At 44.9% G+C, this 70,616-nt stretch overlaps 4 protein-coding genes and 1 pseudogene across 6 annotated transcripts in view; 4 read left to right on the top strand and 1 right to left on the bottom strand.

The window, feature by feature from the left end:
• USP39 (ubiquitin specific peptidase 39) overlaps positions 1-23,309 on the top strand; it is a gene marked incomplete at both ends in the record, with an annotated part of 32,273 nt that extends 8,964 nt beyond the window's left edge. Inside the window, 10 exons of one of the 2 annotated variants that reach the window (XM_084235674.1) lie at positions 733-869; positions 2,266-2,418; positions 5,821-6,046; positions 7,428-7,505; positions 9,840-9,907; positions 10,422-10,610; positions 14,839-14,981; positions 20,388-20,523; positions 22,486-22,572; positions 23,262-23,309. In XM_084235674.1, coding sequence (XP_084091800.1) covers positions 733-869; positions 2,266-2,418; positions 5,821-6,046; positions 7,428-7,505; positions 9,840-9,907; positions 10,422-10,610; positions 14,839-14,981; positions 20,388-20,523; positions 22,486-22,572; positions 23,262-23,309 — 1,265 coding nt within the window. Of the gene's footprint in view, positions 1-732; positions 870-2,265; positions 2,419-5,820; positions 6,047-7,427; positions 7,506-9,839; positions 9,908-10,421; positions 10,611-14,838; positions 14,982-20,387; positions 20,524-22,485; positions 22,573-23,261 lie in introns of those variants that run through there. The other variant, XM_084235675.1, reaches the window with a different exon arrangement.
• Positions 23,310-31,619: 8,310 nt separating this feature from the next.
• Positions 31,620-36,505, bottom strand: SFTPB (surfactant protein B; the record flags this gene model as incomplete). The annotated part of the gene is made up of 9 exons (XM_084234819.1): positions 36,395-36,505; positions 35,944-36,074; positions 35,438-35,509; positions 34,931-35,056; positions 34,189-34,341; positions 33,906-33,995; positions 32,823-33,006; positions 32,516-32,688; positions 31,620-31,706 (listed from the first exon to the last, which is right to left on the bottom strand). The coding sequence occupies exons 1-9, from the start codon at positions 36,456-36,458 to the stop codon at positions 31,620-31,622; spliced, it is 1,080 nt and encodes a 359-aa protein (XP_084090945.1). The 5' UTR covers positions 36,459-36,505.
• A 6,091-nt stretch (positions 36,506-42,596) lies between these two features.
• LOC311172452 (stromal cell-derived factor 2-like) lies at positions 42,597-43,226 on the top strand (annotated as a pseudogene). The gene has a single exon. The product of its transcript is annotated as a stromal cell-derived factor 2-like (transcript).
• Positions 43,227-57,175: 13,949 nt separating this feature from the next.
• Positions 57,176-61,406, top strand: LOC311171759 (antimicrobial peptide NK-lysin-like; the record flags this gene model as incomplete). The annotated part of the gene is made up of 5 exons (XM_084234818.1): positions 57,176-57,224; positions 58,124-58,215; positions 58,587-58,688; positions 60,292-60,460; positions 61,396-61,406. The coding sequence occupies 5 exons, from the start codon at positions 57,176-57,178 to the stop codon at positions 61,404-61,406; spliced, it is 423 nt and encodes a 140-aa protein (XP_084090944.1).
• Positions 61,407-68,097: 6,691 nt separating this feature from the next.
• On the top strand, positions 68,098-68,430 carry LOC311171512 (signal recognition particle 14 kDa protein-like; the record flags this gene model as incomplete). Its single annotated transcript, XM_084234436.1, has 1 exon — positions 68,098-68,430. The coding sequence occupies one exon, from the start codon at positions 68,098-68,100 to the stop codon at positions 68,428-68,430; it is 333 nt and encodes a 110-aa protein (XP_084090562.1).
• Between the last annotated feature and the right edge of the window lie 2,186 nt (positions 68,431-70,616).

The raw sequence follows: 70,616 nt of genomic DNA, 5'->3' as shown, positions 1-70,616 counted from the left end.
ATTGAGTGATGCTAGACAGTCACAGGATTTGTATGTGTATATGTACTATTATATATGTAGATATTCCTAATTTCTGTTATATATAAAACTTAACTCATATATGTATATGTGTATGTGTTTAAATACACATACTCCATATGGTTAAGGTTTACATTCAGGTTTATGAAATAAGTTTTCCTGACCTACGTCTTATGCCATCTAGAAAATAAAGTAACCGATGCACTATTCTTTCTTGCTAACTTTTGTGATGAAAGTTCTTGTGGGAGGGCCTCCCCGGTGGCGCAGCGGTTGAGCGCTGGGTTGCGAAGCTGCCCGCGGCCTCTGCGGCGCCGGTTCAATCCCCGGCTGCTCCCCGACCACTGGAGGAGGGTCCCACATGGCGTGCAGACCTCTCCTGCCGCCCGCTGCTCCCCTCAGCGGTGTACTTCGGTCCTTCTGCCTGCTCTGCTCCCCGCTCTGGCTCTGGTGAATTCTCTCACCCTCCCGCACTTCTGACTGTACCCAGTGCATGTATAAACAAAACAAACAAACCAGCAAACAAATAAATAAAGCATGCCTCTATTAAAAAAAAAAAAAAGAAAGTTCTTGTGGGAGATTCGTATCATGGATGGCATCGTACTTTGCTTTTGCCGATGTTAACATTCCAGTACAAAATAGTGAAAGGAAAATCAAACCTGATTTGTGCCTTTCTGGAATCTGTCTTCTCTTACAGCTTTTTATCCTTCCCTACAGGCCGGGGTTTGAAGTCTCATGCCTACATTCACAGCGTCCAGTTCAGCCACCATGTCTTCCTCAACCTCCACACCCTCAAGTTTTACTGCCTTCCTGACAACTATGAGATCATTGATTCCTCGCTGGAGGATATCACGGTGTGTGTCCAAGATGACTGATTTGACACTGGTTTTCTTCAGAGTTCTTTCGGGCTTCCTAATATCTCTACCAATGAGTCAGGGAAGAATCTTAGTCTGTTGGGTGTGGAGAGGAGGAACCAGGGAAACTGAGTAAGGAGGTCAGGTTCCATAATTGTGGTTTGTGGTCTGTAAGCTAGCTGTCATTTCTGCTTATTTATTTATTTATTTATTTATTTGTTTATTTATATAAGAACTGGGGTGTTGGCCAGTGGTGCAGGGGGTGAGAAGATTCACCAGAGACATAATGGGGAGCAGAACAGGCAGATCTATGAAATACACTGCTGAGGGGAGCAGCAGGGGGCAAGACAGGAGAGGTCTGCTTTGCCACGTGGTTAGCTCCCTGGCCGGCCAGGGATCGAACTTGTGCTGCAGAGGCTGTGGATAGCGTCACAGTTATGTGCTTAACCCCTTGCACCACCAGGGAGGCCCCCAATCTTTTTATTTTTTCATTTTTAATTTTTTTTAAAGATTTATTTATTTATTTATACAAGCACTGGGTACAGTCAGAAGCGCGGGAGGGTGAGAGAATTCACCAGAGCCAGAGCGGGGAGCAGAACAGGCAGAAGGACCGAAGTACACTGCTGAGGGGTGCAGCGGGCGGCAGGGGAGGTCTGCGCACCATGTGGGACCCTCGCCTGGCGGCCAGGGATCAAACCGGCACTGCAGAGGCTGCGGGCAGCTTCACACTCCAGCGCTCAACCGCTGCGCCACCGGGGAGGCCCCAATCTTTTTATTTTTAAGGAAGGCTTGGTGTTCAGAATATTTGAAGCGCTGTTTATGCTACTTTTGTAAGTTGTATAGGCCTACTAATATTTGAAGTTAAAGTGGTTATGGACAGTATTAAAGAGGGAGAAATTGAAATTCAGGGCTTTAAAGCTTCTTAGTGGCAGCCTTTGTCTAGCCTGTGATTTGATAACCCTCAGCTCTAGAAATGATCTGCCTTCTAATCTTATGTGATTGCAGTCTTGCAGAAAGGTAAGGAGGCACTTCTGTACCTGCCCTTGGGCCAGGTGCTGGCCCTGTGTACCATTTCACCCAAGACTCAGATTCCTGCTGCCTTCGGAGTCTCTCTTGCAGCTTTGATGGTTTATCATGGACTTGGCCCAACCTGAAGTTTGAGAAAAGACTCAGGATTCAGTGATTTTGTTTTAAACAGATTTCCTTCTGGATTAGCCATATGGAAAGGACCTATCCTATGTTACCCTGCTCTTTATTGTTGGGAGTTCTTTTGGGTGCGTAGTGAAGTGTTCATGATCAAAGTGTTTTATGTTTTTGGCAGAAATTACTATTCCAGATTTATCTTAGGAATTTTGGGTATGCCTAAAGCAACTTAGAATTTTCCTTTGCTTTGCAGTATGTGTTGAAGCCCACTTTCACAAAGCAGCAGATTGCAAACTTGGACAAGCAAGCCAAATTGTCCAGGGCATATGATGGCACCACTTACCTGCCTGGTATTGTGGGCCTGAATAACATAAAGGCCAATGACTACGCCAATGCTGTCCTTCAGGTAGGATAAGATGGGAACAGTGGGGCAGGGGTGGTAACCTGGGAACACTGTGAAGGTCAGCTAAGAAATCATTACCTTTTGGTAAAATGCAGTGAAGTGATTCCCAGACACCACATCTGACCAAGGATTCTACTTCAATGTTCGTTCCCCACCAAGCTGAACATTCCTGTATTTGTTCAAGGGGCTGCTGCCAAGTGATGAAGCCTTTTCCAGCCACTGCCCTAATAACTTCTTGAGTTCCAGGGGATGTCACATAGAATCTGCTTATGATCTGACATTACCAAATAAGAGACACATATCTAGATGATGCTTTATTTTTTTTAGTGGTGCAGATATATCTGCTGGCATTCCATTGTGTAGATTCTGCTCCTGTGCTTGAATCCTGAGTTAGGAAAGGTGGAAAGCCAAAGTCATCCTATTTGTAACTTGCACTGTTTTCTTTTTTAAAAAAATTACTTGAGTAATATGTGCACATTATAGAAAAATTGGAAAATGTTGATAAGCATAAGCAAGAAAATTACACAGTCATTCTGCTTCATAAAAAATTGATTTTAGAAAATAATAAGCATAAATACTAGGGGGATGAGATGTTGAAAGTAAAGAGTAAAAACTTCCCTTTTTTCCTAGTATTTTGTCCTGAGGTAGTTAACATCATATAGACCTCCAGACCTTTTTCTAAACACATATACCCACAAACACCTTCTGCCTTGTGACAATATAATGAGTTATTTTGCTATTCCCAAATTGATAGATCAAATTTAACTTCTCTTTTTTTTTTACCCCTCTTACCAGTGTTGGCTGAGTATCCTACATACAACCTTGTATTTTCTGTGACTCTGACACCTTTTATTATGCATAAAATACACAGATATATACATTACATGCATGATATCTATATATACATATGTATATCATGACTTTTAAAGTATATAATTGTATTTTTTGTCTACAAAGTAATAGTATATATGTGTATATATTTTTACTTAAAGTTATACAATGAAATCAATAAATTTTTTTTTTTTAAAGATTTATTTATTTATTTATACAAGCACTGGGTACAGTCAGAAGCATGGGAGGGTGAGAGAATTCACCAGAGCCAGAGCAGGGAGCAGAGCAGGCAGAAGGACCGAAGTACACTGCTGAGGGGAGCAGTGGGCGGCAGGAGAGGTCTGCGCGCCATGTGGGACCCTCCCCCAGTGGCCGGGGAGCAGCCGGGGATTGAACCAGCGCCCCAGCGCTGCAGAGGCTGCGGGCAGCTTTGCAACCCAGCGCTCAACCACTGCGCCACCGGGGAGGCCCTCAATAAATATTCTTAAGCAGCATCTTAATGATTATGTATTAATCCATTCTGCCGACGAATTATAAATTATTCTTATATTAATGCATCTGGAGCCTAGGTTCTAGGCTGTAGAGTGTTTATAGCAACTTACAAACTCACCGGTTATACAAGTGTTCCTCATCTTGCATTATCACTGAAAAAAAATTTTCCTGTTTGATAGGTATTCTGTTTTAACTTTTTAAAATTCACTTCTAAAGTTGACTATCTTTCTTCATGTATGGTTGGGTCTTTTGTCATTTTTCTATTGGTGGTTAATTTTACTGAGCTTTAAGAAATAAGTATTAACCTTTTTTGTTGTATATGTTAGAGATAATTCCTCCTTCTAATTTGGTCTTTAATGTATTTTTAAATAAGGAATTGGGGAAAACAGTTGTAAAAGTATATCTGTTAGTTTTGGTGTCTGACCTAGTCCCTGGAAGGGTCAAATTCTTAATTCTTAGGTTGACAGAGATGTGGCCGACTGTTCCTTGTGCAGCATCTTATAACTGTTTTTTTTTTTTTTTTTAAAGATTCATTTATTTTATACAAGAACTGGGGTACAGGCCAAATCCACGGGAGGGTGAAAGGATTCACCTGAGACAGAGTGGGGAACAGAACAGGCAGATTGACTTAAATACACTGCTGAGGGGAGCAGTTGGGTGTGACAGGAGAGGTCTGCCGCACCATGTGGGGCCCTTGCCGCCTGGCTGGGATCAAACAGGTGCTGCAGAGGCTACGGACAGATCCACAGCATGGCGCTCAACCGCCTGCACCACCAGGGGAGGCCCATCTTATGACTTTATTAAGATTGTTACAGATGGAACAGATAACATTTGAATCTGGTCAGGGCAGTTAGTCTTATTGATGGGTTTTAGTTTTATACGAAGTTTGTTTATAAAAACAAGCAAATGAGCAAACCCTCTGTGATGATGCTTCCACTAAAAAGGATTGAATGTTCCATCTGGAAACTGGATTACTTCTCTCTAAGGACACCTACTGTTGTGATGTTGGTGAAGCCAGAGAGCAGCCTCTCTCTACAGCCTGGATAACTAAAAAGTAGGATAAACTGTCCATATTTTTTTCCTTTTGAGAATAACTTTTTTTAAGGCAGTTATTTTCCAAGAAGCAATTGTTTCTTTAGCTGAAATAAGCTTGTAGGGGCTTTCCTAATCAGTGCAATGGTTCCGAGTTGCCTTCCCCAGAGATGCCTGGGTTCATTGTATTTCACAAACACTTTTATCCTCCTTTTTAATGGATAGCCTTGCAAAAGAAAGTTGTGCTCGAAGCACAAAGCTGGTAAGGATTCGGGAATTGGTTAGGAAGGACTTCTGGGGTGATTGGGCATTTATCTATGATCTGTTCTGTAGTTCCCCTCCCAATTTTATAGTCCAGAATGAGGAACACGTATTCTATCCTGAACTTACACGACTAGTTTTTGTCTTTTTGCTGATCGAGGTAAAATTTATTTATTTATTTATTTTTGTTCTAAACTTTTTGTCCATTTTCCATCATAACAGTACATTCATTTTTATATACAGAAGTGTTTTTTTTTTTTTTTTTTTTTTGCTATAGCTCCATACCACACTTGAGGAAAACACAACTTTTATTAAGATGATTTTCATATTATTTTAATATGCTGTTGATAGATGGGGGAACTGGGGTCTGTAGAAACTATCTGTCCCAGTCAGATAGACTGATTGTCCCAGTCAAATAGACAATGAAGAAAGAATATTGGGTTTCTAGCCTTTAATTCTTTTTGAATCCAAATCTAGTCATAATCCTAAATAGAGCCAACAAAGGAAATTGTTAAATAAATTGCTCAGTGGATAGGGATTTGCATGCCTTTTTACAAACTCCTTTGCCATGTCCACATCAGCAAAGTGTCTGCAGAACTGGTCTGTGTGTGAAACCCAATATGAAGGATGTTTCTGTACTGTGACCTGGGTGGGGTTCACTAAGAGTGTTTACTTCTGACTATTACACGCCAACACAGCCCACAGTTCTGAAAGAACCTCAGTTGGAAGAGCTTGGTTCCCAGAGGTCCTGCAAAGGAGCTTTGGATTAATCCACTGTTTGACTTCCAGGCTCTGTCTAATGTTCCTCCTCTCCGGAACTACTTCCTGGAAGAGGACAATTACAAGAACATCAAGCGTCCACCAGGGGATATCATGTTCTTGCTGGTACAGCGTTTTGGAGAACTTATGAGAAAGCTCTGGAACCCTCGGAATTTCAAGGCACATGTTTCTCCCCATGAGATGCTTCAGGCTGTTGTTCTTTGCAGCAAGAAGACTTTCCAGATTACCAAGCAAGGTAAGGAACAAGGATTGATGTTTTTTGACTTCAGGGCAACAAAACTAGTTTAATGAACAAATTTTTTTCTACTTTGCAATGAGTCGTATAGTAGTAAGAATGAGTGTCTGATGGATAGCTTAGGTTCCCCACTCTTCTTTCAGAATGCGAGTCCCTAGAGATATCAGATGAATAAAAAAGTCCATCTTATTTATTGAACTAAACTGTATGGCTTAGGGCAAAGCCAGGAGGTTGGGAAAAGCACCAGCCTTTATTAAGTACCTGCCACCTTTGCTTCTCATTTTGTCAGGTCACAGACTGGATTATTTCCAGTAAACTATTGTTGAATGTTTCTATTCCTCCACACCCAATTAGTTTTCCATGTGAATAAAGCAGACATTCCTAGAACCTGTATCTCAGCCAGTGTCCTCTAGCACCCACTGCCAGTTTGTTCAGCATCATTTACATGCTAGGTTTAGAGCTGCAGCGATACATACTTTTTCTAGTGTGTATGTAGGGAAGATAGTCCTTTTAAAAGGTCATTTATTTATTTATTTATTTATTTATTTATTTATTTATTTATTTATGGGACCCTCGCCGGCGGCCGGGGAACAAACCGGCACTGCAGAGGCTGCGGGCAGCCTCGCAGCCCAGCGCTCAAACGCTGTGCCATCAGGGGAGGCCCTAAAAAGGTTATTGCAGGGTTTCAAGTTCTGTAATAGAGGAAAAAATTTTTTTATGGGAGGGACATGGAGTAAGGACCCCCAGACGAGAATGTGGAAGGTGGGCTGGGGTCAGATTAGAGGAAGAGATGCCTGAGTGTTTTAGGTAGAGGAGGAGGCAGGCCAGGTGCGGGCATTCCAGCTAGAGAGGACACTGTGGACAGAAGCATGCAGGTGCCTGGCACAGACAGAAAACTGCAGGTAACTGAATCCTAGGATTCTAGAGGACAGTGATGAGAGGAAAGGTGAAGGTTGGGAAGGTGGGACCAGGTTGTTGGGCATATATGCCATTATAAAGAATTTGGATTGTACCCTAGTAGCAATGGGGAGTCAGTGAAAGCTTTTAAGCAAAGATGTGATATCAGATTTATGTTTTGAAAGCATTTGGACTGAGGTATGAATTGGAGGGGAAATTCAGTAATGACTTTTGTTGGGTGATGAGAAACAGGTTTGGAGTAGAGATGACTCATAGGGCCTGGTTGGATTAGAGAGTCTAGAGTAAAGACTGGAAGAGTAAGAGCTTGACCTTGAGGAATGCCAACATTTAATGGTCCAAGGAAGATGCCCAGGAAATGGAACAGGCTCGGAGGGAGGAGCAATGTGGAGGCATGCCATCCAATGCATGGTTTGGGGTCTCAGAAATCCTCCCAGCCTCAACTTGTCCTACCCTTGTTTTCCAGGGGATGGAGTCGACTTTCTGTCTTGGTTTCTGAATGCTCTGCACTCAGCTCTGGGAGGCACAAAGAAGAAGAAGAAAAGTAAGCACATTATTTTGTAAAAGGAGAGCTCTTTTTAGCTTATTTTTTTAAAAGACAAAAACAAAAGCCCTTCCACATCCCATCTTTGTTCTTAGCTATATATATTCCTGTGCTACGGTAGTTTCTGTGTACACATAAGCTAAATTTTGTTCCTGAATAGGCCTCTCTCCATTTTCCTTTACTAGAAGATGGTTGTATTTTATTTATTTTATTTGTTTATTGTTTTAAATATTTACTTATGCATATAAGAACTGGGGTACAGGGCCTCCCCGGTGGCGCAGCAGTTGAGCACTGGGTTGTGAAGCTGCCTGTAGCCTCTGCAGTGCCGGTTTGATTCCCGGCCATGGGGGGAGGGTCCCACATGGCGCGCAGACCTCTCCTGCCACCCGCTGCTCCCCTCAGCAGTGGACTTCATCAGTCTGCCTGTTCCTTTCTTCGCACTGGCTCTGGTGAATTCGCTCACCCTCCTGCGCTTCTGACTGTACCCAGTGATTGTATAAATAAATAAATAAATCTTTAAAAAAAAAAAACTGGGGTATAGGCCAGAGGTGCCGGGGTTGGAGAGCAGTGAGAGGATTCACCAGAGACAGTGTGGGGAGCAGAAACAGACAGATCTACTGAAATACACTGCTGAGGGGGAAGCGGGCGAGACAGGAGAGGTCTGCTGTGCCATGTGGGTAGCTCCCTGGCCGGCCGAGGATCGAACTTGTGCTGCAGAGGCTGCAGATAGCTTCACAGCACAGTGCTTAACCCCTTGCGCCACCAGGGAGGCCCATGGTTGTATTTTAATTTAATTTATCTTTGCTATGAAGCTTCTTGATGAACTTTATTAAGCTAGGGCCCACTAGGAGGACAGCTGGAACAGGGCCTCTTGCAGGCTGGGTGGGAGGCCACTGTTGCTGCATGTCTTAATATCGGGCTCAAACCCAGCTCGAGATGGGCAAAGAAGGCCTTAGCCTGCTGACGCATCTGGTTGGCCTGCTACTCCATCCTGGCCAGCACCTTCTCCATGTGCTTTTTGCACCTTTTCCAGGCAATGGTAGGCCAGGCTTCTGTTAGCTTTTTTTTTTTTTTTTTTTTTTATAGAGGCATGTTTTATTTATTTATTTGTTTGTTTGTTTTGTTTATACATGCACTGGGTACAGTCAGAAGCACGGGAGGGTGAGAGAATTCACCAGAGCCAGAGCGGGGAGCAGAGCAGGCAGAAGGACCGAAGTACACTGCTGAGGGGAGCAGCGGGCGGCAGGAGAGGTCTGCGCACCATGTGGGACCCTCCTCAGGTGGCCGGGGAGCAGCCGGGGATCGAACCAGCGCCGCAGAGGCCGCAGGCAGCTTCGCAACCCAGCGCTCAACCGCTGCGCCACCGGGGAGGCCCTCTGTTAGCTTTTTTAATAAGTGAACATGGATATCCTGACTCAGTTTCAAACCGAGGAGCGGGGCATCATGTACAGACTGCCAATCTCCTGGCTGTGCAAGAAATGGTGTGAGGACTAAGTAGATGGTTTGCCTGACTTGTAAGTTGACAGGTAAAGCACTAAAGGCTAACTCCTCACTCTAAGCCTAAACTTGGAGAAATGGTTTCCATATAGATTCTCAGACTGCATCCTATTTCCCTTGGCATCCCGGTTGGCTTAGCAGTAGACATTTTTCATCAATGCCAAAAAATCTGTTAGCTCAGAAATTGCCCAGCTAGTTGAATCTTTGGAGACCTCATGAGGTTTTCTTGTCATCTTTCTGTGTTGATGATTCTGGTGTTTCTTGATGTGGGGTTGTGGCTGGTGCTTTCTACTTAATGATCTTGCTGCCTCTACTAGGTGTCTTCAGCCTGTGCTTCTTTCTTGAGTTCTCTAATGTGGCTCCTATCAGGTTTTCAGAACCCTGTTATGCTTTCTGCCTCATTGTTTTGGTTCTGTTCTGCTCCACTGCTCCATTCCTGTCATTTATCTTTGTGTCCAATATAGGGTGGACATTGTCTCTCTTTAAGGCAGTATATGGTTATGGGATGTTCTTTGGCTGCTTCTTATTTTGCTTATGAATTTTTTTGTGTGTGATTTATAAATCTCTAGGCTGTGTAAATTATTCATCCTTTTCAAACACACTAAGTTTTTCTTTTAATGGCAGGCTCTGTGTTAGAGGGCCAAAAGGGCAGAATATTTATAGTTATAAGTAGTTATAAAGGTACCTTGACGGATATATGTTATTATAGCACATTTCTGTGCTTAGTTTGGGTTTTATGCTGGCAGATGCTGGTTTATGTCAGAAATTTAAAAGTTGATAGTATATTTTAGAAATGTTTTCCAACCTGACAATTTGCATATTGATTTGTTTGTACAGCTATTGTGACTGATGTTTTCCAAGGATCCATGAGAATCTTCACTAAAAAGCTTCCCCATCCTGATCTGGTGAGTGAGTTGTTCTTGATTCTTGGACTGATTTAGGGGATATAGGGTTGCTGTAGAGATCCTTAGAGAATCCATAAGGCCCCTTGTCCAGGAAAGAGGGTCTACAAAAAACATTTGCCAAGCAGCAGTTTATTCCGGTTCCAGTGGCTTATGGGGGCTGTACTTTAGCTGTTAGTGGTTGTATATGTGCTGCTGTGGCCTGGCCACTAGGTGGTGCTGGTGTTTTATTTACTTTTTTTTCATTTAAGTCCCAGAGCCGCTCAAACTTTTTTAGATAGTCTGGTTTATATAGTAAATAAAAACTCTGAATATGGCTTCCCATTGGTTCTTGCATTAATCTGACCAGGTGGTGCTACTGTTTACGAAACTGCCCAGTCTTTTGGGCACCCCTTTTCATTCGCTTTAGTATAGAAACTGAAGTAAATTAAATGTACAAAAACATTGTTTTCTTATTGTCTATATTGTTTCTATGCTGTTCATGCATCTCTCCTTTTTCTTCTCACTAATTTTCTAGCCAGCAGAAGAAAAAGAGCAGCTGCTTCATAATGATGAGTATCAGGAGACAATGGTGGAGTCCACCTTTATGTACCTAACGTTGGACCTTCCTACTGCCCCTCTCTACAAGGATGAGAAGGAACAGCTCATTATCCCCCAGGTGCCGCTCTTCAACATTCTGGCCAAGTTCAATGGCATTACTGAAAAGGTAACTCATTTGCACCCCTGTCCTGCTGATACCCCTCCCTCTCGACTTTTTCATTTTATTTATTTATATTTTAATTCTGTTTTATTCCTCTGCTGTTGAGAGTTTTATCAAATTTTCTGAGTACTGTCCTTAATACCCCCTCCTTTTTCTCTGTTCCCTACTCTTTGTACTCTAAAGACCAGATAGTTTAAAAGGATATACAAGAAATAGGAGAGCATGTACTATAATTATAGTTAAGAATTAGGGATTATCAGCTAGAAATAGGGTGTCTTGGAGGCTCATTGAAGACGTTTACTGTAGTACTAAGTGTGTTAGGTGTACTCCGTACATGTGGCAGTTTCCAACTACAAAAAGAAAATGAAAAATGGAAATCACCTCATATAAACAGTGTATTTATTGTATGGTGTATTGCCTTGTTAGATTTATTCTTATCGCTTCTCGGCCTTTTGGCTAAGATCAAGTGTAGATTTATTCTTAAGAATTTTGTTCCTTTTAAGTTATTGTAAATGGAATTGTTTTATTAATTTTATTTTTAGATTCTTTAGTGTGTGTAGAAATATAATTAATTTTTGTATATTGATTTTATATCCTGAAACCTTGCCTTCACTCTTTAATGCTAGCAGTACTTTTGAGTAGATTTATTAAGATTTTTCCATACTCAAGATCATGTCATCTGCAACTAGAGATAGTTTTACTCCTTTTCCAATAGATGTTTTTTATTTCTTAACGTTGTTTCTTATATTTTCTTACATTTTACATTTTTTACCTAGTTGCCCTGGCTGGAACCTCTAGTACAGTGTTAAATAGAAGTGGCAAATGCAGAAACCCTTGTGTTGTTCCTGACCTTATGGAAGGGCAAGGCAGTGTTTTGCCATTAAATATATTGTTAGGTATGGCCTTTTCTCCCTCTCTCTCTCTCTTTTTTTTTTTTTAATGTTTTTAGGTCTGACTTCTTCATGGGTGCTTTTTACTAGATTGAAGAAGTTCCCTTCTATTTCTAGTTTATTGAGTGTTCTCACAACTTGGTGTTGAAATTAGTCAAATGCTTTTTTTTTTTAGTCAAATGCTTTTTTGTGACTAGTGGGATGATTGTGTGGTTTTTGCTTTTCATTTTGATATGGTATATTATATTGATTGATTTTTGCTTGTTAAATTAGCTTTGTATACCTGGATAAATTTTACTTGGTCATTGTGTTTACCTCTTTTTATATGTTGTTAGATTTGGTTTGCTAGTATTTTGTTGAGGACTTTTGGATCCATAGAGAGATAGAGATACAGATGTATTCATAGAGATATCGACACAGGTTTTTTTTTTTTTTTTTTTTTTTTTTTACCTGTGATGTCTCTATCTGGTTCTGTTATCAGGGTAACGCTGACTTCATAAAACAAGTAGGAAATGTTCCCACCTCTTCTGTATTTTGGGCGAGTTTTTGAAGAATCAATGTTAATTCTTCTTTAAATGTGTCAAAATGACTCCTGAAGCCATCTGGTTTTGGGCTTTTCTTTGTGGGGAGTTTTTTGATGACTAATTCAATATATTCACTTAGTTTAGGCCTATTCATGTCGTTTCCTCTTAAGTTTTGGTGGTGTGTGTCTTTCTAGGAATTTGTCCTTTTTATCTATGTTATATAATTTGTTGGGATCAGTGGTATTCCTTTATAATCCTTTATAGTCCTTTTCATTTCTTTAAAGTCATTAGTAAGTATCTTTTTCATTTTTGATTCTAGTAACTTGAGCATTTTCTTCTTTTTTTAAGGATTTATTTATTTTTATACCAGAGCTGGGGTATAGGCCAGAAGTGTGGGAGAGTGAGAGGATTCACTAGAGACAGATCAGGGAGCAGAACAGGCAGACTGATGAAGTACACTGCTGAGGGGAGCAGTGGGCAAGACAGGAGAGGTCTGCCATACCATGTGGGAATCTCTGTGGCTGGCCAGGAATTAAACCCATGCTGCAGAGGCTGCAGACCGCTTCACAGCGCGGCTCTCAACCCACTGCGCCACCGGGGAGGCCTGCATTTTCTTCTTAATGACTGCTTAGCTGTCTCCCATAAGATTTTGTATGTTGTGTCTTCATTTTTATTCATCTCAAATTGTCTTCTAATTTTCCTTTTGCTTTTTCCCCTTATCCCTTGGTTATTTAGGAGTGTGTTGTTTAATTTCCACGTATTTAAAAAATAATAATAATAATTTCCACATATTTATAAGTTTCCTGACTTTCTTTGTTGCTGACTTCTAATTTCATTCCATTGTGGCTAGTGAATAACTTTGTATTATTTTTGCACTTTTAAATATATTGAGTTTCATTTTATGGGCTAACATATGGTCTTTGGAGAATATTCCATGTATCCTTGGCAAGAAAATACATTCTGTTGCTGTGTTGGGTGTTCTCTGTTTCTCTCAGGTTTAGTTTATAATGTTGTTCAAGTCTTCTGCTTCTTTATTGATTTTGAGCCTAGGTGTTCTGTCCACTATTAAAATTGTGGTGTTACTGTTTCTTTTATCCATGAATTCTCTATTTCCTTTTCATTTTTATCAGTTTTTGCTTCATGTATTATTGGCACACATTGGGACTTAGCTTCTGCAATAGGTAACTGGAGGTGGGTTGAGAAATGCTGGCATCTGTCTCTCCTGGGAAGACAGCCTTTTGGGAGCTGGGGAGAGAGGGGGCCTGTGTTCTTGCCTATACCAGTTTGTCGTGAACGGGAACAGGGAGGAAGGGAGAGGTCTTTGTTTAAATACCATGGACTCGTTTTTCTTACCAAATCAGTAGATTTTCTTTTAATAACTTTTTTTTAAAGGTTTATTCATTTATGCATACAAGAACTGGACCAGAAATGTGGGAGGGTGAGAGGATTTTCCAGAGACAGAGTGGGGAGCAGAACAGGTGAATCTACTGAAATACACTGCTGAGGGGAGCAGCTGGCGAGACAGGAGAAGACTGCTGTGCCATGTGGGTTAGTTCCCTGACTGGGGATTGAACTCATGCTGCAGTGGCTGCAGATAACGTCATAGTGCTGAGACTTAACCCCTTGCGCCACAAGGGAGGCCTTCTTTTAATAACATTTAAAAAAAATATTGCAAACTATTTTCTTTAGTAAATGTTTCTTTATTTGACCTATACTCTTAGGACCATGTCCAGAGAATTTAAATGTTTTTTTGATAATTTTTACCAGATGTGTTGGTGAGTGGCTCTTTGGAACTCCTCATGCTGTAGTACTGGAAGTAGAATTCTTACCTGATATTTTATAAGATCATCATCCAGAAGGCTTTGGAGTGTGTGTATTTTAATTTGTGTGTAAATGTATCCTAATTTTATTTTATTTTCAAAAGTGAACAAAAATAATGGCCTTTATTTTAATAGAGGCTTTTTTTTTTTTAATTGAAGTAACTGCATTTTAACATTATTGAAGTTTCAGGTGTTCATCAGTGAGAATTAGCATGTGTATCTACTACATTAAGATCACTGCTCCTTATATTAAATGAAAGTATTTTTCTGGGAAACTTGGGTACCCCTGAATGGAGTCTTGTTATCCCTAGAACTTGCTCACTCTCAAGAGAAATGCGCTCATTGATGTTTCTTCTCAGATTATGATTAGTATTTCTACTAAGTTGTGTTGTAATAAGGAACAATAAATTCATGGCCTCTTGGGCTGGGGTAGATGTCCTGGCTTGTGCACTGCTCCTGTCTGCTCAAATATGCTGAGTGGATCCTCAGAGAATATTGCCTGACAGATTGCATATGACCCACTGGGTCTTGGGACCTTTGAGGAAGAAGGGATATGGAATATTGGTTGCTGCCTCTGCTAGAATATTCTCAATGATGAAGTACTCCTCACTGCTTCATAAGTGCCTGTTTATGGGTGCTTTTTATCAAGTGGTCAGGAAGTTCTTCCTTATTTTGAATTGAGGCTTTCATGGTCTTAATTCTGCAGCTTTTGACAAACCTCTTCATCTGACACTTTTTTTTTCTTGTGAAAACTAATACCTACATTACCACAGTTAAAGAGTTCAACAGTGCGATCATATGCTGGCTGAAAGACAACGCACAGTTGAGCTATTTTAGTTAGCCTTATCCAGATTGCTTTCCTAAGCCTTGTGTGTGGTTTCTGGGATTAGGTGTCTTCTGAAATCTAATAAGGCAAAATTGCATAAAAAAAAACAAACCAAACTCATACCTCTGCCCCAGTGTTCCAGCATTTATTTGATAGATTCTTTACTCTTTTCAGGAATATAAGACTTACAAGGAGAACTTTCTGAAGCGCTTTCAACTGACCAAGCTGCCACCTTATCTAATCTTTTGCATTAAAAGATTCACTAAGAATAATTTCTTTGTGGAGAAGAATCCAACTATTGTCAACTTCCCTATTACGTAAGTATCACTTACTCTTGGGGAGTGAGCCTAGATTTCTGTTCATATTTTTGTGCCATTGTTAATTTTGGACTCTGTTAATTGGAGATTGCAAGGCATAGAACCCTATGTGTACTACATAAGTTAGAGTTTTTACTCGAAAATTGAAATACTTCAGGGATTTCAGAGATGTTTACCTGAAGGCAATCCCCTTTTTCTTCTCTTCTGAAGCTTACTGGGAATTGTAGTCTTTCAATATAGGGGAAAATAGTTGACACAAGTAGGGAGCACAGGTGGAATACTGCCTGCCTTAGAAGGTAGTCCTGAGCAGTTAGAGTCTGACGATCTTTTTGCTGGTTGTCACATCTTCTTGCGTAATATAGTTAGGCATGGACATGGGATGACTCCAGACTTGTCCTACTATATTTTGGGGGGGGGGTGTCCCATCTGTCTTATTTCCCTGACTCCCCCCAGCCCCCCAGGGTAATGTCTGTAATGCTCTCAATTTCTCCTTATTGATGAGGAAGTTATAGATTTTTTTTTTAAGATTTATTTATTTATGCATACAAGAGCTGGGGTACAGGCCAGAGATGCGGGGAGTGAGAGGATTCACCAGAGACAGAGCAGGGAACAGAACAGGCAGACCGACAAAATACACTGCTGAGGGGAGCAGCAGGCGAGACAGGAGAGGCCCACCTCTCCATGTGGGTTTCTCCCTGGCCGGCTGGGGGTCGAATTTGTGCTGCAGAGGCTGTGGGCTGCTTCATAGTGCAGTGCTCAACCCCCTGCACCACCAGGGAGGCCCCAGGAAGTTATAGATTTTGATGTATGATCTTATTTTTAATTTATCATGCAGTTTTCTGAACAATATGAGTTTTCAAGCAAAATTGGTGTAAGTTGGACCAGATGTTATTATTATTATTACTTTCATTGAAGTATAATTGACACGTAAAACTGTATTAGTTTCAGGTGTACAACATAATAATTTGACATTTGTATAGATCACATAATGATCATAACAATAACTCTGGTTACCATCTGATACCATATATTGCAAGCATCAATTTTTTATAAGATTGATTTATTATGCATACAGTGTAGGCTAGAGGTGTGAGGGATGGGGGGTGGAGGGTAGATGAGAGGATTCACCAGAGACGGAGTGGGGAGCAGAACGGGTGGATCAACTGAAATACTCTGCTGAGGGGAGCAGCAGGTGAGACAGGAGAGGTCTGCTGGGTTACCTTCTTGGCCTGGGCATTGAACTCATGCTGCAGTGGCTGCCGATAGCTTCATAGTGCTGAGACTTAACCCCTTGCGCCATCAGGGAGGCCCATAAGTTTCAAATTTGTTACTGACTATAGTTACCGCTGTGCATTCCATCCCTATTACTTGTTTTAATAGTACCAGGTGCTTTTACTTTGCTTCCTTCTAATGCAGAAGGCTCCTGCCAAAACCCATTTGGGGGTAAGACAGTTGGTTTTCAGTTCTCAAGAGACATGGTTTTTCAAACTCTGAAGAATGTATTTCTGAGAACATGGAGAAAACTGATGACAGGACTGGTAAGAAGAAGTGTAACTCTGTGCTGGCATTAGGTAAGATCAGAGTAGAGCCCTGAGACAGTTTCTTAGTGAAAAGGATTTGGGAAAAAATATGCGCCCCTCCCTGGTGGCGCAAGGGGTTAAGCACAGCACTATGAGGCTGTCTGCAGCCATTGTAGCACGAGTTTGATCCCTAGCCGGCTGGGGAGCTACCCACATGGCACAACAGACCTCTCCTGTCTCACCTGCCACTCCCCTCAGCAGTGCATTTCAGTCAGTCTACCTGTTCTGCTCCCCACTCTGTCTCTGGTGAATCCTCCTGCATCTCTGACGTATACCCCAGTTCTTGTATGCATAAATAAACAAATCTTAAAAAAAAAAATAGGATTAACATGTTTGCCCCAGTATTTATTTTTTTAAACCTGCATAAAATTGTTTGGGCCCTCTAACAGGTAAATGCTCATCTCTTCTTTTCTTTCTTCCTCTGTCCACCTCCATTATCCAATTCCCCAGCCTATGCAGGACTGCCATTTTCTCCTTTGTAAACAGTTACAGTTTTTCATTCGTGTAATGTGTGAGAGGGTAGTAGCAAAAATTAAAGAGAACTTAGGTCTGTATATATTTGCTTATGGATAAAATGAGACTTGGACTATATGAACCCTGGGATTCTTCAAGGTATAATATTTTATTCTTCTTCTATAATCACCAAGCATCTGAGAATGGTGGGGGCTAAGGAGAGAAACCCTCTGTAATTAGGATTATAGGAAAATTTATTTTTTATTTTCTCATACTTGTCTTCCTGTTTTTCTTTAGTATATTTTTTGTGTGACAAATAGAATGAAATTGGAGGATATCGACACCTGTTCTTGCTCCCATAGAGGAGCTTTCTCTGAAAGTCCAAGGCTTAGGGTTTTACTTAAGAATTTGACTCCTGTGAATTGCCAGTCACCAGTCTTCCTGGCAGGAAGAACTGTCTCTTGACTCTAGGGCAGTTGCTGAGGAAGAAGGACTATGTGTTGATAGTTCCTGATCAGTCACCACAGGTATTTCCTTAGTTTCTTTTATATTGTGCCTGGAGCATGTTATTTTGCCACCAGTTGCATTTTAGGTTTTTGGTAACTGTGACTTCAGCAGTTTGTCTTTCAGAAAACTTACTTTGGAGAAGTTAAGAAAAGATTACCTCTTAACTAGCCAGCCTTTTAGGGAATATCATATTGTGTGGCTAATTTTGGAAACCTGTACGATAATGTAATTGTATAGTTTCTATAATTTCTTTCAAGGAGATAGGGTTCTAGATAATCCAAAGTCCCCAGTTACTGATTCTGTTTTATTCACAACATTTTTAACAGCGATTTATCAGATTTGCTGCAATTAGGTGTCCTCTGCTCATTTGGAGACAGGGCTTTTGGAGCCCAGATTTAAAGTGTCACTTTCAGGGCCTCCCTGGTGGAACAGTGGTTGAGCACTGGGTTGCGATGCTGCCCCCAGCCTCTGCAGTGCCGGTTCGATCCCTGGCTGCTGGGTGAGGGTCCCACATGGTGCGCAGACCTCTCTTGCCACCCGCTGCTCCCCTCAGCAGTGTACTTCATCAGTCTGCTTGCTCAGCTCTCCCCTCTGGCTCTGGTGAATTCTGTCACCCTCCTGCACTTCTGACTGTACCCAGTGCTTGTATAAATAAATAAATAAATCTTAAAAAAAAAAAAAGGTATCACTTTCAGCTAAGTAGGTCTTCTCTAAGTTGGACTATTTTGGTTGGGAGATGAGTATGGTTTGCTCCTTTGCCTCTTTTTCCCAGACAAAATGTTTCAACGTGTGTTCATTCCCATTTGCCACTACACAGTTTTGGTTTAGTCATGAGAACTTGAGTATAAACACTCCTGAACATTTCCCTAGGACTCTTCAGGTAAGTTCAGACAACTGTTGTTAAAACTGGGAGGAAGTAACACCAGTGGTCTGCTTTTAGCAGCTAGCAGAAAGTTTTCTTTCTGGGCCTCACATGGATTTCTTAAGACTCATTGAAATTGCCTTTAACTATTTATTTTATTCTATATAGTCTGTAGAAATAAGTAGCTATCACTAACACATAGAAAGTTACATAATATAATTAAAGAGAAGTTGCATTTTTTTTTTTACTACCACTGGCTTGCACGGGAAACTTTCTGTATTTTTACAGGTAATATATACAGAGTCTAAAATCCAAAGCTGTATATCTAAAAGTGACCACTAGGGCCTCCCTGGTGGTACAGTGGGTTAAGACGCAATCTGTGAAGCTATCTGCAGCCTCTGCAGCACACGTTTGATCCCTGGCTGGTCAGGGAGCTACCCATATGGCGCACCTGACCTTTCCTGGCTCACCTGTTGCTCCCCTTAGCAGTGTATTTCAGTCAGCCTGCCTGTTCCGTTCCCCAGTCTTTCTCTGGTGAATCCTCTCACCCCCCACACCTCTGGCTTGTACCCCAGTTCTTGTATGCATAAATAAATAAATCTTTAAAAATAAATAAAGTGACCACTGGAAATAACCAGTTAGCATTTCATGTTTTCATGTAATTGTGTCACAGGTTATGAATGGTAGCACATCGGACAATTTCAGAGATTAGAAATGTGATAGAATCTCTTTTATTCTACCTTGTCTTATTTAAATTTTTAGAATATTTGTAGGCTGTGGCAGGATTTATTTTTCCTTAAACTATGTAGCCAACATATTCTCTTATGTTACCAGTCTGTTTCCCTGTTTAACTATTTGAAAGTTCTTAATAGTTGTCTTTGTAGAGTCTTCACAGTAAGCATTTATTATAGAATGTTATTTTGCAGCATATTACATGGTGTATTTGCAGTGTATTACATGGTATACGCTTATAACTTCGACAGAATCCAACTTCTAAAATGTAGTGAGAGATTTAATTCGAGGTATGTCAAGAATGCTTTTCTATATCTGAAAGTGAATATTCAGATATTAAAAATAAATCTGATATGTTTAAGTTCCAATTGAAGGAACTCAGTAAATAGTTTCTTTTGACAACCAGGACTGAGAAATTTGGGAACTGGTATGTTCAAATGGGTCACATAAAGAAGAGAGAGCCACACTATTAAAGAAATGAGAATAATAAAGTTGATGTCAAAGGCAAGTGGGAAAGAGGGATCCTCTCTTGGATCCTGCTGCTTCTCTGGCACCTGGATCCAACAATTCTCCCTTTGTGCTTAAGCTACCTTGGGTGGGTTTCTGTTCCTTGTAACTATTCTGTTACTTAATCTGTTAATTAATCAGAACAGGATAAAGTGGGAAGCAATTAAATACAGAAGTGAGGTCCCAGAAAACAGAAGAAAAAAATCAATCAGATCTTTTTGGTTTGTCATTGAGATTGTTATAGTGATTAGTCTCATGGTACCCCACATAATCATGTGATCATACTTGCAGGGCCTTAGGCCAGAAACTTGGTGCAGCCTGTATACTGTTATTCTGAGCTAGGGTGGAGGGTGAGGCAGTCATACTAGTTGTCTCACTTTATCCTGGCCATCTCAGGGGAGACCATCACTGCCATTCTAACAAGGAGAACCTCGAGGTGTATAGCTTGTTAAACTCAGACTCAGCTCTGAAATGGCCAAACCCAGATTCCGGTTTCAAGCCTGCAGATTCTAGGCCCTGCATGTTTGACATCTAGACATGTGTTTCAAAAAATGCTCTTCCCAAAGATCCTGGCTTTCTATTTTGACTGGAAATTCTTATTTTATGGCCAATTATGTGAATTTTCACAAGTCTGGGGTTCCATGACTGAAAACCTCACTGGATCCAGCATCCTAAATAGCATTTAACAGCCTTGTGGTCCATTTGTGTAGGGTAGTTTCTTTAACATTGTTGTCTGATCTTTTGGCCTTATTTTTTTTACATCAGAAATGTGGATCTGAGAGAATACTTGTCTGAAGAAGTACAGGCAGTACACAAGAATACCACTTATGACCTCATTGCCAACATTGTTCACGATGGCAAGCCCTCGGAGGGCTCCTACCGGATCCATGTACTTCATCATGTGAGTGGCAAAAACAGCTGTACTGTTGGTATTTTAGAGGGCAGCTGCTTTCTGTTTGTGCTTTCTTGGCCTTGACTTTGGGATTCTGCATCTAATAGAGCTGTCAGTGTTTAGTTTAAGGCAGTGATTCTCAATTTTGGCTCCATGTTGGACTCATCTGTAGAGATTTAAAAAATCCTGATGCCTGTGGTTTTCAACCAGGATAGAGACCAGGGACGCTGCAGAAGATCCTAACAGTGTCCATGGCAGCCCTCCCACAGCATATGGGCCCAAAATGTCCATCAAGGTAAAGAGACTCTGCATTAGATTACCTGGAGGTGGCACCCAGGCAGTGTGATGCTGCAAAGGTGGCTAGTGTGCAACTAAGGTTGAGAACCACTGTCATACCTTAGAACTTGGCACCTAATGTGGGCTCCTCAGTTCAGCAGTGTTGACATTGTTGGAGGTTTGCAGTTATAGAATCCCAGACTTGTTAGAAATGCAGAATCTTGGGCCTCCCCTGGTGGCGCAGCGGTTGAGTGCTGGGCTGCTAAGCTGCCAGCAGCCTCTGCAGCGCTGGTTCGATCCCCGGCCGCCAGCAAGGGTCCCACATGGTGTGCAGACCTCTCCTGCCGCGCCTGCTGCCCCCCTCAGAGTGTACTTCATCAGTCTACCTGTTCTGTTCCCCACTCTGGCTCTGGTGCATTCTCTCACCCTCCCGCACTTCTGACTGTACCCAGTGCTTGTATAAATAAATAAATAAATCTTTTTAAAAAAGAAAAAAGAAATGCAGAATCTTGATGTAAATATATATATGTAAATAAATATTAAAAAAAAAAAAAAGAATGCAGAATCTCAGACCCTACCCAAAACTGAACCAGAATCTGCATTTTAGTAAGACCTGATTTATTTGAAATTTGTGAAGCACTGGTGTAAAAGATTCCTTTCAGCTCAAAAATACTGTGAATTTATTTCAAACTGAAAATGGATAAAACATGTACATGAGATATAATTGATATTGCAGGGAATATCAGCACAGATTGTTCTGATTTGTGAGTCCCAGTCTCTTCTAGGATTGTGGGATAATAATAACTAGCTTCTGTTTATCAGACATTTTATTGTGTCTGGAAAGGATGCCAAGTGCTTACTGTGTGAGCATCTCACATGCTTCACACAGACTTCCAAGACAGGGGTCAATGCCATCTTTTATGGATGAGGGAGCCTAGGCCTAGAGTTGGAATAATTTATTTGCAGCAGTAGAATTGGGGTTTGAACCTAGAAACTTGGTTTCACTGTGCCGTTAACCGGTCCTTGAACTGGAACAGGGACTTGATTACGATCTTGAGCTTTCTTTATGTTTCCTACAGTTTGCACTGGTGGAACACCCAGAATACTAGAATACCTGTACTCTCTAGTATCTTGTCTTTGGCATTTCTTAGAATGGGTGGATGAGGCAGGTGAGCATCCCAAAGTGACTGCCATATCCAGAAACCTCTTTTTCCTCTATGGAAGCAGGAAGTGAGGTAGATTTTGGTTGTATTTGCCACATTAGTTTCACAGGTGAGAGGAATTGGATTAGTATGGTAGACAGTGTCTTTCAGTTGCTTTGTTCTCTGGGGTAGGGTGTGGGAATGTCTGCTTTTAGTTCCTCTGATGGGTTAACACCGCACCTAGCCTGTCCGTTCTGAGCAGTAAGGCGACCTCTTAGGTGAGGACTAAAGAGTATCAGTGTTTTTTTCTTTTTATTGTCCACCCAAGTTCTAAAAAGGTGTACCGAGTGTTTGAGATTTCGTCGTGCTTCAGGTAACTCTTGCCAGGCATTGAGTCTGCCATGATCAATACCCAACTGTTCTTTAAGTTGAATGATGCCCAGCAAAGGTCATGCCCTCTTTATTCATGACTTTTGTTTGATGATGGTCTGGTGGTTGTTTCTCTGACTTGTTGACTGCATCCCTTGCTTCTGTACTCTTCATACTTTTGCAGGGGACAGGCAAATGGTATGAATTACAGGACCTCCAGGTGACTGACATCCTTCCCCAGATGATCACGCTATCAGAGGCTTACATTCAGGTGGGTTGGCCACAGACTTAGTGAGTGCTGAGTAGTTGGGGTGTGAGGGATATTGTGAGTGATGGCAGGAAGTGGGGTTAACTTAGAGTCACGTTTAGGTACCTGTGGTAGATCTGAAAATGCATTGAGGAGTGAGGTGGGACTTTCAGAGAGGGGTGGGCAAACGCTCCCCAGTTCCCTAGGCACAGTCAGCACTTTTGGTGACTCACAGCACTTCCTGCATGTCTATTGGTACACCGAGCATATTGTTTTAACTGTCTTCTCCAGTGGATTGAGAGATTGTGGAGCAGATTATCTCTCCCGTCTCTTGCTAACTGCCCTAGGACGTGGCAAAAAAGGAAGACTGAAACTAAGAAAAAGCCCTAGCCTTTGTAAGAAGGATGAGTAACCTCACTGCGTCAAGAGATAACTTTCCTCAGCCACTTTGTCTGAGGTTGTTGACTTGACTATGAGTTCTTTTTCAGAAAGGAAGTTTGGAATGGGAGGTAGGAGAGGAAGAGGAAGGGTGGGAAAATGAAAATCAGATGAAAGGGAAATTTTTGAAAGATTATAGATAAGTTTCATGAGGGGGCTAGCAGATATTTAAGGGGTGGATATTTAAGTGGGGTGGCGGGCTATCCACTGCTGAGTGCAGAGAGGTATTTAATAAATATCAGCTCCTAAATATCTGTTATATTCATTTCTTACAGATTTGGAAGAGGCGAGATAATGATGAAACTAACCAGCAAGGAGCTTGAGGAGTGTCTAGGACTTTGCTCTAGGGCTTTTGACCATAGATGATAAATAATAACTGAAGCTGTAACTGAACATTCATTGGGCAACCCACTTTTTATGAATCTTGGTTCACACCAGAGCAGCAGAGGGGCCACCCCTCTGGAGGGCTCTGCACTGTCACCCAGCCATTCTCTTACCAGTTTACTGTAGACTGACCCTCCTTTCCCATCCTGTCTAGCGCCCTGCTAGCTCCCTTCCAGCTTTAGCAGACCAGAACTCTTTTACAGAGGTATGTAATTTATTTCTGAGTAGCTGGGCGTACCTAAAAGACAAGATAATTTCTTTTAAGCATCAAAGTCTCAGGATTCTAGGAATAAGAGCATGAAGCCAGTAATGTCCTCCTTCCATCACAGATAATTCCTGCAGTCTCCTCATTTCCCTGTGTGTTTTTTGGAATGGATTAAATTTTTTCCTGTTTTTAAACCAGCCTCTTGTTTTATATCTTTCCATGAGACAGGGAAGATTTTTTATAAATCTGACAAACTGTCTACTTACAGACTGTCATACAATCTTGTTGCTAACTGTCAGCTTGTGAGTGGTGTGTCAGTTAGGATGCATATGTCTCTTCAGTAACAAAATAATCTGATTAAAAGTGATAAATTATTTTGTGCTTAACTAGAAGTCTGGAGGTGGGCGATTTCAGTCTGCAGGGCAGGGCTGTGTGAGGGAAGAAGGAAGATAGGAGTATCTGCCTGTGCCAGGCCAGCATGGGCCCCCGAGCAAAGATCACTTGTGAGAAGAATCAAGTAGAAATGGCTTTCCCCAGGACCAGTCAGGGGTTAAAAACAACCCAGAGGAAGGGAGCCTGGGCGTGAACACAGTGGCAGATCTGAAGCCTCAGCTGCCGGCAGCAGCCCGTCAGCCATAGCAGGCTCTCCTAGGGTGCAGGAGCCGTGCAGCTCTGCACGCTGTACTTCTGAGAGTCAGAAGGCTGTCCTTATTCTCCTCCGCCTCTCTGGCAACTTCACCCTTTCCTTGAATAAAGCATGTCAGAAAACAAATGCTAGACATTTCCACTCCTGAAATTTCTATAATGTAAAGCACTTTAAAAAACCAGTGGATATCATGTAAACATCCTCAGGATTCTGAGCCTAAGAGGGAGGGGAGTGGGGTAGAGGATGGGGTATAAGGGGAGGTGGTGGAGTTAAAAAAGAAATGCCTGTGATTGACTTAAAATAATTCTTAACCAATTTGTGAAAAGATCATGCAATGAAACAAATTTCAGTCTAAAATAAAGCAAAATCCCACCCCCTGACAAAAACAAAAACTTTTTCTAAAGATAATTCTTTTTTGCTTGTAGCTTTAAAAAAATTCCTTTATAGGCTCATCTTCTCTATCCAGCTATTGAAAGTTGCATTTCCTCAGGACTCAGTCTCGATCCTCTGTTCTTCCAGTTTGCTTTTCTGTTAGGCCATTTCAACTATGTCTATGGTTTCATGTACCACCTCTAGAGGGATGACTCACGTCTTAATCCCAGATTTCTCTGAATTCTTGAACTTTAGTGCATACTCCCTACTTGATATATTTTGGGTGTCTTAAAGTCAATCCAAACGCCTTTCTTTAAAAACTCAACTTGTGGGGCCTCCCCGGTGGCGCAGCAGTTGAGCGCTGGGTTGCGAAGCTTCCCGCAGCCTCTGCAGCGCCGGTTCGATCCCCGGCCGCCAGGCGAGGGTCCCACATGGCGTGCAGACCTTTCCTGCCGCCCGCTGCTCCCCTCAGCAGTGTACTTAAGTCTGCCTGCTCTGCTCTCCCCTCTGGCTCTGGTGAATTCTCTTACCCTCCTGCGCTTCTGACTGTACCCAGTGCTTGTATAAATAAATATATCTTTAAAAAAAAAAAAAACTCGTGAGTTTTCCTCTTCAACATGGGGCCCAAGTGTTTGCTATGTAAGTGACAAGTGACAAGTTCCACTATCCTTCCAATTACATAAACTGGAAATTTATCCAGCAGTTATCCTCTCTCCACCCCTACCCCCACTGCCCTGGCCTCATCTATAACTCCTGTCAGTACCACTTTGCCTCTTGAATCTTCCCACTTCTTTTCATCTTCCTTCTGCTGCTGTCTAGTCTAAGCTTAGTGGCAGCTTAGTCTGTGTCTAATCAGGAGAGAGAAACTGCAATAATGGTATCAGGGAAAGTTTAATTTCAAGAATTATTAACAGATTCTAATAACCATGGTATGACTAGTAATGAACTCTAAGAATGTACTGCCAGCAGATAGAAACATCAGCTGCTGCCCCTAGGGCTGACACAGTGTCCAAGAGTGAGATCCAGACCTTGTTGAAATTCTTGCCCTAGAACTTGTCAGAAATCTGCTTTCTAGCATGTTGGAGAAAACTTCCTGGGGCGGCATCTTACTACGCTACCAAGCAGCCTGGGGAGAAAGGTAGTACCTTCTGAAACTTTGGGGTGATGCTGCTGTATGCTAACAACCAGGCATCTGAAAATCTTGAAGGAGTTCGATGCTAGAAAAAGTCACAGATGCGTCTCTCAAATTGGTACACCAGAACTGGGAAGCAGAGCTCTTCCTGCAGTGTGTCACCAGCAACATATTCTGACAAAGCTGTCAAGAAAAAAATCTAAAGTGTTGAAATCCATTTTCACAGAGAAGGCAAAGAAGGTGAATTTGGAGCTGAGACGTCACTACATTAATGACTGCCACCACCCACCCCTTTGATGACTCAGTTTCCATATGTTTTCTTGTACACATATATACAACAACAAGGAGAACAACTGTATTTTTGCCTAACAATAAACAGCTACCCTTCCGACAAGTGAGCAGATTTTCATGCTTTCCCAAAATGAGATGCACAGTATGGAATGTCAGGCATCATTCCTGTCACAATCCCATTGAATATTCTGTTACCGAAAGACTTAAGTTGTAAAGCTAGCTTCCAACAAGTTATATATAGGGTAAAAATGGGAAGAAAGAAATAAGCAAAGCTACTTAAGAGCACTCGTGATTGGTCACAATGCTATAATTGCTTCATTTTATTTTTGCATAGAACTGGGATATAGGCCAGAGGTGTGGGGGTGGGGGGTGGGAGGTTTTACCAGAGACAGAGTTGGGAACAGAACAGTGAAATACACTGCTAAGGACAGCAGCCGGCAAGACAGGAAGAGATCAGCTGTGCCATACGTAGGATCCAACTCAGGTAATGGCTGGGCTGTTGTGATAGTTCTGAGAATTAACTGCTAGGCCACTAGAGAGGCCCAGTTGCTTCCTTCTTAACGCTGCCACTTCCCTATTTACTTTGCTTTTAGCCTGCTCTTCGGCTAACTGGTAGAGTGACTCAAACCTTTAATTTTTAAGGGCCTGACTAATGCTGACCGCCCCCTCTTTTGGTTACTGTAGTTTTCCATTAACTTTTTTTTAAAGATTTATTTATTTATTTATACATGCACTGGGTACAGTCAGAAGCTCAGGAGGGTGAGAGAATTCACCAGAGCCAGAGCAGAGAGCAAAACAGGCAGAAAGACCAAAGTACACTGCTGAGGGGAGCAGCGGGCGGCAGGAGAGGTCTGCGTGCCATGTGGGACCCTCGCCTGGCAGCCGGGGATCGAACTGGTGCTGCAGAGGCTGCGGGCAGCTTCGCAACCCAGTGCTTAACCGCTGCGCCACTGGGGAGGCCCCCATTAACTTTTTCTTAACAGAGTTCATTTTGCCGTCCATTATTTAGTAGCAACCCAATCTTCCCTTGGTCTTCAGGATCAGTCACTGACAAATGGATTATACTTCCCCTTTCAATAGCATAAGAAGCCCAAAGTTTCCAGGTAATGGTCTCACCTCCAATTGAGGGAACATATTTTGTGTCCTCTGATGGAAGCATTCCTCTCCTGGGAACTAATTAGCAGAGGGTAAAGTTGCTGGGAAGGAAATAAATTCTTCAAGAAGGTTGCTCAGTGTAATTTCTCAATTGCTTCAGCACTCATTCATTTTCTAGACCTGTATATTTTGGTTATGGGGGAAAGAACCCTAAGTAATCTCTGATTCAAAGCATATGCTGCATGCTGTAAATAAGAGCATCGGGTATGACTGTAACTGAGACTTCAGTAAGCCCCTCCACCTTTCAGTGAGGCTAGCTGCTTCCAGATGATGTTAAGTGTGATAAAACCAGTTAATTCGATAGACATGGGCCCACAGCTATGCTTATTTGCTGTGAGGAGTTGTTGGTCAGATATAAGCTGTGTGGAATGTCATGGCCACTAAGGCATTCTATGAGGCCATGTATGGTGGTGCTGGCAGAAACATGGACAGGGGAGAAAAATCCACATCCAGAATAAGCTGTTCTTCCCAGTTTGGATCTCTGCCTTCTCCATGATGGAAGATGGTAATTAGCTTGGTAACCAGGTGGCTGGTTGATCCCCACAGGGACTGGTGCCATTGAAGACTCAATAGTTAATCCTTGCAGTTGGCAGCTTAGATACTCAGCAGAGTACTTGTCAAACCAGGGGAAGGGAAAATCAACTGGTGAAGCATGCATAGCTTCCAACCTCACCACCATGGCTCATGAGCCGTTGAATATCCCTGGGAATGACTGGAGAAAGGCTGCTGACTGACATCTGCAGAGCATGCCATTTGTCTATACCTGATAATTAAGTGTCCTCTGCAATGGATGCCTTTTGGTGGGCATTCATGTGAAACACAAATATTCATAGTGTGTCCTCATTCAAGCAGTCTATCCATATACCTCTTCTCCCAGACTTCTTTTTCACCAATCTTACAATCTTGTTCTTTTTGAATCCCTGACCATCCTGCCAAGCCATTGGCAATGCCCATCAGTTAGTCTAGATCTGTAATTCTTGGCCACACACTCCTGCTATAGTGAATAATCAGAACTACTGCTTGACGTTTTGCCCCCTAGAGGACTTTTCTCCACCGCTGTCCTTGAGTGGGCATGAAGCTGACTACTTGAAGTTGTAACAACATATTGTACCAATCTACCTATCAACCAGACTTGAGTTTTTCCTTTCTGGATGCTGCTTCCTCATTTTTCTCTGGTGGGCACAGGATGTTGGGTGTGTCTCGGGCACCCTCTGAGCCAAAGTTCTGGCCACTTCCTGCCAGTTCTCTTCTACCAACGATTAAACTCACCTTTTGAGTGAAGTTTCTCTTCCATTCCAAACTTTTTTTTTAAAAACACTTTTCCCTCAAGGACCTTGTTATAATTGAAATAGTGGCTCTCAAGACTATAGTCTGCTACAGATTTACACATCTACTTAAAAGTTCAAATTCAGAGACCAAGAGTTTATATGTATCATCGTGACGTCAAGAGCAGATTGTGTAGAAACCTCTCTGTGGTGCCTGTGTGGTGGAGGGTGGGTGGGGCAGATGGCAAAAAGTCTGTATCGGTGTCAAAGTCCTGCTGCAGTTCTCCCTGGGGTCTGCTAGGACTGTGGGTGGTTTCCACTCTTCCTTTGCAGATTCTGTAATTTCTACAGCAAACATGTATTCCTTTTATAATAGGAAGTATGACAAAACTTCTTTTATAAATAAATGGGTGTTTCCAGGCATTTAGGTTTTCAATGCCAAGGGCTTATTTCCTTTGATGTTTTAGTACCCTAACCTCACCTCTTCATAGCAAGAAGTGCAGATGACTTTGAGAGAGTGCAGGTGACATGTAGGGAGGGGGCGCAGGCTGGAGGCAGTTGTAAGAGGCAAGATGTGTGGCTCTACTTCTCCAGGGAAGAGAGTGAGGTGGGCCCCCGGTCCTGCAGCCTTGAGGGCGAGGCTATGGCTTTTGCACATCTTAAAGAGCAGTGTCTTTTTCCTTTTTAATACAAGGAATAGGACTTTATTAGCATTGTTACAGATATTGCATTACATAGAACTGGCAAGTGCAACCCCAACTGGGCTTTGACTACGCTACATCAGCAGAAGTGGAATCACCATGGAATTTCAAACAAATGTTAGAAGCTAACAGACAAAAAAGAAAGTTCCTTTTTACATCTTAAAGTGACAACTCTTATACAAGCAGAGTATTTCAATACGAAAGTTTGCCCAGTCACCTTCCCATCATGCTTAAACACTGCAATGTCTACCCTTGACTGTGCCAAAGATTTCTGGATTTTTAAAGAAAGTTTAAGGATTTCATGTTGATCTTTTATAGTACTTTATATTCCTATTTTTTATTCTGAATTTTGAATTGTATGAAAGTGTCAGCAAAACAATTATAAAAGCCAGTATTTTGAACACATGGAAATCAGAATGAGGCCAGGCCTGGCTTATACCCCATTGTCCTCTTGGGGCCGGGAAAGGACTATGTGACCGACGAGTGCAGTCCTGGGGGCCGGTAGGAGCTGGGCTGGCTCTGGTGGGGTACGAAGGCTGGCCTTGGCTGGAAGCCTCCTCTCACAGACCTCCAGTAAGACATTGTACTGTTGCCCTCACACCTGGAGAAGACGGAAATGGCTGTGGTTGGAGATAGGATAGATAAGACAAACAGGACTAAATGTACAAGTTGTGGATTTGTGGTTCACCAGTTTAAAGTAGTTTCGAGGAAAGGAGGTGGGGAAGGTGAGGGGAGGAGTTAAGGCTTCTCTTTCAGTATGGGCAGGAGGCAAGAAGTCTGAGGAAGGGCCTTGTCATGTGGGAGAGCTTGAGTCTGGTGACCTTCTCACTCAACTCTTCCATTGAAGCTGAGGAAAATGAGGGTCAGAGAGGAGGGTGACCTGTCTGGCCTGGGGGCCCATGGTCACTTGATGACAGAGTTGGGACCACAACCCAGGCCTCCCACGCCAACCTACTCTTTCTGTTTCAATAGAGGTAGAAGGGTCAGCTCTTCCTGGTGCTGGGAGCACTGAGGGAAGGTGAGGGCTCCAGTCTCCTGGACAGCTCCAGACCTGCAGATGCCCCTAGTTGTCCTCAGTGGGAGGGGCGGTAACACTAAACTGGCCCCTGTGGGATAGGTCTGAGTCGGGCTTGACACTTCATCTCCACTACCTCCTACACTGGCTTGGATTTGGAGTAGTTTGAGGACCATATCTGGGCTTCCTACTTTCAGACGGAAGAGGTGGGCCCTGGGGTGTGAGCTCCAGGAGGGCCAGGGATCACTTTTATTTACATATATAACCCTTTCCCCTGAAATGTAACCTGGTCACAGGTACACACTATATCGCCAAAAAAAAAAAAAAAAAATCCAATAAATTAATAAATGACCGTCAGGTTAGAGGCCAGCTCTGAGAATAATTGTAAAGTGGACGGGTTTGCTCTCAGGGGCACTTCAAGGCCACCATTGCTGGGTCCGTCTCTTAGGGTGGTTTCCCTTCCCTGAGGCAACTGGTCACAGAGCCTGCATGTGACCCATCCCTCCATCTGAGGGGTCTATGTCCAACACTGCCTAGTTTCCCCTGAGTTTCAGATAAGGTTGGTCTTGGTTCAAACACATCAGATACTGAAGATCAGCCAGTCCAGAGGGTAGGCTGTGAGCCTCAGGCTAGCACTGGGACAGGGCAAGCTAGCTGGGAGCTTAGAATCTGAGAGGGTGTGAACAGGTCATTCCAATGAAGGCCCAGCCAGAAGCCCTCAGGATCCTTGGGGTGTGGCCTGTAGGGAGGAGGAGGGAGCAGCCAACAGTGGTGACTGGCTGCTCCTGCTTGGGGAACAGAGGATCCCCCCTTGCCATCCTGATGGGTGCCGGACCTGCCCCCCTCTACCTCCCCTCACTTGCAGGCCTGGACTCACCTGGAAGGGCTTTGAGTTCTCGTCAGAAATGGGAGCTGTGGGCACACTGGAGAGGGCTCTCTGTGGTCTTACATGCCCCCAGGACCTGCCACAGGGACAGCATTAGTGCCTGAGACCTGGTGCCCTGCCCCCCATTCCCAATTCTGAAATGTTGAGGAGAGTCCTCCTGGAAGGGGCAGCTCTCACTCTACCTGCCACCTGGTGGATGCTCTTGGTGTGACTTCACTGACTCCCTTGGGACACTCCCAAGCCATGGGCCTCTGGTTTTAAGCTGGAGGAGGTGGGGTGCTTGGCCCAGAACATCCTTTGCACCTCCGCACCTCCACCAGCTCACACTGCATAGTGAGCAACATCCATCCCATAATTGCATCAAACTATACTCCTTAAAACTGCTCCCTCCCTTCCCATCTTTTTCTACCCTTTTGTGGCTTTTTCCTGACTCTGAAACTACCTCTTCTATGTTAAAACGTTGGGGTAGGGCAACCCCCCAATCCTGGGTCTGTGTTCTCTGGGGCTGCCCTGCACTCAGGACTGTGCAGCCTCTGAGGATCACAGACCAGAGAGAGTAGGGGCTTCGTGGGTGAAGAGAGTCATACCTGGCAGGCAGAGTAGGCATCCCAGCCCTTGGACACTAGAGTCTGCAGCTGGGGCATGTGCTGATCTGCAAACTGCTCACACTGAGGAAGGAAATAGACACAGATTGGGTGTGGGGACCTAGGCCTGGTGCTACATGGCCAGCCTGGCCTCTCCACTTATCTGGATGCTTTCAGGGCTCCCCAGACCCAATGTAACTCAAACATCAGGCCCCACTGAGAAGCTCTGTCTATACAACTGAACAAGCCGGGACACTGGAGAGAGAGAGGGTCTTAAACCAGGCAGAGGGGCAGAATCTAATCCACCTGCTTCCCCTCCTCCCAAATTTCAGTTCTGGAAGAAATCCTAAAGTTCATCAAATCTTTGAGAGCTGGTGGGGTGAGAGAGGGGGCCCTGAAAGTCATGGGGCAGGCGGTACCAGGCAGAAAGCTGCCCCTGGCAGGAGTCAGTAGGCTGCCTCAGATCTTCCTTTATGGGGGGATTTACTGTCACTGACTCCGAGGGCTGAGACTTGCAGACCCTTGAGCCCAGCTGTCTTGTAGGTGGCTTTGTCCTTAGTGAGTCACACCAGCACAAGGAGTGGGGACAGGACCGGACCAGGGTCTGTCCCACTCCAGGGTGCCCTGGGGTTACTCATCTCAGTTAGCTGTGCTCTTCATTAGAGAGGCCTGCTGGTCTTCCAGGGCCCAGACCCTTGGTCCAGAGTTGACTCTTGGCCTTAGCTTCACCCTAAGTTACATTCCCACCACTGTTTGTCTCACATCCTGCCTGAGCTCTTCAAAGGTAGGGGTCCAGCCCACTCTTGCATATCTCTGACAGGAGAACTTTTCCTGGGCTCACCCCTCCACCCCAACCAGGGCCTGGGTCCTCTATTAATGAGCCCACCACGAACCTTTGGCCTGTTCAGCCAGGAGCCGAGGCAGGCCAGGCGGATTGCCTGGGGAATGGCCTGGGGCATGGCCTGCTCGCTGCTGTTCCCTGCCTGGGTGGCCACAAGCATGCAGAGGCGGCACGAGGAGTCTTGAGGTAGCCAATCTCTTGACGGGGACTGCAGAGGAGCGAGGGCTAGAGAGAAAACAGCCAAGGCTGTCCTGCTGAGTTTCCTGTCCTCACTGGTGCAGCACGTGGGCTGGAGAGGGAGGGTTGTGTGGCGCCAGGGCAGGGGAGGATGAGAGTAGGGGCCAGGGTAGCAGGCTCACCTAGGCCAGCGCCATCCTCGCTGGAACACCGGAGGATGAGGCCACAGACCACCTGGGGTAGCACGCGGCCCAGCAGCGCCTCGAGCAGAATGACAGTGTAGCGCTCAGCCAGGCACTGGCAGATACCGCCCACCACCATGGGCACCACGTGGCACACCTGGGCCACAGCCATGCCCAGCACACCCTAGGGAGGGGCCGAGAGAGGGCAGGATGGGACCTTCCCTTGCAAGATCTACTCTGTGCCCAGCACCACGGGGCACTTCGTAGACATTCCCTCGTTCCCTTCTGGGAGGACATTCCCTAACACTATAGATAAGGACAGCGTGCACTGAACAGTCCAGGGGGTTCCCCCAGAGTCCTGAAACAAATCATGGAGCCGGGCCATGGCCTCAGCTTTGACTCCGCAGGCTCTAGAAGAGCAGAGAGGGATATAACTGGCAGAAAGGGAGTGTTGCCAAGGACCCTTTGCAACCTGGGGCAGACCTTGAACCAGACCTGTCTTCTCCCTCCTGACCCAGGGCTTGCCGTGCTCTCTAGGTCTCAGCTTAATTGTCATTCCTCAGAGACTGTCCCTGAGCAACCAGCAGTAACCCTTCTCCCCTCACTGTCCATCACCTCTTCTATTCTCTGCTTGAACCTAATATCCGGAACATCGCTCCCGCCCCAAAGCACGCTCAGGGAGGCTAATGGGCAGCTTCTTACATGGGCCCCCCTTTAGGGCGGCAGCCTTGGGCTGATGGGACTACTGGGTGATGTCACTACAGGTCTGGAAGACTCCAAATTTGGCACAGGCTGGGGGCTCGGGGGGAGTCCCATCTGTGGAAGTTTTCCCTTTGAAAATTAAAAGCAACTGGGGCTTCTCCATCAGATGGTGAGCTGCCAGAGGACAAGCCCTGGCCTTGTCCATTTTTATACTTGACACTGGCGTTGTGCCTGGCCTATAGTGGGGTCTTCATGTTTGCTGAGTGTGCTCTAGGCCAGGCAGGTACTGGGTCTGAGCTGCATCTGCGGTCTGCTGGGTATAAATGGAGCTGCGGGGGGTGGGGGCGCCATGTTGAGCTTCTGTGAACCGGGATGCCTCACCTTGGGAACCACAGATTGGATCCGCTTGATCAGAGTACGACAAAGCCAGCAGAAGGGGAGGGGGATGGGGAACTGCTGCTCAGAGAGATCCTGGGGAGAGAATCGTCGGTGGAGACCAGGCAGGGCACAGGGAGAAGGCTCTTCGCTGCTGTTTCCCCTACTCTCCCCTCTCCAGCTCCTCCTTACACCCCCAGGCCCAAGTGTCCATTGGCCTTGCCTCTGGCTACCTCTCTGGATTTCCACCTATCTGGTGGAGGGGCCACCACTGTGGGGACTCCCTCACCTGTGTGTGAGGCCCGGGCCGTGACTGGAGGGCAACAGTCTGCAGGGGGAGGACCATCTTGTCCAGCAGAGGGTCCGGCTGCTCTGGCTCCTGCCCTGGCTCTGGAAACCTGGTTGTGCACAGGCCCAGGTGCTCGCAGATGGCCTTTGTGTTCTAGGGCACAATGCAGGGTGCAGGACATTTGAGGGGGAAGCCCACACTTGCTCAGGCTGAAGGACTCCAGGACCAGAGCCACTCTCTTTGGGCTGGGATGGTGAGGTGCCTGCTGGGTGGGGGCCCGTGGGTTGGGGCTCTGTGGTTGGGGTCAGGGGAGAGTGAAGACAGAGAAAGAGCTGTGTGGGAACTTTGGGACGGGTGCCTGGGAATGTGTGTGAATGAGAGTAAACGTGTGTTTTTAAAAATGGGTGTGTGTGAGGATATGTTTGTACATGTGAGTGTGTGTGGGGTTTGTGACAGAGGGAGCGTGTGACAATGTGTGTGAGGGTGTGAGGCATGCGTGCTTGAATGTTTGTAGGCCTGCACACAGCTGAGCAGATGGGCCTGTGATCAGGGCCTGGCTGAGGGCACTGAGTCTTCCGGCCTTATTGTAGGCAGGTCTAAGAGTGGGTAAAATGTGAGAATGTGGGTAAGAGTGTGAGGGGTGTGTGTTGGATGGTTGGGTTATGTGCGTAACTGTGGGTGTGAGTGGGCATTGGGTGCAGTTTGGGAGGGCAGGCTGGAAGTGGTGTGGGTGGGCCCTCACAATGCGGTCCTGGAAGTAGCTGATGACCAGCGGGAAGTAGAAGTCGAGGATTTGGTGGCACTGGGGCACGAGCAGCTTCAAGGGGAGGTTGTCACACTCACGCTCCAGGAACTTCCGCATCGTGTTCTGGGATGCAGAGGGGGCAACAAGAACAGAGGCGAGAGAGTCAGCCTGACCTCTCTGATGTCTGACCCCTCCAAGGCCCCCGCTTCCAAGTCCCCACACACAGGGCCACCACCAGGGCACAGTGGCCACCCTTTCCCAGGGCACCAGAGTTCAGCGTGCCAAGGAGTTAAGCAGCTGTCCACATTTTCCCCCAGGAAAGACCATCCCTAGCTGTGCTGCTGAGCTCTGGGCCAGGGCTTTCCACTGGTCAGGAGGTGCCTAGAGTCCTCAGCCAGGCCACATCCTCAGCCTGGAGCCAGCCCATTTACGGCTTAACCCTTTCTCCCTGCTCTTTCTCAAGTGTTGAACCCCAGGCTGCATCCAGGATCTGTGTTTCATCACCTGGAAAATGACCTCCTTGGTCATCTTGATGAGGAGCGGAACGATGGTCTCACATTCCTGGCACAGGTCATCCTGGGAAGGGAGCCCCAATGTGGGGGTATATATGGAGGCATGATCCCAGCACAGGTAGATGAGGCTCTTTAGGTAAAGACTGACAGGGTGCTCCAAGGCACAGGCAACTGCTCTCCATCCCATAGCATCCCACCCTACCCCACCCCACCCCACCCCACCCCACCCAACCCCATCCCATCCCATCCATCCATCCATCATCCTATCCCATCCCATCCCATCCCACCCCACCCCACCCCACCCTACCCCATCCCATCCCATCCCATCCCACCCCACCCCACCCCATCACACCCCATCACACCCCATCCCATCCCATCCCATCCCATTCACCCATCCTATCCCCTATGGGGGCTCCAACCTCTCAGGTCTATCCAGAGCCTACCCACCACCTTCTCTCCGAGCCCTTTGGCGTCTATCTATTCTTGGGTGGTACTCACGGCTTCCGCATTTCCCCAGACTTCCTGTAGGCAGTACCCCAGGGTTCTGCACTGCAGTGCTTGCTCCAGGCTTTGGCACCAGAATTTGGGGCCCTGGGTACAGGCCACGGATGAGGTGGTCCCGACAGCTTCTATTTGGGGCCAGAATAACCTTGGGATCCAGACCACTTTTAGCACCTTGACTTCACCCACCCACCAAACCCAGTTTTACTGGGCGCTCACAGACATTAAATACATGGGAGTCAGACAACCCTGGGTCTCCCTGCTCTAGTGCCCACTGGCCCATCTTTACATCTTTCCAACCTCCTTGTCTTTACAATGAGGATAGTGTACAGATTGGAGATTATGCCTGGCACAAAGCAGTGCTCAGTAAGTGATGGGGATAGCCCTACTGTCTCCTCCACACCTGGCCCCAGGTGGGAGAGAAGCGAGGAGAGCTGGGGAGACTCACCAGTGCCTGGGCCACAGAGTGTGGGCAGCAGCAGCAGCCATGGCAGCAGGTGCGACTTGGCCATGATCCCTCCACAGCCTGGACACTGTGCTTGGGGTGGGGGCCCTTATAGCTGGGGGCGGGGGTGGGGGGCAGGGCTCTGTGGGAGTAGCATCGATCTCAATGTTTGCCTTTGCCCTGGAGAGCCCTGCAGGTGCTTGATCCCCACCTCTTCTCAGCAGTGACACTCCTGCCTTCCCTCCCCCCAAGCCTCTCTGGTCCTGGTCTCCTGCCCGATGCCTTGATTCTGCTCCCTTTACCCTCTGACCTAACTCCTGTGGGCCGGGCTCTTGAGTTCCTCCAAGCAGTGGGCTTTTGAATTTCTATATCTAATCCCACCTCTTTAGGTTCTGGGAGGGAAACTGAGGCAGGGACAGGGCAGCTAGAGTAATCCCCCTTCCAGCTCCACCCCAGGCCTCTCAGGCCACCTCTGTTCTCTTAAGAGCAATGCTCTCAAGAGCTTCCTGCTTGGCTCTTGACCCAGGGCAAGGACCGGAGGGCCAAACCCAGGACCCTTCTAGGCCACCTACCCACCATCCCCACTACATTCCCACCCCCAGAAAACTTCCCTATTTCTATGGACACAGGGTTGCCATTAGTCACAAGAGCTCTTACATGAAACAGAGAAAACAAAATGCCCCAAGAGTCTGAGACAGGAATTGTGGGGGCTGAGATTTCCTGAGTGACACTCAGGCAGTCCTGTCTGGGGAATGCTTTCATATTTCCTTTCCTGGGGTCCCCTCCAGGAGAGGCTGGGACTTAGCTGGTGGTTCGGGAGAGACCGTCCTGCAGCCACACAGGCTCTGGGGTCAGGCCCACTGGGCAGTGCACCCCAGGGACAGGCTCACCATCTGCCAGGGCAGACACTCTGTGTAAGGTGGAGGGCATCAGCTCCTGAGCCATGAGACATTCTGATTCCAGAGGACCCCTCCTCCCAAGTAGGCTCAGAAGGCCTCTACAATCCAGGGAGCACGCAGCACTCAGGCAGCACAGGAAATAATGTCACGATGACAGCGGTCAGACACAGGATGGCCAACTGACACCCTTGAAGTCACATAGAATTTGTGTTGTTTTTGTTGACCTCAAGGCCTGGTCAATACCACAAATAGAGCTGACTGCAAGTGTGTGACCCAAGACTGGGAGCCCTGGCCCTTCCATTCAGCCTCAGGAATGTGGGCCTGGTCTATGTTTGTCTTAGTAAGTGGTAAATAAACAAGCTCCGTTGGATTCAGTCTGGATACAGTCAGGCCTGTAGGAGTGCAGAGTGGATTCTCAAATGGCTGTCTCGGGGGTGGGGGCGGGTGTGTGCTGGGGTGTGACTGCTCAGGGGGGTTTAACAGGGCCCTTAAATCTAGTGGCTTCTCACAATACAAGTTCGTTTCTCACACATGTTGAGGCCTGGGGTGCCAAGGGGCCCCGGACGTCCTTGACTTCTGTGCAGGAAGGATCTGTAGGGGAGTCAGAGTGGGTGAGATGAAAATGAGACTCTTATTGCCAGAGATAGCACACACCTGAGGAAGACTGATTCAAGGGAGAACGGCGCTAGGTTTGAGGTTGCTGATATGTATGTTTAGAAGGGAGCTCGTGATGGGGTTTTGAGTTGGTTCTGCCCGGGGTTTTGTTTAGCAAGACTGTGTAGTGATAACAGGACCCTGGAGGTGAAACCAAGGTAGAGAGTTTAAACAAGTGGTGTTGGGCCATCTTGTCACAGAAGGTGCACAGAGGTTTTCTGGGGGGGGGGGGAGGGGCTTGGGGGGAGACTGAAGTTTACCTCATACTTCCCCTCAGAGATTTTTGGCCCCTTTTATATTTATATTTAACCTCTTAGTTACCAACCTGATGAAGACAACGGGATAGTAAAGTCCTACCCTTGAGTGCCATCCCGCTGTGTCTGTCCTGGGCTGTTTCGGTCTCACTCCCCCCAAGAGCTCTTTCATTCTCTCTTCCTCCCTTCCTTCCTTTCCTTCTTTCCTTCTTTCCTTCTTTCCTTCTTTCTTTCTTTCCTTCCTTCCTTCCTTCCTTCCTTCCTTCCTTCCTTCCTTCCTTCCTTCCTTCCTTCCTTCCTTCCTTCCTTCCTTCCTTCCTTCCTTCCTTCCTTCCTTCCTTCCTTCTTTCTTTCTTTCTTTCTTTCTTTCTTTCTTTCTTTCTCTCTTTCTTTCTCTCTTTCTTTCTCTCTTTCTTTCTCTCTTTCTCTCTTTCTCTCTCTCTCTCTCTCTCTCTCTCTCTCTCTTTCTCTCTTTCTTTCTTTCTTTCCCCTCCTTCCCTCTCTTCCTCCCTCCTTTCTTTCATGGTTATTCTTTTTTTTAAAGCTGTATATTTTAAATTTTATATATTCTTTATATCATTTTTCATTTTTGCACAATGTATGCATTTTCATCTTGGTTATAGTCCCCATGCAATTCCCACCCCCCTCCCTTGTTTTGACACTAATCCCTCCTCCCCTCTCTTTATTTCTTTTTTTTAAGATTTATTTATGCAGGGTACAGGCCAGATGCGGGAGGGGAGAGGATTCACCGGAGACAGAGCGGGGAACAGAACAGGCAGACTGGCGAAATACAATGCTGAGGGGAGCAGCGGGCGAGGCAGGAGAGGTCTGTCTTGCCATGTGGGACCCTCGCCGGTGGCTGGGAATCGAACCGGTGCTGCAGAGGCTGGGGACAGCTTCACAGCACTGCGCTCAACCACCTGCACCACCAGGGGAGGCCCTCCTCTCTTTATTTCTTAAAGGAGTAGAGGGATGATGGTCTCAATCTTTTCTAGCTACTTCCTGTTGGGCGTGGGTGTGGTTCCCTCCCTACAGGTGTGAGGAGTAAAGTTCTCCCTCAGCCCAAGGGAGACATAGGACTCTGGATTTGGGACAGGTTGTTACCTGCAGTTGTTGAATGTTTGACACCATGTTTGAACAGACAAGACCCCACCATTAGGAGGTAAGAGTAGCTATCAGGACCCTTGCGAATAAGGAGACCCAAGGTCACCATCCTGTAAGTCTGTCCCATGGATTTGACATCCCTTGAATATTATAATCTTTTGGAGAACAAGTTGATGAAGTAATTTAAGAAACAAGAGCCAAAGATCAAAAGAAGTAACCATATTCCACTAGTAGTCATAGGATCGAATGATTCCACTAATGTACAGATTAGAAAAAAGCCTTTTTTTTTTTTAATGACAGGAGTCCAGGGCCCGGATGCAATTTCTTTAAGGTGCTCCACCTCTGGGAAGCTACTTTTTTCTCTGGGTTTTCAGTTTCCAGCTGGTTCTGGAGCTAAGCTCCAGGTTGTTCTATCATTCTCTGTAAAAACAACCTCGGGGAGGGCCTCTCTGGTGGTGCAAGGGGTTAGGACGCAAATTATGAAGCTGTCTGCAGCCTCTGCAGCACAAGTTCGATCTCCAGCCAGGGAGCTACTCACATGGCACAGCAGACCTCTCCTGACTCACCTGCTGCTCCCCTTAGCAGTGTATTTCAGTCAATCTGCCTGTTCTGTTCCCTACGCTGTCTCTGGTGAATCCTCTCACCTCCCACACCTCTGGCCTGTACCCCAGTTCTTGTATGCATAAATAAATAAATCTTAAAAAAAAAAAACCTCAGGGAGAAAAAGTTAGGTAAGATTTTTTACTTTCATGTGTTCTTTAATGTCTGGGAGCAATTGAACTATTCAGCCTCCATTACATGTCACAGTGCAGAGCATAGTACAGGTTAGTGTTGCTGTTGGTAGGGAGGCTGTGGACCACGCAGTAATTCAGAGTCCCGGGTTCCTCTCCACATTTGCTGGGCCAATCTCCAGGGATGGGAATACCCCCTGGGGGAGTATCAGGTGGCCCTGCTCTTAGGAAGCTGGTTGTCCTGCTGAGAAAACACAACAGACTCACCCCTAGGCCACCAGGAGACTCAATCTGAGGAAATGATGACCACCAAACCCCAGTGTTTAGTGACTAGGACCACAGAGGTTTGTTTGTTTCATGCACAAGGTCATGTACATAGTGGGTGACAAGGAGCGCTGCTCACCACAGTCCCCCCGGTTCACAAGCTGTCACGCAGCCACTGCCTTCAACACAGCATGATTTCATGCTGGCTGGCAAATGCTCTATCCCATGCTTCTGCTCAGCAGGACACTTCCAGACCTGGCAGGGCCTTGCAAACATGCCTGGCAGCCAGGAATGCAATGATGCCATTGACCAGAAGGTGGAGATCAGGAGTAAGGTGCAGAAGTGGTGTGCGAAGATAAGGGGACCCCACAGTGCCCTCCTTGACCTTTTAATACCTAGAGCATCTGTCTCTCTGCATCCCAAGTACCATACACCTAGAGATGTTGTTGTGGTCTGTTGGTGAAGGTGTTTCTTTATTGCAGCCAAATAAGACCTCATGCTATTTTCCACAAAGAGCTGATCTTATAGCATTTTAACTATTGTTAATTATAGTTTACACTTATTTTTGTGATTCTTGTCTTTCTTTCCTGCTGATTTGTAATCTCCACGATGGCAGGTCCCATGGCAAGTTACCACCTTTTTGTCCTTAGTGCTTGGAGGACCATGATGTGGAGTAGGGTTCAATTAGCATCTGCCAAGTAAATTTTTTTATGATTTATTTATTTATGCATACAAGAACTGGGGTACAGGCCAGTGGTGTGTGTGGCAGGGGGTGAGAGGATTCACCGGAGACAGTGGGGAACAGAACAGACAGACTGACTGAAATACACTGCTGAGGTGAGCAGTGGGTGAGATAGGAGAGGTCTGCTGTGCCATGTGTGTAGCTCCCTGGCCGGATATCAAACTCATGCTGTAGTGGCTGAGGATAGCTTCATAGTTTGTGTCTTAACCCCTTGCTCCACCAGGGAGGCCCTGCCAAGTAATTTGATGTGGTCTAAAGCTGGGTTCAGAGTCAGAGTATACTCTGGTGAATGCTGGGGGGTACCATCTGCAGGCCATCTGAGTGACTGCTGGGAGAGACATCTTCTTCAGCTGGGAAGCAACCAATGCTGAGCTTGGCCTTTAGCAGAGCCCCAGATTGGCCTCAAGGCCATGCAGAGTATTGGACAATTCTGAAAACATCCAGGTCTGCCCCCAGCCTAGCCCCAGGGACTCTTGTTCAAGACCCAGAGTAAGGACGTCTGTGAACGAGATGCTTCAGCAAAGGCCCTGGGACATGTTTGTTGGGTAACCGAACACTATGAGACCTCAGAGAGGCATGAGTGTTTCTGTTCATTTCAAGATAGAGCCCTCAGTGCTTTGGGGGCCACAGGGTGCCAGGGGATACAACCCAGCTTTGCAGCCCTGCCAGAGACTGTCACACCCTGCAGGTCCTGGGAGCAGTGCAGAGGGACTGCTACCACCAAGCCCCTGACTGGTAGGTGAACGAGTTGCAGTCATCGTGGGAGAGCAACTTGTAAAGGTATGAAGTCCAGTCATGGCCCACAAGGGCAGAATATGGATACATGTCACTCCCCCAAATTCATGCACAGATTGGTATGCTCAGTAACGTGGATCAATAATGAGAAATCTAATAAAGACTGGCAGGAAGTATACCAACTTGTTGGTTATGGTGATTTTTTATTTGATTTATGTATGTATGACCATTATTCAGTTTTTGTACTTTAAAAAATGGGCCTGAAAATAATGAAACAAAAGAAAGGAACATTTCTCCCCCTCCTCAAATATACTAGCAAATATACCAACTATGTAATTGGTTAGTATAGACTTTGTCCAGTCTGGGTTTCATGGTGAGGCAGGCTGGTGTGAATCATCAGTACTAAGGGAGAAGCAGGTGTCCCCAAACATGGAGTGTCCAGCTGGGAAATAAAGTTCCAGAAAGGTGGGATCAGTGTTTCCAATCCTGTGATATGAGGTAGGAGGGCAGTGGATGTGACAAGGGTCAGGTACTGGGACACCCAATGACAGCAGACAACATGCAGGTGAGGCCAAAAGGGAAGCCAGAGTCATTTTGGTCATTCTGGGATGGAGGTGATGGTGGGGCAAGGGAGAGAGAGGGCTCAGAGTGGGTTTTAAGTACAACATTTGGAAGGCCTGTGGATTTGCATCAGCCATAGAAGTCAGAGATGGAAGTTGCCATTAACTTTGGAGCATCTTAAAAGGAGGGGACCCTTATCAGGGTAGTGCTGGGGTGGGAGAGTTGTAAGAAGTAATGTGGGGGCTCGGCGAAGCTGCCGGGATGGCTGTGGTGCCATTACTGTTGTTTGGGGGTTTCTGGAGTGTTATAGGAGCATCCAATGTGCCTGTGGTTATGTGCGGCTCTGTGGTGAAGCTTCTCAATACGTGCCACAACGTGCGACTGCACTCACACGACATGCGCTATGGGTCAGGTAGTGGGCAACAATCAGTGACAGGGGTGTAACCTCTGTGGATGACAGCAACAGTTACTGGAGGATACGGGGGAAGACTATGTGAGAGGGGAACCCCCATCAAATGTGGCCAGCCCATCAGGCTGACACATGTCAACACTGGCTGAAATCTCCATAGTCACCACTTTACCTCACCTCTTTCTAGAAACCAGGAAGTGAGTGCTTTTGGTGAGGAAGGAGAAGGTGATTATCTGGATGACTGGACAGTGCTCTGTAATGGGCCCTACTGGGTGAGAGATGGAGAAGTGCGGTTCAAGCATTCCTCCACTGAGGTTCTGCTGTCTGTCACGGGAGAACAATATGGTCGACCCATCAGTGGACAAAAAGAGGTGCATGGCATGGCCCAGCCAAGTCAGAACAACTATTGGAAAGCTACGGAAGGCATCTTCATGAAGCCCAGTGAATTGTTGAAAGCAGAAGCCCACCACACCGAGCTATGAGTCTGGAGACTGTGAGCCACTGTCACCATACAGTGTTCATAGACTTCTGCTGCTGCTTCATGCTGGGATCCCTGCCATGTCATCACTTGGGCAGTGGCCATGTCATCACTGAGATGAAGATGCATGACAGAAAACAGTGGCTGTGTTTGGAAGCTTCAGCTCTTCACACTTGAATTGTTTGGTCTTCCAGCCTTGGGTTAGTTTCTTCTGAGTACATATTGTTTTCCCAGACATAGGTCAGTTTTTTGCTGGTAAAGGAGCAGCTGCTTTTTATTCATACTGATTAAACAGAAACTGAGGAAGACATCCCTTTTAAAACAGGGAAATTTTTATGTCTTGGAGGCTTGGCATCATTGATTATTGACATGTGACTTTTCCCCTATTTTTTCCCTCCAAAATGATAAAGAATTTAATTGCTAAAAAAAAAAAAAAGAAGTAATGTGAAGGAGAGCAAAAGATGCAATAAAATGTGGTGTAAAATATTAATTTCTCAGAACAGAAGCCTTGGTAAAGGTGTGCTCCTCTTGCGGCTTGGGAACTTTGAGTAAGTGGTCATGGGCAGCTCAAATGAGATCTGATAAACTATTTGAGAAACTACTGATCTCTTTTTTGACGTACTCTGAACTGTGACTCAACTGGTGGTGGCTGTGGTCAGGAGTGTATCTGATAAGCAGTAAGGAGAGGCTTAAGAAACAGTCCTCCCATTTCATCTGTCATTTTTTGGCCGGAGTGGTGCATCTAGGGACTTCTGTACAACACACAATGCAGGGCATGCTGGTCATTTCTCAACAATTAGTCAAGCTTCTGGCTTTGCCAGACTGCCCAGGCACCAGAACAGGCCCTTTGAGTGAGTTAATGTATGAATAGTCTAGCATTATTTTAGAAGGCATACAAGGAGGTACATCCAAAATGGTGAGAGGAAACTACACTATGTGAGAGTCTTTCTAGTCATCCATTCATCCATCGATCCATCCTCCCCATCCATGCACCCATACATCCATTCATCTATCCATCCATCCAAAAGTAGACAAGAAGCCGATAGACATGCTTACTTTTTTGACTGTTGTGATGGTTTCACAGGTGTCTACATGTATCAAAACTGATAAAGTTACATACTTTAATATATGCAGGTGAGTATACTTGAATTATATTGCAATAAAATTAGAAAAAAAGAAAGATAATTCCTGTGTATCTATAGGTCAAAATTGCTAACAACTCCAACATGCATCAACAGGAGAATGGGTAATTATGGAACATTCACACAATGAAATAATTCTCAGCTCCAAAAAGGAACAAACACCTCATAGCCAGGACAAAGTGTGTGAAACTCACACCTGTTGAGGTTGATTCAAAGAAGTCAGACACTAGAGAATACATTCTATATGTTCCTATTTATATATTTATCAAAACGAGAAAAAAATGGAACCCTGGGGTTTAAGAGTATGTGCTCAGATGGTAAAACTATAAAGAAAAACAAGACTATGATTATCATTAAGGGCAAGGTGGGGGGGTGGGGACGGACCTCAGGGACCCTGGCAGGCTCTTGACCTGGGTGGCAGTTACATGAGTATTTGCTTCATAATAAACCACTGAGATGTTCATTTTGTTTTGTGCACATTCTGAATGTATTTTACAGCTATGATTAAGAATGGAGCAATGTATATGAAGTTGTAGGGTAAATGGCTTTCCCACCTTTCTGCCATCCTGCCATTAGGATTGCCTCACCTCGCCTCATGGGGCACCTGCATTTTTCACATTGTTAAAATTTCTGTGGTTTACTTCTAAGGGCCATGGTTCAGTATAGAGATACCTGCCAAGAGAAACAGAAGAAGGAGAAGAGGCAGGGGAGAAAGAACACCATAGAAGCCCAGAGTGAAGACACTCAGCTTTCATAGTCCCATGTGGAGCTTGTATCCACGGATCCCTGACCCATGTGCATGTGCAGAGGTCTGGCCTGAGTGCAGGGGTCTGTGTCACATTAGTGGCTATGAAAGCCGAGTGTTGAGCAACCGCAGACAGAAAACCCTGAGGATTGGGCAGTGTAGGATAAATAAAAAGCATCAGGCTTTTCTGTCCTCCCACCATTAGGATTGATGATGGATCCTTGAGGCCCTGAATGCATGCCTGATGGCAGGCACCTGGAGTAGGGTGTGGGCATATGTAGATGGGATTCACCTGGGCTAAGACTGGGCTTATGAGGGCAGCGTCACAGGGACGCTGAACCACAAGAGCAGCAGAGAACAAGGCCACCAGAGAACGCTGGAGGGCCCAGGTAGAGTGAAGACTTGCTGGGGGTTAGGAGGCCTGCCAGCCTCCTGTCCCCTCCCTCCCCCGCCCGCGGTGCGCCCCCCCCCCACTGTGTACCCAGTAAAATCCCAATAAAAGCCTGAAAAGCCACTGAGGCCTCCAGGACTCCTCCTTTACCCCGTGTGCTTGGATCATAGAGATCCTGCACTGTCCCTTCCTACCTCTCCAGTGGTCACCTCCAAAGAGCACAGAATTGCCAATCCAAGAGTGAGCACATCCTGGGGGGGGGGGACTCGGTGTGTGGCTTGTGGTAAGACTACAGCCAGAGAAGGCCAGGAAGCCTAACGGCTCCTGGAGTGTGACTGTAACAGGGTGGTCCCCAGGAAATAGGAAGTTTCCAGGTTCCACACCCAAAAGGAGGGTGGAGCTGAGCAGGGAGAGAAGAAGCTGTAGAGGAGACTGAGGAAGGAAGAAAGCAGGATGGAGAGCCAGAAGGAGCCCTGGAGGAGGCACATGGAGCAGAGAGACACATGAAGAAACTACACTTGCCTTTTGGTCGTGGACTGGGTGACACAGATGTGGATGAGAGACCTGTGGGGAGGTGACAATGGCAGTTTTTGTCTTGATTTTGATTTTGCTCTTTTCCCTCCAGATTTGTCTGGTTGTTTCTGACCCTTTTCTGTGGGTCCCCACTGGAAGATGCTTTAGACTTGTGGCAGGCTTTGGGGCCTTGCTCTGGGCCAATCCCATTTGGATGGACTGTTACCCATGAGGGGACAGGTGGCTTTGGGTGCTTGATTTAGAAACTATATTCTTTGCCTTTCCTGTGTTGTTTCCTAATTGTATTAAAGTTGCTTCCCATTAAAGTCTCATATGTTTTGTGTTGATGCGGCAGATGGCAGAACCCATTTAGAGTAGGCAGGTTTGTGGAATTGTTAGGGGGAGAAGGATGTCCCAAAGCAAATTCCATATAGGCTTTGTGGACTCCACCCCCACCCCCCCACCCCAGGTCAAAGCCAAAGACACTGGGAACTCCAAATCCCATCACCACCAAAGGGAAGGTGGCTGGGACCTGAGGGTGGGGTTAAGCAGCCAGGTGGATATAAAAGGCAGACACGTGGGCTTTGGGGGACCCCATTTTGGCTCTCCACCAGCTCGCAGCGTCCGGCCAGCTCTGAGAGTGACTTTGGGTTTCCAGGTCGTCGGATCGGGTAGGACGCATTAAAGACTTTATTTCCCTATTTTCTCCCTGAGTTGTACATTTTCCTTATTTCCTTTCCTCTTGTAAATAAACTTTTTATTAACCTTTTTGTGTGTGTCTGTAGTAGAGTATTCATAAGTCCCTTTAAAGCGCGCGGGTGAGGACCCACAGCCAGGAACCCGTTTAATATCGGGGTTGCTCTATAACAGAATGTGGGGTGCCCCTCTCCTTGCCCTGTAACAGATTTGGTGCCCAACGTGATTTAGGACAGAGCCATCCATGGTTAGTCAGCCCCATGGGAAACTGGGCTTCCCTATGGCGCTGGCTACCGTAAGTGCTAATGTGATTTTTGGTTTCTCATGTGTGTTTGTTTCATATGTAGATTTTCTATTGAAAAACTGGCTTGGGCTTTGTGAAGATTCTGTGTGTCTGTCTGTAATTTGTTTGTAGTCACTTGCTAAGCAATTTGATTTTGTGAAAATTGTTCTGTGTAGCAGTTTTACTCAAAGGATTAGGTAGTACATTGGACCTTGTGGCCACTTGGCAGGCTCTTGTAAAACTCAGAGGATCTTGTTGCTAGGACTTTGGACTTTTTTCTTTCTGTGATCTCTGCTGTCTCATTAGCATTTCTAAAGGCAATAATGATTGGTCAGTGATATGTTGCTTTGACTTCGACTACTTCCTGACCTCTGCCTGAGGGGTTTTGCAAGCCAACTGTGGAGCAGTGGTGTTTAAATTAGCAAATGTATGCCTGGGTGTTAAGGAAAGAGTAGCCTTAAGCAGTAACTGGTAATTGCTGGTAGCCTTGATGGATTCTTGGAGATCACTTGAATTTTGCAAAGTCTAGATCAGAAAAATTAAAAAGATTTTGTCTGAGTCTGAAAGGATTTGCAGCTGTGAATTTTGTCTATACAATTTGTTTTGGGCATGTTTGCCATTTGAATCCTGGATTTGTTCAATTGCTGGTGTAAGACAAGATTCTAAGTTTCTGCTTCTGGAAGTATTGAGGAAGGTCTTGTGGAAAGCACTCTTTATGGTGCATGATGTAACTGTACCAGGTTTTCATACCTGTGTTGTTGCTGTTGTCCCTCCCTATTGTGGGGGAGGTGTAATCTGTGCTTTGATGTTGAATCTACTTTTTCAGCTTTTGTCCCAGAGTGGCTAAGAGAAGTAAGGAGATAACTTCTTTTAATTGAAAATTAATTGCTGATATCTTGATTTTGCTTTTTCAGGTTATATTCCAGGAAACCCAAGTATTGCCTGTCTGGTCCGACTCCTTTTGTTAAAAGTTAACTGATGATTTTGCTCTTTCAGTTGCTGTACAGGATACCCCAGGATTGGCTTCTAATAAAAAGGCTTGAACACTGAAAACTCTGAAGTGATAAACAAGGCTGTATAACTGTTGTAATTAATAAAACTGTTTCTTCCTATTTCCAAAGTTTTAGATTTGTAGGATTGTTAGGGGGAAAGGATATTCTGAGCTGATCCCATACAGGCTTTGTGGACTGCACCCCCACTCCAGACCAAAGTCATCAGGACATTGGGAAAGACAAATCCCATCACCATCAAAGGGAAGGTGGCTGGGACCTGAGGGTGGAGTTAAGCAGCCAGGTTGGGTATAAAAACCAAACACGTGGGCCTTGGGGTCTCTCGCTCTGTCACTCGCCTCCTGGCTTCATGGCTCCTGGCTCGCGGCCAGCTCTCAGAGTGCCATTTGGGATTCCAGATTGGCGCATCGGGTAGGACGCATTTAAAACTTTGTCTCCCATTTTTCATCCTGAGCTGTACATTTCCTCATTTGCCCTTCCCTTGTAAATAAACCTTTTATTAACCTTTTGTGTGTGCCTGCAGCAGAGTATTGATAAGTCCTTTTAAGCACGTGGGTGAGGACCCGCAGTCAAGCATCCCATTTTGTATCGGGGCTGCCCTATAACAGGATGACAACTGGAACCTGTGATTTCTGCTGGCAACACTCCACATTTTTTTGGAGTTTGAGATTTTTGTCTGAGCCTATGGAGCAAAAGTGCAGTTACATAAGATATTCCATGTGTCATAACTAGAAAAAAACTGTCTATATGTTGTATGTCTGTATGTCCTTGTGTCTAACTGTCTTGGCCTCTAGAGGTTGAAAAATTGGTATACATGGTGCCTACAGACATTGAAAAAAATAGTCTCCAGTTATGAGAAACAAACTAAAGGTTATGGTTTGATTGTCAACATTGTACTACTGAGCTAAGCCGGTGCCTTCATAGAGATTGAATATTGTTGTTGCTGTTGTTTTCTGATGTTTATGGCAAAACTTCCCAGAAATTTAAATTCAAGTAAAAAATTTGGTAGCCTGTCATTTGGTTGATCTAAGGAAATTTTGTGGAACCTCAGTAGAACTCCTGAGACACTCCACAAAGTTTCTCCCTTTCCTCCTGCGAAAGGCATTTGATGAATTTGTCCTATTTGGTTTACCCAGTAAAGTAAAACTAGAAGGGAAGCCTTGTCACTTGGGAAAATGGTAAAACTTTGACATGTATAGAAATGTTAACATTGGTTTTCTAAAACATGTATACAACCTCTCAGTACCTGATAGGTATGTAAATTGTCAGTGGTGATTGTCGCCTTTGTAATATTGTATACTTTGTTGATATCTACAGAAATTGTTTCTGTAAAAAAATAGGGGGGACAGGCCTCAACAGATTCCTATTGATGGAACTTTTGATGGGTTAAAAAATTTTTACTATGAAGGATTGAAAAGACTGTTGGAGATACACCTGATTTTTACTAAGTTTTGACATAATACTGGAAATTTTGTTGCGTTTTGTTTTGATTCAACAAAGTTTTCTTCTTTTGACTGACCAGGACCTGCAGCAATGTTAAATTATTATTATTTCTTTTTTCAGCAGAGCTAACTTGTGTTTGTGTTTTCTTACCCCTTGATACCAACACAGCATGAAAATAGTGGTAGTAATTTTTACTACTCATGTCAGTGTCTGTTTTTGCATAACTTCCATAGGTATTTTTTCTGCTTAAAACATAAACAATTGGAGATGACTTTCATTGTGTGGCTTTGAATGGAGTTCTTCCAGGAAGTTGAAATAGAGCTGAACCAAGAAGAGGAGAACCTGCTGTTTTGTTTGTAGGGTTCCAGAAACCTCCAAAGAAGGTGAGGAAGCTTGCCTCCATTGGCAGGACTGGACAACCCAGAAAACGAAAAAGCCCTGGTACCCTCGAGAAGAGGAAGCCCAGGTGGAGTCTGGTGAGACCAACTTTGTTCTTGAAGCCTATGTGGACCAGATGTCAAGAGTTTGCTCTGATCCTATATGGAGTATTCCAACAAAGCCAGCTAAAATTGCTGTTCAGTTATTCTGCCCTGTGATTTTATGCGAAGATGGGTAATATGGTTTAAAAAGTAGATTTAGTTTGCAAACTTTTGCTATGCTGTTGAAACAGTTTGAAATCAAGGTTGAGAAAACTTGTTTTTTACATAAGTTGAGCCTATTTACATTTTTTTTCCTGTGATTTTAATATATTTGCTGTCTTGTTTTAGCGAATGACTCCAGATTTTTTTTTTTTTTTCTTTTGGCTTGGATAATGGACTGTTTTCCAGAATGGAAAACTGTCCTACTGGACATTCATGGACAATGTTGCTGACTAATTGTTGCTTCTCTTATACACATTGTAACCCTGAAAAAAGACTGCCTCCTAAGACTATATACCCTGACATCTGTGCCACCATAGATATGGTGGAATGAAAATTAAAAGTGGAGATTTTAACAGGGTGGTCCCCAGGAAATAGGGAGGTTCCAGGTTCCCTGCTCCACGCAAAAGGAGGATGGAGCTGAGCAGGGAGAGAAGAAGCTGTAGCGGAGACTGAGCAAGGAAGGAAGCAGGATGGAGAGCCAGAAGGAGCCCTGAAGGAGGCATATAGAGACGAGAGACATGTGAGGAAACTACACTTGCCTTTTGGTCATGGACTGGGTGACACAGATGTAGGTGAGAGACCTGTGGGGAGGTGACAATGGCGGTTTTTGTCTTGATTTTGATTTTGCTCTTTTCCCTCCAGATTTGTCTGGTTGTTTCTGACCCTTTTCTGTGGGTCCCCACTGGAAGATGCTTTAGACTTGTGGCAGGCTTTGGGGCCTTGCTCTGGGCCAATCCCATTTGGATGGAGTTTTATCCACGAGGGGGCGGGTAACTTTGGGTACTTGATTTAGAAACTATGTTCTTTGCCTTTCCTGTATTGTTTCCTAATTGTATTAAAGTTGCTTCCCATTAAAGTCTCATATGAAAAAAAAAAGTCGTATGTTTTGTGTTGATGCGGCAGATGGCAGAACCTATTTAGAGCAGGCAGGTTTGGGGGGGTCTGGGGTGCCCCTCTCTCTGCCCTGTAACGTGACAGCAGATGCCTGAGTGCTTCCCCTCCCTTGCATGAGCAATGCCTTAGGCAGCAGAAGAGTTGGATCATCTGGTGCCAATAATTGTCTTTTGCCACTCGGTTGGTGCCCTGCCTGGACTCATTTGTGTTCTGCTGTATTTGTTTTGTGTTCAGTTATATTGTGATGTATATATTTTCTTTTGTTGGCCATGACTGCAGTGTTTATGTTTGTTAAGGGAAAATTGTATATAGCGTATATGTAGACTGCATAGCAGAAAACCCTGAGGGGTGTGGACTGTAGGGTAAATAGTTTTCAGGCTTTCTGCCCTGCTACCATTAGGAATGCCCTGCTTGATGGGCACCTGCATTTGTTACATTGTTAAAAGTTCTGTTGTTTACTTCTGTGGGCCTTGAAGTGGATTTTTCCTAGACAAGAGTCAGTAGCTAGATTTCACCCTTGTGCGGAGCAGGAGGAAGCAGATGAGCCCACCCAGATTTCTGACCTATGAATTGTCAGGCAACAAATGGGTTACTATGCTGTGTTTGTGGTAATTGTTTTTTGGTTTTGTTTTTTTACAGATTTATTTATTTATTTATACAAGAACTGGCGTACAGGCCAGATACGCGGGAGGGTGAGAGGATTCACCTGAGACAGAGTGGGGAACAGAACAGGCAGACTGATGAAATACACTGCTGAGGGGAGCAGCAGGCGAGACAGGAGAGGGCTGCTGCGCCATATGGGATTCTTGCTGGCCAGCCAGGATCAAACTCATGCTGCAGAGGCTGCAGACAGCTTAACAGTGTGGCGCTCAACTGCTTGCGCCACCAGGGAGGCCCTGTGGTAATTGTTAAGGCAGCAGGAGAAAATTAATAGTCAAGGACTGAGGTGGGTGATAGAAGTGACTTCTAAACCTCTTGAATTAAGGGGATCCTTGGAGACAGTGCTCTGGGAGGAGGGGATTCTGGGAGCAAACCAGAGAACACTGAGGAGCTGCATATTGACCCAGCTGGCTCCACTTGGACCTGGGTAGTGGCGGGAAGGGAGGAAATTTGACCACCTGAGAGACTAAGTCACCTCTGAACCCTGATCTACTCTTCAAAGGTATAGCCACATCCTTTTTAACCACAAACTTTGAAGTTCAAACCATCCTCAAAAGTAAAAGGACAGTTATTTGAAGTAGCATGAATAGTAGCCAGGTGCCAAAAAAAAAAAAAATGAGTTCGGGCAGAGATTTGTTCTTTTTGTTTTGAGCTCACAGTTTAACTAGAGTAGAATGAATGGCAAACTGAAGGATAGACCCACTCATATAGAAAGTTATCCTAAGAGCCAAAGTTATAACTTCTGACCAGAGGTTATAAAATCAATAGAATTGTAGGGCAAATGGTTTTCAGGCTTTTCTGCCCTCCCACCATTAGGATTGCCCTGACTGATGGGGCACCTGCAGTTGTTACACTGTTGTAAGCTGTATTGTTTACTTCTGTGGGCCATGGGAGGAGTATTGGCTAAAGTCACGGAGAGAAGCAGGGGAGTGAGAGAGAAGGGGGAAAGAAGGCCAGAGAAGCCCAGAGTGAAGACTTGCAGGGGGCTAGGGGGATAGGAGGCCTGCTGGCATTCGTGCCTGCCGGTGTAGCTGTTTGCCACACTATATGTAAAGCTAAATGAAAGCCACCAACGGCTCCAGGACTCCTCCTTTACCTGTCTGCTGGATCACAGAACCAGCTCTGTGCCCTTCCTGCCCCTAAAATCATCATTCCAGAAAATGACAGGCAGTGACCCTGCATGCCCATGTCAAAAGGACTCTGATAAGAATAAACGTTCTGTGTCTTCTGGTGTTGCTAGATAGCTGGATCTCCAAAAACATAATCAAAGATTGAAATCCCAATTAAAATGACTGCAAAGAAAGAAAAATGGTTATTGATACTTAAATGGACATTTGGTGACTTTTAGAGAAACTTAGGTAATCTACACAAACTATCAAAGAAACTGGATAATGTGAAAAGTCCTTAGTAAAGGAAATAATTGTTGTAAATAGGTAGAGGTAGCATTTAGTAAACCTGATACCTAAAAATACAAAATCCCTGAAACTGGAAACACTGGGAATGCTTATCAAAAGTATAAGACAGATAAATGCAAAGCAAAAATATTCCAAACAATTTTGATAGGTGTTTTTCTTTCTTGTGCAAGCATGAGAATATTTAATAATATTTCCCGAGATATAATCAAGAACAGCAGTTAAATTGAGGGGCTTGTTTTTTTCATGTAATTAAAAAGAGAATTCTCTAATGGAAGAGCAGTCATCTTTTAGTTAAATTTCCCATGGGCTGCTAAGATGTGATAAATGTTGCTTCCCCTTCTTCATCCTTTGCTTTCTCAACTTCTATTTTATTTCAGTTTCACTGCCTTCCATTGTTTGACTTTTTGTTCCTGTCGTAGAACTTGATGTCAGTGGAATCCTACAGAATATAGTCTTGTTTCTGGCCCCTTTCTACTCAGTGTTTGAGATTCATCTATTTTATTGCATGAATCAGTAGTCCATTTCTATTTATTACCAAGTAGTATTTTATATTGTGTGGCTGTACCTTAACTTGTTTATACATTTACCCATTGATGGACATTTGATTTACTTCTAATTTTGGGCTCTTAGGAAAAAGGTTCTGCGTACATTTTCTTTTTCTGAAAATATTTATTATGATACAGTATGCACAGTACAAAAATTGCCATTTTAACCATATAATTCAGGTTACTGAATGCTGTGCAAACATCACTCTTTCTATTTGCAAAAATGTTTTCATTAAAAAAAAGTGTTCGGGCCTCCCCTGGTGGCACAGTGGTTGAGAGCTGGACTGTGAAGCTGCCCGCAGCCTCTACAGCACCCGTTCAATCCCCGGTCACCGGGCTAGGATCCCACATGGCACGCAGACCTCTCCTGCTGCCCACTGCTCCCCTCAGCATTGTACTTCGTCAATCTGTCTGTTCTGCTCTCCGCTCTGGCTCTGGTGAATTCTCTCACCTTCCCGCTTCTGACTGTACCCAGTGCTTGTATAAATAAATAAATAAATTGAAAAAAAAGTTTTCATTATCCCAAACAGAAACTCCATAACAACTAAGCAGTAACTCCCTCATTCTCCTCATTTCCTTACCCCCACCCTTGGGTAACCTCCACTGTACTTTATTTATCTTTCGCCTTTGACTTATTTAACTTAGCATAATGTTTCCAAGGTTTATCCAGGATGTAGGATGTATCAGCTCGTTTTCATTGCTGAATAGTATTCCATTGTATATATAAACCACATACTGTTTTTCCTTTCATCTGGTAGTGAGCACTTGGGTAGTTTCCATTTCTGGCTATTGTGAATAATGTTGATATAAACATTGATATAAAAATATCTCTTTTAATCTGTTTTCAGTTCTTTCAAGTATATATCTAAAAGTATAATGTATACAAACATTCTTGGATAATCTTTGCTTTATGGTATTTTTCAGTTAGCATGGGTGGAATTACAGAGTCAGAGGTATGTGTATGTTTAACTTCAAGAAAAATTGTCAAGCCAAGTTGCAAAATGATTGTACCAATTTATACTCCTGCCAAAAACTTTCAAGTACCCATTGTTCCATATCTACTCCACATCCTCATAAGTATTTGGCACTGTCTTTGCAGATTTTCATATTTTTTGACCCCTTGTTTAATATGATTTTTAGTATCTCAAAACAACCTTGCATTTTAGGTATCAGTCATTTAAAAACTGAGATATGATTAACATAAATTTACAGTAACTTCAGGTGTACACTGAAATGATTTGTTTATATAAAGAAATGATCACCACAGTAAGTCTAGTTAACATTCATCATCACACAGTTACAAATTGCTTTCTTCTGATGAGAAATTTTAAGATCTCTATTCCCTTATCAACTTTAAAATATGCAATACCGAACTATTAAGTACAAACATCATGCTCTCTGTTACATCCCTAGAACTTACATCTTATAACTGAAAGTTTGTGCTTTTTGACCCCTCTTCACCCATTTCTCCCACCCTGTCCCTCTGGCAACCACCAAACTGTCCTATGATTTTTCTTTAATAACAAAAAATATTTTACTAAAACATAAGACTTCTGAGGCTTCTAGACAGGCCATCCATAATGATCAGAAGAGTTATCTTGAAAGGAGGATTTTATAGTTGGCAGGGAAGTCGCAGTAGTATCAGTCAGGGCTGGGATATTTGCTGGATGTTTCTGTTTTGGTTCAAACAGTCAAGCTTGCCATCTATACCCATGTTAGACAGGGAGTGGGGGACATATTCTAAAGGACTGGCTTGCTGCTCTTACCTGATGCAGTAGGCTACCATCAGAGGGGAAAAGAGCCCATAACTTTAAAATAAAACTACCTCCTCCTCCATCTCAAAAAATAATAAAATAAAAAACACTCACAGCCTTGCAGCTAACCCTGACAAGTACCTTCATTCATAGAGCTTTATACTTAAATGATGATAGGGGTGATGAATAAAAGCAGAGGGGCCCCTGTTATAAATGTTTCAAAACACCCCGATGATATTTCCAGTCTCTGTTCTAGCTTTATTTTAGAACAGTGCATCAGGACAAGACAGATTTTCTAGTGAACATTTAATCTCCGAAGGACTAAAGATGTGTGGGCTTTTATTCTGCAATGCTTCCAAGACTGCGTCCATTAAAATGAAAACAGAAAAGGAAGATGTCTTGCTGAAACAGAAGCAAAGCCCACTTGATGATCAGATGGATTTAAATATTATTCAGGGTGCATAGCCTCATCCATGCTCTAGTTGTTTCTGTGGCTTGGGCTTTGGTCTTCCACTACTCGGGCACATCATCACCGAATGGATCATCCGTGTTGGGAGCATTTAAACTGAACTGTTGGTTCTGAACTGGGCTGTGGGGGCTGCCATTGGTTATTCTTCTGGAAGGTATAGATTAAGTTTAAAATTTCCTCCCTGAAAGGGGAAATCCTGGGGGCCAACATGACTATTCAAAAATAATGGGCTTTGTTTTAATTCTGGTTCTGTTTAATGCTGGGAACTGGTTCTGCCAGCAAATGCTGGGTTTGATACTCACACGAGCAGCCTGGCCATCTTGTTAGATCTTGAGTTTGGCCTCTGGTCTCTGACTCCATTCACTTCATGAACAAATTCTTTTGTTTCAGAGACCACATATAAATGAGAGCTTATCTTTTCAGTTTTACCTGTTTTCATGCCATCATCTCATTGTAGTTTTAATATACAGTTGTCTCAAGACTTATGATGTTAAGCATTTTTCCAAATCTTTATTGACTATCATTAACTTCCATTGTGCAGGAAGGAATTGCATTAACTGTTCAAGTGTTGTGCCCATTTTAAAAATCAGTTTGCTTTGTTTTTGTTATGATTGGATTGGTAATTTCTATAATAAATCATCTGGAAACAGAGTCGCATTTAAAGTGACTTGATTTCTGACCAGAGTGTCAAAGTATTTCAAAACAAGGAATGTCTTTTCCACAAATTGTTGGGAAACAATAGAAGTCCAACCCAGCTGTTCTGAGGACAGACCCAAAGGTAGAAGTTGAAGGTATAAAATTCCTAGAAGTAAACAAGAGAATTTCTTCATGACCTTGAAGAAAGCAAAACAATTTTTAAGAAGACAAAGAAACAATAACCTTCATGTAGGAACTTTGGGGGCCTGACTTGACCAGTCCCTGGTACTCCATGAGTAGGAAGATGAAAGATCTACCTACAAGTTCTTCACCAGGGACCCCAGAGTCCTGTTCCGAGACTTTGATTCATGCTGACCCCTCAATACCCCACACAAAAACTTACTGGAAAACCTGGTTTTACCAAGTCCCCCACAAAAAAGAAAGACATGACTCATCTTCCGGGCCCCTTTCTTCTTTGTTAGTGTGGGTTCACACAATGACCAAGGTGTCCAGAGCATAGTACACCCACTGAGAGGAGGAGTAGTTTATGGCTATGAAAAGGGAAGCAGTTCTGCAGGAGAAACCTAGAAATAGAGGCAGTTTGGAGCAAGTGAGAACTTGGACTCTGGAGTCAAACAGGCTGGGTATAAAACCCTTGGCCTATCCTGCCCTAAGTGTGTCTCCTCAGGTAATTCATTGGGCCTTTCTGCCCCACCATGACCACCTGGGCTCTCCTGTTCCTTACTGTGCTCCTGGACACCCCAGGTAAGGACAGTCCCCTTAGTGTAGATCCTCACAGCTCCACCCACACCCATTTTCTTGGACTCCTGAGCACAGGTCTATGGGCACTCTTGGTCCCTGGGCCCTTCACCATCCTCATGGTGGCTGGGTCTTTCCTACAGAGCCAGAGTCAACCCCAGTGAGCTGGTGAGAAACAGCACGAGGAAGGGAGTTCTAGTGCCAACTTTGCTGGCCATGCTGTGTGGCCTGAGAGCTGCCCCCACACTCCCATTTCCTCTGTGGGTCTGTGTCTCTTTGTCTGTGTCAAAGATTGTTGGTCCTCATCAGTGGGTGTGACATTTTTTTCTGGACCATACTGACTAGGATTATGTCAGCAGGACTTGTGAACGAATATTGTCAAGACTCTCTGTTTCACATACCCTGTTCTGTTTCAGTCTGTGGGTTCAGTATGAGCTACAAGGGCCTTCGGCGGCTATGAGGTCCTTGGGAGTGTGGAAGGGAGTGTGGGTTGGGTTGGGCCCCTGACATGAATTCTTTTTGGAAAGAAAGAAAAAAGGAAATCTCTTGAAGAGAGATGGGAGAAGCTTTCTTTGAGATCAACCCCAAATCTGTGTATTTTTGTGTGAGCATGTATATTTGTGTGTGAGAGAGACAAAACAGAAAGGGACAGAGAAGAGGTCTAGAAGTGGCAGAGGGTAGTCTTTTCCTTCTGGCTTTCCAGAATGAACTGGAGAGCATGCCTTTGTTGCTGAGGATGGGTTGAAGCAGCCCACAGCAGAGTGTGAGGAGAGGCTTCCTGGAGGACAGCCTCCGTGCTTTTGTCCTAGGTCCTAGTCACCCCTCTGCATCCCTGTCATCCAGGAGAACTAGACTGTTCTTTCCCTTCCACCTGTTAAGTGAGGCTGATGCTCTTCCTTCCCTAGGTCTTTCTTCCTCTGAGCGCTATGACCAAGCACCAAGTGGCCCGTGTGATGGAGAGCCGTCCTGCCAGGGCCTGATCCAGGAGGACCTCCAGGTACATGTGTGGTTGGCTCATGGTCACCTCCTGCAGCCCCTTCTTTACCTCCCTGGGAAGTGTTCCTGGGTGGAGGGAGGTGACCTATGTATTGCTTGGTGCTCCTCCATATCTGACCAGACAGCAAAAGAGGGTCAAGTGGTGGCTTGGAAAAGGTATGGGTTTGGGGGCAAGTTCTGATGTCTCTCTGCCCCTCCTAAGAGTATCAAGAAGGTGGACAAGGGCCGTCCAGCCTGGTTCAGGCCCTAGAATACAGAAGGAGCATAGGTGACCCTGTCTGCCCTTGTTCCACCCTTACCACCTTTTCTTGGGCCCCTCAGAGGCTCTTGGAGTGTCTGAGAGACCACCATGTGGGCTTCCTTTCCTGACAGGATGAGCTGCTGACCAAAAGTGAGGGGATGCACATCACCTGCGCAATCTGTAAAAAGATAATCCATAAATTGGAGAAAATGGTGGGAGAGCAGCCAAATGAGGTAAAGTGGGCTTGTGGTAAATGGAGCTAGCGGGGACTGGGTGGCCCCTAGCACCGCTGTCCTGGGGTGTTGCTGGGGGTGGGGATAATCTCAACTTGAGCCAGAACTTCTTAGGACGAGGTCTGAGCCCCTCGCATGGATGTGCTTCAGGGAATCCTGTGCACTGGTGATATACTGGGAGTGGGAAACTGGGCAGATATGCACTGTGTGCCTGGTTTCTATCCTGTTCTCAAAGGAAACTTGTCCCCAAGAAAAGGGACCTTTCCTGCTGCCCTAATGGTATAGCTTTGAGAGCCTGTTCCAGAGGGTTCTGGGCAACACTGATAAATCCCAGATCTGCCACTCCTGGCTGCGTGCTTGTGCAGGGGCTTAGTCTCAATGTTCCTATCTGCGGCATGGGATGCTAATAATCGCTAGCTTGTAAACGCCCTAAACCTATTAAATAAGTCCGAATGAAATGCCCTTAGCTCCAGTTCTGACACTGAGAGCATATTTATTTATTTATTTTTCCCCTCCTATTTACTATTTTTAATTTTATTATTATATTTCCCATACAAATGCAACCCCCTTATTTTGACCCCAATCCCTCCTCCCCCCCCACAACCCCATAGAGTGTCTCTGGTTCATAGTTGTTTGTTGATTTTGATTTTTACTTTCTTATAGTTCTTCATTTTCCTGGTCCCTTATTTAAGTTTTCTAGATTCCTGCTATGAGTGAGACCATCCGGTATTTTTCTTTTTCTTTCTGGCTTATTTCGCTGAGCATGATCCCTTCCAGCGCCATCCATGTTCCTGCAAATTGCATGTGTTTATCTTTTTTGAATGCTGAGTAATATTCCATGGTATATATGTACCACATCTTCTTGATCCAGTCATCTATTTTTGGGCATTTGGGCTGTTTCCAAAGCTTAGCTATTGTAAATAGTGCTGCTATAAACATAGGGGTGCAGGTGCTCTTTGGAATTGATGTTTCTGTGTCCTTTGGGTAAATACCTAGGAGTGGAATTGCTGGATCATATGGAAGCTGAGAGCATATTTAACCAGTGGCAGGTTAACACCATGGACCATTATTCCACCCTCCCTCTCTCTTCTTTGCTCCCCTAACCTGGCACTGCAGGGCTCTCTCTCAACTGAGAAAACTCAGATATATTGTCCACTGAGATGGCAGTAGAAGACACCTCAAAATCAAATCAGTCAAGGCTCTGAGCTCTGACCCTCCTCACCTGCCCCTCAGGTGGAGCTCCCCTAGGTAAACCTCCAGGTGGAACCCCTCTTGGTGGACCCCCCATTCAGTCCTGGACCCAGGAAGTTATGTAGGCAGAGCTTTTAATGCAGGTCTGGCAGCCATGGGCATCATTCTCTAACCAAAAGATAGGGACAGGCATCTAGGGGCTTAGACCCTGGTTGCACCAACTGTCCTCTCAAGAGCCCCTACTGGCAGACTGGGGTTTTGGGGAGCAGGCACAGGGCCTGATCTTGTCTCTGCTTCCATAGTCAGTGGGCCACCCAGCACTCTTGTGGCCAGAGCTGCCCAGACACAAAGGGTGGCAGAGCTGCACGGGGCTGGCTGGATTCCCATGTCTGCCCTGGCGTTGCTGTTGCAGGACACCATCGCGCAGGCTGCGTCCCGTGTATGCCGTTGGATGTTTGTATTGAAAAAGCCCTGCAGTAACCTCGTGAACAAATTTATCAGTCGTATCTCCCAGGACATCATGCAAGGCAAAAATGCTCATGACATCTGTGTGGACCTAAAAATGTGTGAACCTTGCGCAGGTAAGTACAGAGGTGACAGCAGGGACTCCTACCTCAGGGCACCAGCCTCCCCCAGCATGTGCACATGTCTAAAAAATACACCTGTCACAAGCAGGTCATATGTGTCCCTCCAAATTTCCTGGTGATGGTGCATCACTCCTCCTATTCCCAGCACAGAGAGTGTGGAGAAGTTGGGCAGGTGAGCTTGAGCTAGAAATCCTTGAAAAATACTCATTAAAAGTTGGGATTTCGGAGACAGGCAATCCTGGAGTAAAATCTGGTCTTCATTTTGCCTCAACTGTGTGACCTTGGACAAGTCACTTAACCTTTCTGAACTTCTGTCTCATTATCTTTGAGGGGGGCAATTGTACCATTTCTGAGTTTGGAATGAGAATTGAATGAAATCATATCAAACAGGCTTGTCACCAAAGAAATTGTTCTGAGATCGTGATATTCAGAAGACATAAGAGCCCAAATCAGACTTCAATCCTCCAGCCCAGCTGGGGTTCCTGGGGACAGGAGCCAGGGCCACATTCTTTCCTATGATCTCAGAGGCCAGCAAGCTGGGTTTGGCTATCCTGATGGGCAGAGAGGGCTCTCTGGGTCTATTCCTTCAGGGCCACCCAGCTTTGCCTGGGGAAACAGGCCACGCAGGGGAAACAGGAGAAGGGGCTAAGAAGGTGCTGGGGATTGGCACTGGCAGCCCACCAAGCGCTCACTCGTGCTTTGGGACTGAAGGTGGCAGACCTGAGACCCCCAAGTAGTGTGAAGACCCTGACTTTTCCTTCATTGCAAACTGTGGCTTTTACCTTCAGAACACCATGACCTCACTGGCTCCTGACTGATTGCTAGGATGTGACTCTGGGTATGCTGAGCAGAGACTGGTAACTCTGACCCCTTGTTTCCCCTGAATACCCTCTGAACATGCCCACAACGGTCTCTTCTCTCCAATCCAGGTCCCATGTGAGCCTCCACCTTGGGGAAGACCATGGAAATTCCAGCAACCTCTGCCAGCTCCTTCCTTCCTAAAGCCAGATTCTACCCTCCAGTTCCTCTCACCTAACTCCCACCACTGACCTTGCCCTCTCAGGAGAATAAAATGTCATGCAGTCTTAGTCACAGCGTCTTTTCCTTTGGCAGAGTTGAGGGGAGGTGCTCAGAGCCACACTCGGGTGACTTGCCTTCATTCAACAAATATCCGTTGGGTGTCCACACACTTTCTAGCTCCTTGGACCTAGTGATGAGCAACACAGACTCAGCAGCTTTCACACATTACAGTCACCCCCACTCCCACACCCCCATGGGAGGTTCCGCTTTCCGAGGATTTGCTTTAAGTTACTGGTGGTCCATGAGGGTAGAGAATATATACAGTAGTATGTTTTGAGAGAGGGCCCACACTAACGTACTTTTTATCATGACATTGTTTTATTGTTGTTAATGTCTTACTGTGCCCATATTGGAAACTGAGCTTTATCATAGGTCTGCGTGCATAGGCAAAAATAAAACCAAACCATGTCAAGCTCAGTATAATCAGTTTTAGGCACCACTGAGGGTCTTGAAGCTGTCCCCTATGGATAAGGGAGGACTACCTTAGTCATGAGATACGTAATTGAGCACTCGTGGAAACTACACTTTAATCTAAGAGGCTGGGGTACAATGGGATATGCCCCCAGAAGCTCCCCGACCAGCTAGGGAGGCCAGCAGATTAGAGTCATCTTGGTTATGAGCAATAAAAGCCCATCTTGGCTTACCCAAGGTAGACAACCTTCTTTTGGTCTTTTGGGGGAGCATATTATCTAGGCTTTTTGGGGGGTTGCAGGCTTATCCTGACATAAATAAAAAAGGTAATTTATTAACTCAAATGGTCCAGAAATGTACAGTGTCACCAGAACTCTGGTCCTGCTTTCAGCTTTTCTCAGTTCTTCCCATGTCTACCTAGGGAAACTGACCTCAGGCTGGCTTCCTTCTTTTTTTTTTTTTTTTTTTTTTAAAGATTTTTTTTTTTTTTTAAATAGAGGCATGTTTTTCTTTATTTGTTTGCTTGTTTGTTTGTTTTGTTTACACATGCACTGGGTACAGTCAGAAACGCGGGAGGGTGAGAGAATTCACCAGAGCCAGAGCGCGGGACGGTGAGAGAATTCACCAGAGCCAGAGCGGGGAGCAGAGCAGGCAGAAGGACCGAAGTACACTGCTGAGGGGAGCAGCGGGCGGCAGGAGAGGTCTGCGCGCCATGTGGGACCCTCCTCCAGTGGCCGGGGAGCAGCCGGGTATTGAACCGGCGCCGCAGTGGCCGCGGGCAGCCTCGCAACCCAGCGCTCTACCGCTGCGCCACCGGGGAGGAGGCTGGCTTCCTTCTTGGCAGCTGAAATGTCTGCACAGGCCAAACTTTACATCTTCACGGTATAGCATCAGAAGGGACAGAGTTCTTTGTTAGTCTCTCCTCTAGTAGCTCCCTTGGAAGAGAAAGGGATCTCCTTTCCCAGATGACCCAAAAGACATCCCCTCAATTCTTCTTGGCTTGTGTGGGTCGGGTGATCATCTTGAACCAATCACTATGCCCAGGAGGGTGGGGTCCATTCGTTAGCATAAGTCCACTCAGGGTGTACCTCTGGGGCTGAAGTGGGGTCACCCTGACCTGATCATTTGGTTAAGAATGGACATGAAAATTTGGGAAGAGACCGTTGCTGAAAGAGGGGAAAGTGGATACAGGCAATGAGGAGCATTCAATCAAAAAAGAAAAACAGGGCTTCCCCTGGTGGCGCAGCGGTTTCATGCTGGGCTGCGAAGCTGCCCGCAGCCTCTGCAGTGCCAGTTCTATCCCCAGCCGCTGGAGAAAGTCCCACATGGCACGCAGACCTCTCTGCTGTGCCCGCTGCTCCCCTCAGCAGTGTATTTCGTCAGTCTGTCTGTTCTTTTCCCTGCTCTGGCTCTGGTGAATTCTCTCACCCTCCCGCACTTCTGACTGTACCCAGTGCTTGTATAAATAAATACATAAATCTTTAAAAGAAAAAAAAGGAAAACTGTTAAAGGAGGTCTCGATATTGAAATCTAAGAATCATTAACACAATATTGCATAGAAGTCACGAGAGCAGACATCCTTGCTTCTAATTGTTCCTAATCTTTTGGGGGAAATCACTTAGTCTTTTATCAAAGGATGATATCAATTCAGTGCTTTTCATAGATACCCTTTGTCAGGGGAGAATTTCCCTTCTATTCCTGTTTATTGAGTGTTCTAGCATAAAAGTATGTTGAATTTTGTTCAGTGATGTTTCTGCTTCTATTGAAAAGATAGTTTTTATTTTGGTTCTACAGATATGGTGAATTATATGAGTGGATTTTGGGGTATAGATCACTTTGCATTCCTGGATATTTGGTCATATAGATCACTTTGCATTCCTGGATATTTGGTCATAGTTCATAATTCTTTTTACGTGTTACTGGATTTGCTAGGATTTTGTTGAGAATCATTGCATCTATGTTTGTAAGAGATACCGGTCTGTAGTTTTCTTTAGATGCCTTTTTCTGGCTTTAGCATTAGGGTATCCTCTTCTAATTTTTGGAAGAGTTTGTGAAGAATTGGTATGATTGTTAGAATTCATCTGTGGGTGAATTGTGCCCAGATATGTGTCCAGGTAATTTTGATGTCTATGTTTGATAAAATGCATCAGTGACGATATTTGGCCTGGGGTTTTCTCTGTGAGTAGTTCTTTGCATGGCTAATTCAATCTGTTGTAGGTCTACTCAGATTTTCTATTTTTTTTTAAAAGATTTATTTATTTATGCATACTGAGCTGGGGTACAGGGCAGAGGTATGGGTGGTGAGGATTCACCAGAGACAGAGTGGGGATAGGAACAAGCAGTACAGAACAGGTACAGAACAGGCAGACTGACAGAAATACACTGCTGAGTGGAGCAGCTGGTGAGGCAGGAGAGGTCTGATCCCCCATGTGGATTGCTCCCTGGCTGGGGAGGGTGGGGGAGGATGGAACTTGTGCTGCAGTGGCTGGGGATAGCTTGATAAAGTGCTGTCTTCAACCCCTGTGCCACCAGGGAGGCCCTTCTTTAGTTTTTTAACAAACATATTTATAGCTGCAACTTTAATGTCTTTGTTAAATCTGATATCTGGTTCCTTAACAGGCAGTTTCTATTTCCTGGGGTTTTGGGTTTTTTTCCCTTTCCTCCTGTGTGTGGGTTATTCTTTCTTAGTTCTTTGTATGTAATGTAGTTTTTTATTGGAAACTGAGCATTTTAGATAATATATTTTAGCAAATCTAGCTACTGGTCGCTCCCAAACTTGCAACCGTTATTTGCTCGTGTACTTGTTTAGTGGTTGGATTATTTTAGTCCCTCCATCTCCCACAGTGTGAAGTTGCTGATGTTGCCTCTTAAAAGGTACAACACCTTTATTACCTTGTGATGACAGTGCTTTTGGTAAATCCCCCTTTGATAGTCTATTCTGCTAACAACACCCATTTGTTAAGCTCACACATTTCTGGTTGATTTTTATTGTTTTCAGCAATGTTGCAAGGGTGGGAACCAATAAAATTCAGGCCCCTCGGCAATAATTAGACTTAAGGTCAGTGTTGACTTATTCTGGCACATGGAACCCCCTCCACAGTGCTTTCCCCATTTCTCTCTAGCAAACTAACTAACCTGCAGCTTAGCTGATAGAGCCAACAAAACTATCAATCTCTTTTTTAATTTTATTTTTTGTAATTTTTAAAATGTTCTAATTTTTACATCATTGAAAACTATCAATCTCTTTCCAAATATCTTTCACCACCACATCTACTGTTTTGAGAGCACTTTCAGGTTTGAGCCTTTTCACACTCTTTTGCCAATGACTTCAGTTCCTGTAAGGAGGATTTGGAGCTCCCTGTTGATCGCCTCCTACCTAGGGAAAATCTCTGTGCACACTCTGGTGCTGGAGATGGGGATGATGACAGGCAGACCTTTGAGGGATGCGCCACCTTTAGGAGCTGACTGTTCAGTGCCAGTCAGACAGTCAGCCAGGGACTTGCAGTCGGCCCCTCAGGTCTTCTTGTCTTGACTCTTCTGGTAGTAGTTCCCCACCCATGAGTTGAGATTAGAGGAAATTGTGCATGCAGAATTTTCAGTCATGTCTTGCTCATAGTAGAACAGTAGTTCCTCTAGTGGGGACTGAGCAGAAAACAGCCCTTCTTATCTCACTGCACCCTGGACTTCACCTCACCAGCAGATAGGCTGGGGGGACACCGATGTGGGGTAACTGTGTTTCTGATTATAATTTCCTCCTACATGTTGACTCTGAAATTTCCTTTACAAATGTGGAGACTGAGGGATAGAGATATTAACTATATCTAAAGCCCCGTAGACTTGGATGCCCAGGCAGCCTGGGCTATGTACCTCCCCACACAATGCTGCCCTTCTCCAAGGGATGAAGGCACCGGTTCCCTTGTAACTTGGGGTAAATGTCCATCACAGTAAATTACCTGGGAACATGTCACTGAGGATCAGTAACACTGAAGTTCTTTGCGCACAAGGGAAAATGGGCAGGAGCACTAAAACAAGAAACTGACTGTGCTGACCATTTTCTCCATGCTGTGATGGTGTGAACGTGACTCTGCAATGTTCGCAGCATAAATCTGAGGAATGATGCAATAGGGGGTAGGTATCACTGGGCTTTTCTTGAAAGTTGAACAAACACTTGAAATTCTACCCCTCCCTTCTCTTTTCATAACAGGTGGCCTTATTTGTCATGTGAACTCAGGTTTTGCACATTCTAATCAGAAGTTACCAGCCGGCAATGGTTAGGGCTAGCACATTATATAAACTTCTCTTCTCTTTTTGGTTAAGAATCTTGGGACATTTATTTCCCAGAGGTAGATCCTTGGAGTTTACTTAACAGACTTCCAGCATGCCGCCTGGGTTGGCAGGAGATGGCCTTGTCCTTGGGCAATGTTCTCAACTTTTGGCCTTTGAACCCCACACTGGACTCCTCTAGGGCAGGGAATGGGAAAATCCTCCCTTAGGATAAGTTGCTGGATCAGCAAGATTCATCAGCACCAAATAACAGACACTGACTCAGGAGCTGATTAAGAAAAGGGAAGTGAGGGCCAGCCATGGATGCCAAAGGTGGGAGGAATGGCCTAGAACTGAGCTTGAACAGACAGGAGCCACGCCGCTTAGAGGGTCTTGGCAGCGGTGACAGCTCCAGAGTTTGGACCAGATGCCGTCATTGGGTGAAAATTTCCACCATCTCCCTGTCCTTGTGCTTCTTGCTCCAAAGCCAGTTACCCAGGAAAGTGAGTCCACTGATTAAGCTTGAATCAGTGCAGGAGACCAGCCTTTGGTTGTTCTAAGTTTGTGGGAGAGAAGCCAGGCGGCAGGAGGCTTGTTGGATCCTTTTGACTTATCAAGTGGGAGGATGGATTCCTGGATGGATCACTGTGCACCAAGATTGTACACAGTAGATGACAGACAATTCCCCAAAGGAAATTAGAGTGATGTTAAGAAGGAGGAAGAGAGGTGATGTGTCCAGTGTTAAACGTCCAGCTCAGTTTGCAATGCCAGAAGCTGTTGTTCTTGCGGTGTTTCCAAAGGGATGACATCTCAGGTGGGAGTCCTGACTGCACACTACAGGTTCAATGGCTTATTCACCCCTAGGATGTGCTTTTCCATACACCCAGGCTGAGAACCTTGAAGTTACTTAACAGACTTCCAGAATGCTCCTGGGTCAGCGGAGATGGGCCTTGTCCTCAGCAATGCTCTCAACCTGTGGTCTACGGCACATTGTAAGCCCATGGGGGTTGCATGGATTACTAGTCAGAGCTAAAGTCCCAGAATTTGTGTGTGATTATTTAAAAAATCTTTACAAGTTTAACGCTAAAATAATGTCACTCTATGAAATGCTGTGTTAAATGGGAAAGACAGTTGAGGCGTGCTGCTAAGAACGTTGGAGGTATTGTCAGAGTGTGTTTGGTTTGTGAATGTCAGTTGGGATAAATACTGCTTCCATTTTACGCATGGACCCCAGGCCAGCGGGACCCCAGGTGAAGGGCTACAGGGGAGTGTGGGCTGGTCAAAGCTGCTTTGAAGATAGACCCAAAGGAGCCCTATGTAACCCCAATTTTTTGAGTATGAAGAGATTTTTTAAAATCAAAAGATTTTATGGAGAGCCACATGGTAAATTTAATACCTTTCATTATGTTAATTGAGAAAATTCTGGAACAAAGCTAATTAATATTTTTACAATAACTATTAAACATTTTAGTATTTCATATTAAGTATATAAATATCTTAATATTATTTTAAATATGATATATTTCTATTATATTCACAATATTTTATATTTATATATTATTTAATATTTATATTTTAGGTGTATTTTAAATATTCAATATTTTAACAAAATAATGCAATTTTAAAAAATATTAAAATATTCATAGTATGTTACTATTATATCTTATAAAGTAAATAATATTAATAATTTAGCTGGTTATCATGTTCGATGACACCTATACATGAATTTATAATTTTTTCAAAACAGCAGGTACATGTCTTTGAAAATGTTTTATATGTATGTTAAAACTTTTACTGGTCTAGGGACGGAATTTCTGGCTCCCCCTGCAGGGAGGGGCTTCCGCAGACGCTGACCAAGCAGAGCCAGCAACACAGGGATGGTGCTGCTGGAAAGCGAGCAGTTCCTGTCGGAGCTGACCAGGCATTTCCAGAAGTGCCGGGTGTCGGGCAGCGTCTTCATCACCCTGAAGAAGTATGATGGTCGAACTAAACCTATTCCAAGGAAGGGCTTGGTGGAGGGGTTTGAGCCCTCTGACAACAAGTGTCTGTTAAGAGCTACTGATGGGAAAAAGAAGATCAGCACTGTGGTGAGCTCCAAAGAAGTGAGTAAGTTTCAGATGGCTTATTCAAACCTATTGAGAGCTAACATGGACGGTCTGAAGAAGAGGGACAAAAAGAGCAAGAGTAAGAAGAGCAAAGCAGCACAGTGATGGACACTCAATTTCCAGCTTTCACCAATTAACCACTGAGTTGCTGTTTTTCCTTTTGGCCACAGGCTAGATCTTTGGTTCCCCTAAAATAACTGTCCTTATGTGAGATAAGAGTTATTCTGGATGAAAGAAGGGCTTCTGTGTTTACAGGGTAGTTGTAAGAAGCCAGTTTGTTTTAGATGGCTAACTGATCTCTGTTGCATGGCTGTAAATTCCTGGGTGATAGTTTAAAGTCTCTGTCGCCATCTGTGCGAAGAGCAAAGTATCATCATTAAACCTGTTTGTCAACACCGGAAAAAAAAAAAAAAAACCTTACTGGTCTAGTTCCTGCTGTCTGCTTGGGATAGAAACCCTTGCAGTGAGCTAACTGCCTTCATGGACTTTGTCCTCCAGCACCACAGACTAACTCTGATAGGATCAGGGAAGCCTCCATCCTATGATGGCCTGGGGCACAGCAATTACTGGGCCCATCAGAGGCCTCCCTCAGGGATTGGAGCTGACAGACTGGAGGGTGAAGGCTGCTGAGAGTTAGTCTCAGGGCTGCCATATGAGTTGTCAGCAAGTTGGAGTTATGAGGGACAAGAAACTATAATGGAGCAGTTAATGAAAATAATATTAATAACATTTATGGTAATAAAAACTAACTTTTGTTTTTCATTCTCTAAATGCCAGGCTCAGTTCTAACTACTCTGTTATATTGTCTCATTTAGCCTTCATGGAGACTGGAAAGCCCCGGCAAGTTTCCAGATAAGGAAATTGAGACACAGAGAGACAGTAAATAACTTGGTCCAGACCCACAGCTAGGAAAGGGCAGATCTGGATTAGGTCTACACTGAGCTAGCCCTTGCTGTCTCCTGCCACTCAAGGGAGCAGAATTTGCTGCATTAGGATTGTGACAAGTAACATGACTCCCTCCTGCCCCTTGATTTCCTGAGTCTGAATATCTGACTCTGTGGCAGGACTAGCACAGGATTCTACCCTGGGAGTTATCATCCTCTCCACTCTTCTCTAGCCAGTAGAGTAGCTCTGCTTCTTGCCCTGTGAAATGGGGGCAATGAGAAATGTAGCAGACCACGCAAGGCCTAATCTTGAGTTAGCTCAGGAGGACAAGTTAGGGCTGGGGGAAAATTCCACAATACAGGCCAGGTTCCCGTCAAAAATGAGATGTATGTACCTTTTGTACCTAAAACATGGGATGTGGTGAAAGGCTCCGCTGCTTGTAACAGCATAGTTTGGCTTCTGTACTCCTTCTTGCTGTGGCAACTGCAAACTCCAAGGTGCGGTTTTTTTGGCTTTAAAAACCCTATCATCCCCCGTTCGGGGCTGCTCCCACAGAGGGACAATCACCCGCTGGCTAATAAAGGCTTTTTCCAAATTTGATTTAGATTCGGGACTGTGTCTAGGGGGAGACACTACAACATTTTTGGAGGCCCCAGCGAGATTGCTTAGCACGCCGAGGCAGCTTTCCCCCAGAGCGGCTTTAGACACCCCTCTGAGGGAACGTGAGACCAGAACTGTGCCTTTCGCCTTTTGTTGTGCAGATCTGAGTGTCTTGAGTCTTGGTGTCCTCCGGAGGTGAGTTTGTGTTTGAGCGCTCTCTGGTATTAGGGACTCAAGGGAAGGCTGCACGCAGCATTCTTCCAGAGTCCAGGGACAGTAATGAGACATCATTGCCTCCTGTGGTAGAAGACCCCCTGTGCCTTCTTTGGTTCAACTGATCCGTCGGCTGACTAGTTGGTTTTTGTGTGGCCACTTGTCTCTGTTTTTTGTCTCTTGTTTGTCCATTTTTGCCGTCTATTTCCCTTTCCATTTCAGATCGGGAACCATGGAACTTCCAGAAAGGGAGAGATGGTTATAACCTTCAGTGTGCATGTATGTGAGAGAGAGAGTGATTTGTGTTCCACAGACCATGGAAGAACAGACCTCCATGAAAGGTGAGGCAGCTTGCATCCATTGGCAGGACTGGAAAAACCCTGGAAACCTGGAGAAGAGGAAATCTAGGTAAAGTCCGGTAAGACTGTGACTTTGATGAATCCTCATGGATTGGGTATTAGAAAGCTCACTCCAAGCCCTGTGGCATTTTCAGCAAAGCCAACAACATTCTGCTTGGTTATTCTGCCCTGAGAGTTTATGCAAATATAGGGGAAAATTATTTAAAATTAGATTTGGTTGACTATTTATTTTAC

This window comes from Talpa europaea, assembly GCF_964194135.1.
Source record: "Talpa europaea genome assembly, chromosome: 6".
NCBI classification, from domain to species: Eukaryota; Metazoa; Chordata; class Mammalia; order Eulipotyphla; family Talpidae; genus Talpa; species Talpa europaea.
The sequence above is the reverse complement of the archived record's forward strand: the minus strand, read 5'-3'. Positions and strand labels throughout refer to the sequence as shown.